Source organism: Pinus tabuliformis, chromosome 1_2 (assembly GCF_031772625.1).
Source record: "Pinus tabuliformis cultivar Carrire ecotype Pingquan chromosome 1_2, CPIR1, whole genome shotgun sequence".
NCBI classification, from domain to species: domain Eukaryota; kingdom Viridiplantae; phylum Streptophyta; class Pinopsida; order Pinales; family Pinaceae; genus Pinus; species Pinus tabuliformis.
Window position 1 is genome coordinate 1,194,393,126 of NC_142298.1, and position 72,089 is coordinate 1,194,465,214.

Consider the following 72,089-nt stretch of genomic DNA (forward strand, 5'->3'; position numbering starts at 1 on the left):
TCTCTACAGGATGTTGAAGTTGTTCTATAGGAAACATTGGCCAGGCTCAAGGAGACTGAAAGAATGGAAGGGGAGGCAGCCAAATCACCACAAAAGGAAGAAGAGGTAGAGCACATTATGGAACCTAGCCCCCAGCCCAGCTTGGACTCTTATTATAACTTTTTGGAGGTTGGAAAAATCATTCCACAAAAATTCACAGTGCCGCTTTTCGTTGCACTAGAGGAAGAAAGAGTGAGGACCCACACATGGATGAGAATAGCCAAGTCTAAAGGAGTAGCAGATATAGTCCCTTTGGAGGAACAACTCAAGGAGGCAAGAAGAGAATTGGCTATGGCAAAAAATGTGGGAAACTGCCAGTGAGTATTTCTACAGGAAGAAAATGAGAAGCTCAAACTACAGCTACAGGGACAGAGGAAAGAAGGGGACACAGCATGAGAGGACACCACATCAGAACCTCAAGAAAAAGAAGGAATGCAAACTGATCTTGAGGAACTAAACCAGCAACTACAGGAAAGAGAATTGCCGGCAAGCATAGAGATACAAGCTCTAAAACAGCAGGTGCAAGAAAAGGAGGCGCAATTGGCCTGCATGGCCAGTTGGGCAATGGATGCTCTGTAATGTAGGCAGCCGACCAAATCTTATGACCTATACCTGTGGGACCAGTGGTTGCAATTCCAAATTAACGCATTGGCACAGAGGGGTATCTCCCAAATCCAAAACCCCTAGCAGTTCACGGATTTATGTAACAACAGTTCAACAGAGGACAAGGCCAAGCTCTCAGATTTCTACCTTCATAATTTGGCCCTTCCAAATGTAACCTCATGGGACCCCAACATAGCCATGGGAAATATGCAGCTGATGGCACTGACCTCATGGTTAAACCACGAAGAAAAGAGAGCGGCAGAGGTCAAAGATGTCATGAACCGAGAGCTACATGAACCACTGTTGATTAGAGCAGAGCCAGGGGACCCCGCCGCATTAATATCAGCCCACCAGCACCTAGCAACCAAGTCTTAGGCTTTATTAGAATACATGGATCGGCAGGCTCAGGCTATAGCACACTTCGAGGATATGGAGCGATTATTAGGGGACAATTGTGTTCTTGCTTGCACCCGTAGGTGGAACACATTGTCCCACAGCCTTAAAATCAAGAAATATCACACTCCAACTAGAATGAGGGAGGCCCTGGCACGGGTGCCTCTCTACAAGAAGTCCATGCAGAACCTCCAGGCTAGCTGGATCGGCCTCAAGCTAAGCCCACCTTTGCTTTTGGGATTGGTAGAAGGAAGCACAGAAAAAGACGAGCATAAGCAGTGGGAGGAGGTGGAAAGGAAGGCCAGATTCCATGACAGTGAGGAGGATACTACTTCAGAAGCCTGGGATGTGAGGGTGGCGATTAAAGCAATGAAAGACGAGGAGCTGGACTAGTTGCTCAGAGGATGAGCAACCATTTTAGCAGGGTGATGATGATGAGCCCCAAATTTGGTAACTTGTTGGGCTCATTTGGCCTAATTATCCTTGTTCAATCCTTCATTTTTCATAGCTTATGCATTATTTTTCAGTATGTTTATGTCATTTGTACGAATAAGGGTAGTCACTCTTCCTAGGTGGCTAACATGTGCTCATTTCAGGTCTTTTTGACACATGTTGGAGCAAAACCGAGCAATCATGGGCTGGAAGACAGCCAAACTTGGGGTGAGGATTCGTCGGGGGGTTGTCCATGGCATTAAATAGCCTTCCTCAGGATCTTCACCCCCAACTCCGAGCTCCAAAGGCCACCAAAACCGGATCTAGAAGGCAGCCAAGCAGATTTTGGAAGAAGTTGTCTACTCACAGTTTGGGCAGCCAAGTCCCATAGATTTAGGAGGCCAGCTAGGGCCCTCGTGGTGTATAAATGTTAAGGCCTCAGCCTTCGTGAGGGACTTTTGAAAAACTCTTGCATACTTTGCACTACAGTGCTGCTAGCTTCATTTTGTTCTCTTGTAGCCATTTTTAGCATAACTCTTGACTTATGATCATGTTTTGATAATGAGAAGCAGCCCGATTTGATACCAACTCTAAGTTTTCTATAGGAGCCATAGCTCTCGAGGTTGGGCCCAACCTGAGAGCCTAGGGCTTCCTTCTTTGTACTGTTACCTTTTCGTTATGCATCGTGATTTTCCTTTTATGCATTTGAATCGTGTTTCTGTTGAGTAGATTTAGTTTTGTTGGTTAAATAGGTCACTGGTTATGAATAGAATTGCTTCAGATGTTTAGAATAGATTGGTAGGATAATAACAGATAAAGCTCCAAGAAAAGGGTCGACAACACTCTCAGTTTCACCTCATCCTTATTGGATCAGGGGCTGGAATTGAAGAAACAGTGCTGCCCCAACAAAAACACTAGTTTGCTTGACCATGCAATCCTTGGTGTAATGTTTTCATTTGTAGAAGTTAGTTATGCGTTCAGATCTCTAAAATGTTTCTTTGCTTGAGTGATGTACATGGTTCTCTTTACAAATAAAGTTGTTGTTCATTTGTTTCATTGACAGTTAGAGTAGATTAGCTAAGACTTTGATTGTGTGCAGGACTTTGTTGATTCGGTTAAATGTACACCGTGCAGGGCATCTCTACCACTCTCTCATCTGCCTAAGCTTCGTCCAAGCCAGATGCTCCATCTCCTAGTTAGGTTCCTCATCTCACACCTGCTCCTTTTGCCCACGTGATCCTACCTTCTTGCTCTATCATTGTCTTAGCCTTCTTTAAGCCAAGTCAGCCTTCTACACCCACTCACCACTCCATCCACCAGTCCCTGGGTCACACCAGGCCCCTCTCCTACCTCCCTATCCATTCATGCATCTTCCCTCACTCACCCATCCTCTAAGAGCCACTTTTTAAACATCTTGTAGAAATTTTTGAACATCCCGTAGAAATCTCTGAACATCTTGTAGAACCCCTGCAGACTTCCTGTAGAAGCTCGCAAATGAGGTTTCTTGATAGCCAAACTTTGTGAAACTCTTTGGAAGGGTGTTAGGGACTCCTTAGACCCTCTTTGAACCTTCCCAACCTTTTCCAATCATTTCTCCTCCTTGATCCACCCCCGCACAGTAAAAAACCAGTTAAAAGCACATGCATGATAATTCTAATAACTTACTCAAAAATACAAAAAGATGTTTTCTTCACATAGAGGTAGTCTAGACACATGCATTTTACCTTCATATAAGTAATGGAATCTCTTTTAATAGTTTGCATTCTCTCCTTTGCATCAGTAGGACTAGCTGGTAGAATTAGGGTTTGCTAGGGTTTGCATTACTTTTTGGCTTCCAGTTTCTTTTGGAAAGTAGATTAGCTTCCTTTGAGTTAGCTTCCTTCCATCAGTTAAAAAGCTTCTTCTAAGAGCTCATATAAGTTGGTTTAAGCCCCTAGTGGACTTGTGCCAGCTGACCAAGTGACAACTGCGGCAAGAGCTAGTACTTGTGCATATAGCACCGTCGCTTCCAAGTTTGTTACGAAATACCGAGTTGATAAAAGTAAAGAATGGAATCCCAGGAGTTGCAGCATTATTGCTGCAATACTGGAGCCCACCAGCAGGCCTGCTGACAATGGAAGCATTACATTTTGAGAAAGGAAATGGTCATCCATATAACCCACCAATCCTTGTAGTTCATACATACAAAGGGGAAGTTGCAAAACGCTCACCATAAAAAATCGTCCACATACGTACAACAATTCCTTTTGAACATTAAGTACAAGAAGGGTAGCGCCAAAAATGTTACACATTGCCTCAACCAACCACCGATCATGGTGCTGACCACTGTGATCGACTCTTGTGTGCATGAGACTTGGGGGTGGCCGCATGTTTACAAGAGTGATCCAGAATTTGGCAACACATACCAGACGCTCTTGGAAGGCAAGCAAGTTCCAAAATTTCACCTCCAGGATGCACTATTATACCACCTTGGACACCTTTATGTTCCTTCAAGCATGCGTGCCAAGATGATTTTGGAGGCACACTACAGTCGATTCATTGGACATTTCGGGCTAGAGAAAACATTGGCAGTGCTACATAAGTATTTTTGTTGGCCGAACCTTTGGCAAGATGTTGGGACGTACATCAGATCCTGCACTGCATGCGCCATTTCCAAACCAACAATCAAGAAGCAAGGCCTATACACTCTGCCTACTCCTAGTCGACCTTCGGAATCCATCTCCATGGATTACATGTTAGGCCTTCCTTATAATAAGCATGGAAATGACTGTGCTTTTGTGGTCATTAACAAATTCTCTAAGATGGCCATTCTGGTGGCCTGCAAGAAGAGTATCACAATAGAAGCCATTGCTAAGCTATTCTTTGAATGAGTGTGGGTACACTTTGGGATCCCATAGTCCATTATTTCATATTGGGACAACAATTTCCTAAGTAAATTTTGGTGAATTCCTTGGTCGATGTTGGATACCAAGCTCACTCAGTCCACGACTTTCCACCCCCAAACTGATGGCCAAATAGAGGTCGTCAACAGGATGATCATAACATTCTTCGTATGTAAAACTCAAAGCATCCAATGACATGGGATGATAACCTCCCTTATGTCCAACACAGCTACAATGGAGCTCTCCATAACTCAAATGGCCACAACCCCTTTCAGGTGCGGTCGGGATTTTAACCACTATGTCTCATTGATGTGGCCATACAATTTGTAGCTACTCAGGCAGATTCAGCTCATGTCCAATCCAAAGCTGAAAAGGCTAACAACTTCATTGAGTGCATTCAGAACATCCGCCAACAGGTCCATGACATATTGGACAAAGTCAATGTTAAGTACAAGCAACATCATGATCAACATCGGGTTCCACACATGTTCCAGGCGGGCGACAAAGTTTGGTTACATTTGCAGAAGGAGCTTATCACTGGGTCCCATCACAAGATTCACCCACTCCGATATGGGACTTACACCAACACTTATGTTGTAGGTGAAAATTATTTCGAGCTCAGCATTCCACCATTGCTTGGCTTGCACCCAATGTTCAATGTGGACCACCTTCAACCATACTTTCCACCATTACTAGACACATCATACATTCCAAAACAACTCACCCCAATAGAATTAAACCCATACTGCATGGAGCAGGCCACAACTGATCAGATCATGGAAACATAGATCAAGAACACTCACCAACAGAAGATCCAACTATATCGGGTTGTCAAAGCTAGCCAACTCCTAGGCAAGTGGCTCTCTAGGGGCCAAGTTCAACAAAAGTTTCACCATCCCGTGGAGGTACTCAACGCAATGGGAATCATTTCTTCCTAAGGGGGGAGGACTGATCCAGGTGGATATTGGTGGCCACCCCTCTATTCCACTTGGACCCCCACTGTTGTTACTTTTCAGTTTCTTTAATTATAGCATAACTTACCATTTTTGGTAATTTTTCGGGTCCTAAACTTCTGAAGTTGTTTTGAGGGACTAAAAGACATTTTTAGGGAAAATTAAGAGACTGGAAAAGTCCCCAAATGGTTTACCTATTTTTTTTACATCCTCTTATATATCTTCGAAACGAGGTATTATGATAGCCAAATAGAGATCGTATGCCAAAGTTATGAGCCTGGGAAGTTGATGTACCAATTTACCCAAACGCGGCCCACAATTTTGGCACTTCATCTCCTAGGGTTAGGTTTTTGGATGTTTATGGTTTTCCATTGCTTCTCAATAATAAATAGGCCTTTGAGCCTCATTGTAACATAGTTAAGACACATGTATCTGCCACATCTCTTCTTAGAGACAAGCTACCATTGCCCAAGCTAGTTTATTTCCATTTCTGTATGTAAGCATATTTTAGTTCCTTGATATTAATGAAATGAAGTTTTATTTTTGTTGCATCTTTGTGTTTATGTTCATTTCTGCATAAGCCTAGATCAAGTAAGTACATGATGTATGCAAATCATAGATACCAAAAATAGTGAAGGAAACATGCTTGAAAATTTTTGATAAAAAAATATGCCATTTTACATAAAAATGGTTGAAACACAAAGAATGTGAGATTTCACTCTAGGGAAATTAGAAAATTGCCTTTGTATATTTATTTATAAATTTGACATGAAAATGAATTAATGTCTATTTTGATACTCTAGAATTGACCAATCTCTAATGCCATACTAAAGTAGAACATAACCTCATCTAAATAAAACATCTAAAATGTAAACATTAATGAATTAAGTAATTATTTTTACATTAATAAATACCCATCCAAAACAAAATTAAACCTCTTACCTTAATTGCACGATCTGAAATAATAGAATAAACACTATCGAGTATATTATTATTGAATAGAAATATGTGGAAAAATACAACCACGGATCCCATAGAAATAGACCTAGTGGTGTCCCACTTAGACATAGAGAAATAGAATAGAATGATCCTTGTATGTGATAATGAAAAAGTTGAAGTGACTTTCACGTGACTTGCAAGCTAGAAGAAACATAGTGTATGGTGAGTGAGGAAAACAAACTAGAGGAGAATTGAGAATCTCAATCCTAGAACTTCATACATGAGGAAAATTCTTATGGCCATAAAATATATGAAGAGAAGGAAAGTAAACCTCTTTTTTTATTTAGTGTAGAGAAGGGCATGTCTTGGAGTGTGTCATAGAGAAATCCACTGATCTTGAATCACATGTTGTTATAGAGAATGATAAGATTGGAATGATGTGTTTTCCAAATGGGGATGGTGAGATGGAACCTCATTTTGGTTTAAATCATGACAAGGTGCTTGAAGTAGGGTGTTTTGATAATGGGAATATTGGTATTCTCATTGAATACATGGATGGACAACAAGTTAAGGAGGCACATCAGGAAAGATGAAATATCTTATCGAGAATGAAATGAATGTGTTATGTTTAACATTGTATTGAGCTCTCAAGAACTCCCCTTAAATGTTTAGAAAAAAAGTCCCCCATTAACTAAAAAAAATTGTGATTTTTGTTATCATTTGATCCTACCTTTCATGATTTTCAATTATTTTTTATTTTTTAGCTCTTTTTATTCACTTTGATTCTCCATCATTTTATGGTTGATTCTTTTATTCTTCGTATTTTCTCATTTGTAAGGTTTCCATCATCTTCAACTCTTTGAATATTTTCTAATGATATAAAATCTCCCTCATTTCGAGTTGCGGATGAAAAGTTATAGTGCTCAGCATTTTTTCATTATTGTATGTGATGATGTGGCATGCTGACATGAGAAGTAACGTGGCTTCTAATGTGGATGATGAAGTGTCATGCTAGCTTGGAATGTTGACTAAGATTATGTGTCCCCAAATCCACATAGAAAATCATTCTAATGAATGATTTGACATGGAAAATGATGTAGACTCATGACAATTAATTTCGTTTTATTATTATTATTATATAAATTGGTAGAGATCCATTTAGACATCCGACATTCAGGGTCTCAACTTTAATTTTTTTTAGATTTCACCTAGATTGTTTTTCACTTAGTTAGGGTGGTTTCATACCTTGATACACTCAGATGTCTTATTTATGGATTTTTATTTATTGTTATTGTTATTATTATTATTTACTTATTTGTCTTCTGCGTGTGTGTCTATATATAATTATTTTTATTTTATTTTATTAAATTTACTTGAATTTATTTAGATTTATCTACCTATATTTTATCTCGTTTTGATTCACGCATGTGTGTGTATTTTATTTTAATTAATTTATCGTTAAAATGCCTAGAAAAATTGACAAAGATAAATGAACAATTTGGATTTTATTTCATAGTTTTGTTTATTTTTAATTTTCTTGTTTGTTTTATGGAAGTACAAGTAATTGTTTGAAAAGCCAAAAAAGGCATACAAAGTGAGATGATCAGAAAATTTAGAAGAGGGGCTTGCAAAAAAATAATGAGACATGCAAATAAAGTTATGTAGGTAGCAAATTCAATTTTTTTATGAAACACAAATCTATAAGTTGGGGGAAGATGTGGAAATAGAATGGAAATGAATTAGGAGCAGAATAAGTAACAAAAAGGAGATAAAGGAAAATATCAAATTTTGATATACAAATGCAAAACAAAATAATCTAAGAATTTCATATCTTTGTATATTTATAAATCAGTTTGAGGAAAATGCGAAGAATATATTTTTTGTTTTTTTTCCTATTCTCTATTATTTATATAACTCTTTTCAATAAGGAAGGGATTGGAAATTATTCAACTATAATCAAAATTGGTATTTTAATCAGAAGTTGTAGAAGAATTTTTGAAGAACTGGAAAATGCGTTGGAGAATTCCATCATACAATTTGAGGAATGCATGCAATATAATTGTTTATGTGAATGCTTATTTCTTAATTTTTCTTACATTTGTCTTTTTCCAATACTTTCCTTTTATCAATATCATAAAGAATATTTCCTTTCTATAAAACGAATTATATACACTTTTTCTTGACTTATTCAATTCCAACTTTGGTTTGAATCCTTGAGTACATTTATTTTGTCAAAATATGATATTCACTGTGTAGTATTGGGACTTGCTCTAACTTATGAGATAGGCTATTTAGTTTATTTTTTACAAGTTAAATTAGCATTGCATGCAAATAGACAAAAAAAACTCCAAAAGAAAATATTGATTGGTAAGCTCTCTCAACAGAGCACACACTATTCAAGTGGCTAAGTAGTCCCACATTTCAGTTAGAAAAAGTTACAATCCCAAATAGTTGCAGTTCTCATATAGGTCTGCATATGGGTAATTTTCCCCTTTTGTGTTGTTGGTATGAGCAAGTTTTCCAAACACTAGCAATTGGATAATAAATAGATAATACTAATTATTAAATATTTGAAATAACTAGATTCGTGTCAGGTATATATATATATATATTAGTTTTTCATTTTACTAGGTTATAGTAGTGTAGGGGATCGAGCCTTTATACCAGTGAGTATCGCCACACCAAATGAATAGGGGTCTAGTTGGGACCCACATATAGTGATGTTTTTCTATCTATCAACACATGGATAATCTTTATGACATGTTAGATAAAAATTGTGGAGGTTATAATGACATAACACATCTAAACATGCAAGAGGTTGTTGAAGTTAGTGCCATTGATTAGGTATATACAAGTGTTTTGATTGGTTCAAATGGCTTGTTTAATCTTGTTTCAGTAAATGAGAAAAATCCTTAACCATATGCCATTAAGAAGAAGCCATGTTGCTTAGTGAAAATACTAAGGAACTTGTAGAACCAAATTAGGGCTCAAATTTGACTTACTCAACTACAAGTGGATGAGAAAACCCAAAGTAAGGACTTCATCAAAACATGCATATAGATGAAGCAGGTAACATGCTTATATTTCTCCATAAACATTATAACCAAATATTCTTTAATTTTTTGAGCATAAACTATGTACCAATGCAAGACCTCATTCTAAGCTTTAAGAGGAATTAACCATATTGGTAAAATTTAATAATGTAGTAAGGTAATTCGTTAAAGATTAATTGCCTTTGGCTTTTTCAATCATCAAGGCCCCATAACTTGTTTTCTATATTTGTGCAATTTCTGAGTCAATAATTGATCTGCTTGAAAACACAATATTTTCAAGCATAAAAGAATGTGTAGAACATTGAGAACAAATTTGGTGTCGTGAACATTAATTTGAGGAAATTGCAAGATCAGTGGGTAAGAGATCATGTTTTCCTACATTAACTAGCTGAACATTGTACGATAATGTAAGTTACTTTTAGGATTTTCTTTATACTTATTTTGTTGTACAAAAAATTTGAATCACATCAAAAAGAATGAAATTGCTCATTTGTAGGTTCTTTCTTTCTTCTGGTCATAGTGGAAATTATATTTGCACTATCAAAATGTATAAAGTTGGAATTCCTATTGTGGTCTTCTTTTACTACTTCAATTTGAGTTATATTCAATGAATATATTATGTATCTATGCCATTTCTCTCCAACCAATATCAATATTTGAAACTACTAGGAACCTCGACGACAAGTGTAGGCCACATATCAAAATATATAAATTTGAAAGTGATGTTGTGGTGTTATTTTACCAATTAAACTAAGTTATATTAAATGACTCTTCAAATATCTTCTTTGCTTAATTTGAAATTATTCCTTCTACTAATAGATAAATCCATTTCGAAATAGGTTCAACTTTTCCTCTTTTAGATGATTTAGGTAAGGGTTCCCAGGGTAGTCGAAAGAGTTCATGTTCCAATTCCTGCCAATGATCAGAGATATGGCACCCATAGTTCTCTCAAACCAATATCAAGATTTGAAAGTAATAGGAATCTTGGTGATAGGTATAGACCACATATCGAAAGTAGTTTATGAATAATTAATGGTCTTGTTGGGATTTTTGATCTACTTGCCATGAGAACAACACCAGTAATAATGGATATTGCAACAATTTTATTTTCATTCAATTGTCTTCTATGATAGGCCCATCATTTAACATATAATAAATCGGTTTATGTGCACTATACAAATGAGTGTTTCTATTCTTGATTATTGAAAACATGGTAGTCACTTATATCATGGTCACTAGTAATACCTTAAGGTGCCAAATTTATTGAAGTTAATTTACTGAAGTTTCATAAATATCTTGCTCATCTACCACTTATATCTTTTCATTTATTTATTTCTTGTAGCCAATAATTTAATATCTTTGAAATTCAAGAACCTACCATGAGCACATTACTTTTGTAGCAAAGGGCATTGCAACATTTACATTTTAATTGATTTCTCTTATCATTAGAGGATTATGCAATCAATAGGATTTAAAAAAATTGTTAATATATAAATATTGAGATGTTGACAACCCCTAATAAATGGCAACACTATTTTCTTAAAATGGCAAATAATTAGCATGTTATAGTTGCTCTAATTTCTTTTCCATTTGATGTTTATGTAAATATTGACATCGAATAATATGAAAGACAATATGTCATTAACATTTAAGCCAACTTTCCATGTTGTTGACAAGGTTACATATTGCACGACATGTTTCTCTCACTATGACTAGATGTATCAACAATTGAATGTGAAATATCATTTATTCTAATTTCAATTTGCATGGAGACAATCATATTATATTTGTTTAGAACATATTTATAATGGAAATAGATTTCATGTTGTTACTTTGGTCATATGAAATATAAATTTATGTAATTTGGAAGTTATTGGATGTAGAAGTGTATATATAACCACAATTAGATCAAATCTTAAGTTTGATCTAGAATTTTATTTACAGAATTTACCTTGTTTATTGGAATTATGATGTATGGTTCATTAGCTTTACGACCACTCTTCCAAAAACATGGGGTGTAAACTTTGTTGCACTTTCATGATCTGGATTGGACAATTATATTATTTTTCATTTATCTTGATTCTTTAAAAATAGAAAAATACAAGGAATTAGCTCAAGAAATTTTTTTAATAGCAGGTCTTAATTTGGTGAATTATGGTATGAAACCATTTGGAATAAGTTTGAGGAATTAAATGGAAATTTTAGGGGGTAAATCTTTTTCGTTTCAAAGTTGCACTCCCTAGTGCTATTCTACTCTCAGATACATTTCCAACAGTTCATAAACATCTTAAAAAAATTCCCTATGCAAAAGGTATGCCACCTGGAAGTTGACCTTCTTATTTTGACCACCATGATTCAAGAGGATGGCAGGTCAACCCCTATTATTCATTAAAAATAGATTAGCCATCTGATCATGATGAAAAAGGATCTAGAAGATCCAATATTGTAACTCCATTTAAGGTTCAAAGGATTCAAACTTAACCACTCGTAGGCTATCAATTTGTGATGTAACCAAGCCACTAGGAGAAAAAGGGGTTCCATTATATTGGAGTGCATTTTGTTACATAGATAAGGAAAATAGTGGAAAGTGGAAAAACCTCACCTTCCAACTATGTTTTCTCACTGAAGGGTTTCCTAGATAATATTTTTCTTTCATTGTGGTTTGTAAGTTTTTTTTGTTGTTCTCTACTTTCCACATGTTATTTATTGGATGCTTAAGCATAACATAATAATTAACGAATCTATAAATATAAGGATAAATTTAACCCTCATAGTATAGATTTCAGTTTTTCAATTTTTATTTTTATTTTTAGTAGCGTTGGCATTGGTGTCAAATGGCTATGAAGAATAGTACATGGAGGAAGAAGAAGTGATTTTCTCCAATGAAGAAGTGACAATGACTTAAAAACAATTTAAACTCATATCAACAATATTTTAACTCAGATAAGCAAAGTGAATACATGGAAACTGAAGATTTTTTTATGTCCATTGTATATAAATGTTATTATCATCCTTCAGTATGATGTATGATGAGTTTAAATGTTCAAGAAGGCATTATATGGTGCAATAATATATGTTGAATTTACATTTCCAAGTTATTTCAAATTTTCAAATATTATTTGTCTTGACTTGATCCTCAAATTTGAAAATGAAGAGGTAGACCACAAAGAGCCTTGGAATACAAAGATAAATCCATTCACTTCAAATTCTTTCATTGGAATACAAACTGTCAGCAAACTATGTATATAGAAAGATGTGTTTTAAATGAATATGCTGCTAGTGAATTTGAATTTCTATGAAAACAAGTTCATTCATTTCTTGGTAAAGAGAGAAATATGAAGAGGAGAAGAAGTAAATAAGAATTGAGGAAGAGGAGTGAAGGAGATAAACAACTGAAAAGAGGATAGATATTATGTTCATATCAAAGACAAAGATGAGGGAAATCAACAAATTTGATTTATAATCTTATCAGGACATTGGTTTTTCCTTTCAGGTAGTAGTTTGATAAAGAGAAAGTTTGAGCCTGTAGAAGAGGGAGTGGGTGATCCCAGCAAGTTGTATCTTGTAGTATAAAATCGAGGTAGAATCCTCTAGAAAATTGATGTAAAATAAGGAGTGGGTGATTTCCTTTACATCAACAAACAAAATGCATGGTTTTTTCTTTATGGGTTTCCATATATATATGGTCTCTCAATGTGTCGCATGAACTATTTATATGTATTATTGTGTGTTGGGCAGCGGATCCCCCACATAAGGGTTTTGGGGCTGAAAGCCCACAATGTTTGGTAAAATCATGGTAAAGGTTCCGTGAAGTGCACGGAGTGCAAACTGTAATGGGTCGAGTCAAAGGATTGTCCACCCAAAAATAATGTAAAATAATAGAAAGCAAGTTGGCCTATAAATAGAGAAAAGTTCTAAGGATAGAGGCAAGCTTTTGATGAAGATCTGAGTGTTATGGGTTTGTAAAAGCAAGATTGCTCTGAGTCTGTAAGTCCGAGTTGTGGTTGGTAGTAGTTGGAGTAGGCTCTACAGCTGTGTGCGTAGAGGCCTGGTAGAGTCCACAACTATGTGTGCGGACCCCTGCAGCTGAGTCCATAGGGTGGAACTGATTGTATAGAATGGAAGATTAATAAAGATAAGTGGTTTTGAATTATTGTGCATCTGGTCGTAAATCTAAATGTTTATGCTTATGTTCTGATTTTATGCATATTTGTAAGATTTATGGATTCACGTGCTGGTTATAACTATTGAATGCTTGATTAAAGACCTTAAGAATTAGATATAATTTAGAATAACCACAATAATAATAAGAATCTAGGAAGCACCTCATCGTGGATCTACACGAAGACCAGATAATTGTGCAAAGTAGTGCGAGTATGCGGATTGGTTCACGACCCCTCTTGACCTCATCAAGACATCCCTAGGGTGCGGAAACCTGGTTCTAGCACCCTCCCATACTACCTTGGGTGAGACTTCAGTCTCCGCTTCACGGATTGTTGTCAAAAGGGTTGGTAGTCTGGGATTTGTTTGGCTAAAACACTTCCAAACCTAGGTTAGGCCCCAACAAGCCAAAAAATGGTTCCATTTCCGAGATCGGGATTTGCCTAAGGGATGTCTGATGTCAGAACACTGGAACCCTAGAAAGAAAGAGATTGAAGATTGGCTAGATTAGAAGCTTCACGAGTTTGTGGTACAGGAAAACAAAACTCTCCAAATATATGAAGAGAGGTGGCTGGATCACTATATATACACAGAAATCCATGACATCTTCTTCGCATATTTCTTGTCAGAATTGTATGCTTCGATCACGAGGCTAGCCGACAGTTAGGGAAGGTGTAAACTCGATTGACCAATAGTGTGGACTCCATAGTTTGTGCACAAGCTAGAGGCATCTGAAGATAAAATCGCGCGAGCAGTAGATCATTGGCTAGATTGGATAATTGGAGGGTTCGTCACTGAGTTCGTGATAGATACAACTGTAAGCTACAACAAAGCGGAAAGATGTTTTCTCAAGGGACCGCGAGGTAAGTACATCAAATCATTGAATACTTGGATTAAAATGTTGTTATGTGAAAAAAAGGTTATGTGAATCCATTGATGTCTGGGGTAACGCGGAGCAGAAGAGGCTACCAAGGGCTCAAAGGATTAGAGAATAGTCCCCTGATTTCACTTTCATGAGAAAGAAAGGAGGATCTCGATGGGTTCTCTCTGAGAAGTGCGGTTCGGTTGATAAAGCAGCGCATTCCACAGTTACCACCTCCATCCATGCCATCACCCACTTCACCTACATCAACCCCATCTTCGCCCACCCCACCTCCACCACCTCCAAGGGTTGGAATGGCGAGTGCAATCAAGTTTCCTGTATTTAGGGGCGTAGGAAATGAGGAACTAGATTAGTTCTGGTTCATGGTAAAGGCAGTATGGGAAGCCCAAGGCATTACAGATGATAACATTAAAAGGCTACTTTAGTGAGCATGCTGTAGGATCGCGCGTTGACGTGATATATCAAGCACTCTAGCGATCATCCAAATGCTGGGATAGTAGAGATCCAGGATGCATTGAACAAAGAGTTTAGTCGACCGAAATCAGAAACTTAGTCAATCATCGAATTTAAGGAAATTGTGATGCTTCCAGGCAAGACTCCATGGGATTTGGATCAGTGCCTAAAGAGTATGATCTGTGAGGCTAATATGACGCTTTTAGATGCACAACACCGCACTTGGTTTGTGGCATCCCTGACACTGCACCTAAGGATGGCGCTGTCACAACAAAAGATCTCAACCCAGGCTGAAGCATTAGAGATAGTGATGAGGTTGCATGAAACCCCAATACAAGATCCTGGGTTGGGAGTTCAACAAATCCACGCGCAACTACAAAACCTATGCCTGGAGATGCAAAGCTTGAAGCAAGATAGGGCACCGTGACTGGAGGTGCATGAAGAAGTGTGGTGTATAAAATGTAAGGGCCAGGGTCATGATAAGGATCATTGTCCCGTATTCACAAACTATTTGGCCGGGGGGGGGGGGGGGGCACTGATGCCACTGAGGCTGGAGGTACAAGCAGGGCCAAGTGCGGCACCCGCACTCTGGTGCACGATTTGTCAAGTAGGAGGAAAGCACGTGATAGACAACTATCACCTGTTGCAGAAGTATACCTAGACTCTGCAGCAACTGTATTGTAACTTCTGTAGATTAGTGGGTCACGACGAGCGAACGTGTCGAAGCTATGAGCTAATGATGGATAGGACTCCAGCCTATCGAATGCAGACTAAAACAAGAGGTTTCAATCCAGCCGCGAGGGCACGCGGTGGATTCCAAGGACACGGATGAGGGAGAGGAGGAATGGGACCTAGATGAGGGCACAGATAGCTGATCTGTTATAACTACGGAGGGTCGGGGCACTATGCTCACGATTGTACCAACCCGAAAAGAATATCTTGTCTGTATTGTGAGCAGTTTGACCATGAAATGGTAGATTGTCTGATGCTGATTGCCCAAATGCGTGAGAAAGGGGTACTACAGCCTACTCCAACTCAAAATATCCAAATGATGAGGTCTGAACCATGCGAAGAGGACCCCAGCGTAAACATGTTACTCAGAAGCGGCGCAACTACAGGGGAAGATAAAAGGAAACAACCTGGAGAAGATTCGAAGGTTCACGATGCTCCTACAAAGGAACCTGAGTCTGAGATGGAACACGTGAAGGAAAGATTTAAGAAAGCTAAGAAGAACTTCACGGAGGCCTCTACCTCAGGTAGTAAGGATCAACCTGAGCCGGGGATGGATCCTTCTATGCTTAATACCTTTTTAGAGAGATCTATGAAGCTACTACGTGACAATAAGGCAGTTAAGGGACTACAAGAGCTGATCACTAGGTGTGCAGGGTCAAGAGAGCCACGCGTGGTCTAGAAACTTGGAAAACATGCTTTGCGCACCGGGCGAGAAATGCGATTGACGGTGCAAATTGGTGAGTATGAGATGGATCAGGTCATCCTATATTTGGGGTCAGATGCGAATGTATTACCAAAACTGACGTGGGAACGCATGGGCAGGCCTGCACTGCAGTGGTCTCTTGTTCAATTATGGATGGCCAACCAACAAAAGATCTTACCAATGGGAAGGTTACAAGGCATGACAGTGGACATTGGAGGCGTAAGTACTATTGGCTTGTCTTATATTATTTCCACATCTAACCTACGTTCAGGGGGTTTGAGGGGGGCAGGTAGCCCCCCTCTAGGGGGTCCGGGGTAGCGCTCCAGGAATTTTTTTTTAGACCCTATATTAGGTTGGGCAAACCTACCTATGGTTTTTCGGTCCATGGTTTTGGACGTGATGGTTTTTGGTCCATGGTATTGGATGCTTCAGCATGTATAAATATGTATTGTAACATTGAAAAGGACATAATGAAAAGTCAAGCTGGTAGTCCCAGTTTTGGGATCTAGTGGGAAAATCTCTATGTATATGTGTTTTATGTGCTATGCTCTCGCATTGTTTATTTTTCTGTGTTTTAGAATTCATATGCAGGTAATTTCTGTATGGGGTTAAAACCTACATTTGGTATCAGAGCTGTTTTGGCTTCAAGGAAACGCCTTTGTTGCTGAGGGGTTTCGCTCGGGCCTATGGTAGACCCTGTTCAGTGGGAGATTTGCGAGATCGATTCTAGTGGTAAAAGAAGATGGTGAGCAGTGGAAAGATAGAGATCGATAAATTTAATGGTCAGAGTTTTGAGTTGTGGAAACTCAAGATGGAGGATCTGTTGGTGGATAAAGATCAATGGATCGTGATAGATCTGGGTACTAAACCAACGGGAGTGACTGATGAAGAATGGAAGAAGTTGGATTGGAAGGCAAAGAGCATAATACGATTGTGTGTCTCAAATTCAGTATTGTTGAATGTATCAGGGGAAGCTATGGCGAATATTTTGTGGGACAAGTTAGGGACTTTGTACAAATCTAAGTCTCTGGTGAATAAATTGTTCTTGCAGAAAAGGCTGTATAACTTGAGGATGAAAGATGGAGACTCGGTGACAAAGCATCTGAATGCATTTAATACTGTGGTAAGTCAGTTAGCATCTATTGATATTTAAATTTCAGATGAAGATAAGTGCATCAGTTTATTGTGTTCTCTACTAGATTCATGCGATAGACTGGTTATTGCAATAGGTAGCAATGCAACTACCTTGCATTTTGATGAAATAGTCTCATCCTTGTTGACGGAGGAGATGAGATAGAAAAATATGGAAAGCCAAAATGGTGATGCCTTGTCTGTATGAGGTCAGTCGCAGAACAGAAACAAAAATAAGTCATTGAGTGGGAGATATAAATCAAGAGGGAGATCTAAATCTCGAGGAAAACCTGTAAAGGTGGTGTGCTGGAAATGCGAAAAGGAAGGGCACTACAAAAGGGACTGTAAATCTAAAGCTCCTGACAAAGGAAAGGGATCTGATGATGCTCCTTCTACAGAGGTGAAAACCACCTCAGATGAAGGTGGGGATCTGTACTTGGCTTCTTCAAGTACACATGTAGATCATGAGGCATTGTTGATTGACTCAGGTGCATCCTTTCACTTCACTCCCCATAGAGAGTGGTTTTGCGAGTATGAGAAATAGGATGGTGGTGATGTCTTCTTGAAGGATGACATGAAGGCTAGAATCGTTGGTTGTGGAAAAGTAAATTTGAAGTTGCAAGGTGGAAGAGTTAGAACACCTCTAGGTGTTCTGCATATTCCTGCATTAGCTAGAAATCTAATTTCTGTAAGCAGGCTGGATGATGCAGGTGTAAAAACAGTGTTCGAGAAAGATACCTGCTCGGGTTGGAACTTTGTACAGGCTGCAAGGTAGCACTGTTATTGATGGGTGCAACAGTTCTGTGGTTCCTGAAAGTGGAGGAGAAGATCTAGTGGTCTCTGGAGAGAATACCATGCTGTGGCATCAAAGGTTTGGACATATTGGAGAGAAGGGCGTTCGAATACTTCATGGTAAAGGTATGGTAGAAGATATGAGTAATAGCTCTCTGGATTTTTATTTCTGTGAAAATTGTGTATATGGGAAGCAGAATCAGGTGAGTTTCCCCTCTGGTGGTAAGAGGGAGAAACAGATATTAGAGCTTGTGCACAGTGATTTGTTTGGACCTATGAAGGTTCCATCACTGGGTAAGTCTGTGTACTATGTATCATTTATAGATGAATTCTCAAGGAATACATGGATATATTTCCTTAAGAAGAAATCTGAGGTCTTTGACAGGTTTAAAGAATTTAAGGCTCTAGTGGAAAACCAGACAGAGAAGAAGGTAAAGGTGTTGGGGTCAGATAAAAATGGAGAGTTTTGCAGAAAGGAATTTGAAGAATTATGTAAGAAGTGTGGTATACCATGGCAGAAGACTACTCCATATACACCTCAACAAAATGGAGTGGCAGAAAGAATGAACAAGACATTGATGGAAAGGGAAAGAAGCATGCTCAGTGGTGTCGGGTTAGGACGAGAATTCTGGGTAGAGGCGATGGAGACAGCATGTTACCTGGTCAATAGATCACCTTCATCAGCGTTGGAGGATAAGACTCCACAAGAGGTATGGACTGGTGAGAAACCCTCTCTTTCACATCTGAGGGTATTCGGATGTAATGCATATGTACATGTTCCAAAGGAGAAATGAACCAAGTTAGATAGTAAATCTAAAAAGTGCATTTTTATTGGGTATAAGGATGGTTTAAAAGGCTATAAGCTTTCGAAACCAGTAATAAGGAAGGTTGTGTACAACCGAGATATGGTGTTTATAGAGGTGAAAGATGTTATTAAACATGAAGTCCAACCAAAGGAACCTGAGAAGATAGAGTTTGAGCTAAAGGAGGAAGAATCAGACTCTACAGTAGAGGAGGAATCAGAAGATGAAGAGCCACAAACTCTGGGTTTAAGAAGATCAGCTTGAGAAAGAAGGCAGCCAGAAAGGTATAGTCCATCTAATTTTTGTTTAAATTTTTCTTTATCTATTACTGATGATGATCCCAGAACAGTGAAGGAAGCATTAGATTCAAAGGATGGAAAACTATGGAAAGATGCCATGGTTGATGAAATGGCATATTTGCACAAAAATGAGGCCTAGGATCTGGTGGAGTTTCCGGCTGGAAGGAAACCCATTGTCAGCAAATGCGTGTTCAAGAAGAAGACAAATGCAAAAGGAAAGGTGGAGAAATACAAAGCTCGTTTGGTAGCAAAAGATTATTCCCAGGTGCCGGGAATTGATTTTGGTGGTATTTTTTCTCCTGTTGCCAAGGTAACTTTTATTAGGTTACTTTTATCTTTTATTGTTGCTTTTGATTTTCAGGTAGAACAAATGGATGTGAAGACATCATTTCTTCACGAGGATCTGGAAGAGGAGATCTACATGAAGCAACCTGAAGGCTTTGTGGTGAAGGGTAAGAAAGAACTGGTATGCAAGTTAAAGAAGTCTCTGTATGGGTTAAAATAGTCACCAAGGATGTCGTATCAGAAATTTGATACATTTATACGGGGACTTGGATTCACCAGAAGCAAAGTAGATCACTATGTGTATTTAGAATTAATTGGTAACTATGTTATTTATCTGGTCTTGTATGTGGATGATATGTTGTTGGTTGGAAATAACAAAGAAATTATCCAGGATTTGAAGACCCAATTGTCCTCCAAATTCGACATGAAAGATCTTGGTGCTGCAAACTATATTTTTGGCAAGGAAATTAAAATAGATCGGGCAAAGAGAAAGCTCTAGTTAAACCAGAGGAAATATGTCGAGACAATACTGCAGAGGTTTAATATGCAGGATAGTAAATTGGTGAAGGTTCCTATTCTTGTAGGTGTAAAATTATCTGCTAAATAGTGTCCCAAGACACAAGAAGAAGAAGAGGATATGTCTTGTGTTCCATATACAAGTGTAGTCAGTAGCCTGATGTATGCAATGGTCTATACTAGACCAGAAAGTGCACATGCAGTGGGAGTATTGAGCAGGTTTATGTCAAAACCAAGGAAGGAGCACAAGACAGTAGTGAAGCGGGTTTTCAAGTATTTGCATGGCACTAGTGATTATGGTTTGTGCTATCGAGGAAGACCAGGATTGGATAGAGTGTTCGATATTCATGGCTTTTTTGATGCAGACTGGGCTGGAGATCTGGACCAAAGAAGATCTACAAGTGGGTATGTGTTTAACCTATTTGGAGGTGTAGTTAGTTGGATGAGTAAGAAATAATTGGTAGTGGCACTATCAACTACAGAGGCAGAATATATGGCAGCCACTCATGCAAGCAAGGAAGCAGTTTGGTTGCAGAGATTGTATTCAAGTATGGGGTTAGTACAGGGTGCTATATGGATAGACAATGACAACCAAAGTCCAATTTTATTAGCAAAGAACCCTGCTTATCATTCAAAGACAAAGCACATTGATGTTCAGTATCACTTTGTGAGGGATATGATAGAAGACAAAAAGGTGTTGCTGGTAAAGGTGGACACTTTGGACAATACTATAGATGCATTGACAAAATCTGTGAACTCTAAGAAGTTCTCTTGGTGAAGACAAACAATGGGCATTTCAGGGTTGGAAAAATGACTAAGCTCTCTTGTGGCCCCTTGTGGAAAGAAAACAACAAGTGGGAGAATGTTGGATTGTGTTATATTCTTTCCACATCTAACCTACATAGTGAACTAGGAGGTTAGAGGGGGGTCAGAGACCCCCATTCGTTGTGCCGATTGCACAGCAGGGGGGTCATACGGGGGGCGGCAACCCCCCTGTCTGAGGGGTTTGAGGGGGGCGGGTAGCCCCCATCTACGAGGTCCGGGGCAGTGACCTGGGAAATTTTTTTTTGGACCATATATTAGGTTGGGTGAACCTACCTATGGTTTTTTGGTCCATGGTTTTGGACGCGATGGTTTTCGGTCCATGGTATTGGATGCTTTAGCATGAATAAATATGTATTGTAACATTGAAAGGAACATAATGAAAAATCAAGGTGGTAGTCTCGGTTTTGGGAACTAGTAGGAAAATCTCTGTGTATATGTGTTTTATGTGTTATGCTCTCGCATTGTTTATTTTTCTGTGTTTTAGAATTCGTATGGAGGTAATTTCTGTACGGGGTTAAAACCTATAAGTACGCAAACAGACTTTGAGGTAATAGAAATTGTTGATGACAGTAACCTGTACCCCACGTTGCTAGGAATAGACTGGGCCACGGATATGAATGGGGTCATCAACTTAAAAAGATGTAAGATGATATTCGAGAACAAGTCACTCCGTGTAATAGTTTCGCTGGACCAAGCCGAAGGAGCGCGGTACACTAAACCTGTACGCGATGAGGATAGTGACGATGAACTAGACTTCATGTACCAGATAACGGCGCAAGACCGGGATCGGGTGAATCCAATAGCAGACGGGAGAATCTCATGGGAGCACGATAGTTCCTGCACGTCAAATTCAGATGAAGAGATAGAATGATGGCAGAATGATTGCATGAAGTGACAGTGCTAAATTGCACTATGATGATTAGATCACTGCAATGCGTGACAATCGAAGTAAGAAAACTACTAGCAGATGATGGTGCAACAAATGGGGAGGAATTCATAGACCATTGTGGAACTACAATCATGGAGCAGAAGCGGCATGCTGCGACAACTACACCAAGGTGGCATACACCTTGGAAGATTAGGTGGAACGAGCGTGAATGTAGAAGGCGGATGCGTGTACAGGTTGGAGGCCCTCCGCGTCAAACGCAGTCTGGGTAGCTAGGACGAAGCGGTTTGGGCACCCACTTACGACGAGGAATGCAGCCGTATGCTGTCCAACCATTGCCCCAACTAAATCTATGCGTAGTAGGGGTTTTATGGGCCTATAGGACCATAAACAAAATGGGGTGTGCGAAGATGGCCCTATCCGCGATCAGACATGATGAAACCAGGAAGGCAGAGAATTCGGATTGAACCCAAGGCCCTGGGTAAAGGAATTCGGCAGTTGTAGGAATCTATTCAGTGCGGCAGCTTGAAACTTTGCGAACTCGATGAAGAATGGGCACGGATGAGGAGGAAAAGCGTGATGTTGGACGAAGAAATCAGCAAAGTGAAAATTAGAGTCGCACAAGCAGGCTGCGTGAATCTGAGAATAAGGGGACCAGACCTGGCCGACCCTACTACAATACTAGAATGAGTTGCAACCCTGCTATCATGGTTGCGACTGCACCAACGAGGGAGTGTACCATATACAACAGAGCACGATGGGCTACCAAATACAAAGGTACTCGAAAGGTGCCCGCAGCCCAGGCTAGCAGGAAATTGAAAGCCCGCACCAGCGGTGTGACCACCTGACTATCCGTAGGAAGCCCAGTCTCAATGCCCCACGCAGTTGGAAGAGGGCACGAGACTATAAAGGAGTCTGTAGGGGGTTGTGTGGCTTGGACGTGGTGCAAAAAATCAGTATGAAGCACAAAACGCGTCCGTGCATAAGGGACTGCCCTATCATGTGGGGAGGATGGAAGGTGACCATTGTAGATACTGTTGATGGAAAGATGTCCCATTTAAGACACCGAGGAGTGGGAAACAGGCAATTAAGACACATGTTTGAATGGATTCACTGCCAAAATCACATTAATGAGCCACGAAAGGGGGGAACGGTCGAATTTGAATTCAAAGAGGCATATAAAGCACAGGTGGCCTATCACTAAACAACCCTTGGCACTTTGCATATTAAGTCGTTCCATTATCAAGTAGACAGGGGCATGATGAATGAGGCCACCGTGAGAGCAAGTCCATGGTTTCAAGAATTGTCGAAGGATATGCAGGAGTCCCTAATTAGGATGATATCCATAACCAAGGACATTACGCAGAACCCTACGTTGTAGGTAGGGGGTACAGCTGAGATCCCTAAATCACCCTGGACGCCGCAGACCAAGAAGGACCCACAAGTAGCAGGACCAGTCCAGATGTCTCCATGAAATTTGCGATTCAGAAAACTGCCGATGGAAGAAAAGGGCAAAACAGTTACTATTGAGAGCGATGATGAGGAAGAGGATCCTCTGACCTTTGTCGAAGAGATGGAACTAGAGGAAGAGATGGAAGAAGATATCCAGCCAGTACGGGCTCTAGCAAAATGGCCTAAGTATGTCCCTCCACGGAAAGGGAGGGTCAAGGTACCTAAAGATTTGGATGCCATTAAAAGCGCACTTATAACCCTGTCCCTCCCCAAAGGGGTTCCGTTTGAAGGAACGATGATTGGCTGCATTCCCACTATGAAATTTGAAGACTGGGACCTTGCGGATAATGAGAAGTTTCCCCATTTGGAAACTAGCGAACTGATGGAACAAAGCACAGAGGGGGTCGTTACAACACTACAACCACAGAAATGGCTGTGAGGGGTGGAGGAGGCCGGGCTACTCCACCTCTTGTCAATTACACATTTTCATCGGGCCCCAATCATGATATTTGTCATTAGGCAAATGCTTTTCCTGGTGCACAATGGGTATTTATGGCTAGAAAAACCCATCCCCATCACGGTGGAGCTCATTCATAAGATCTCTCAGCTTCCCTGTGAAGGAAGGGACCCCATAGAAATAGTTGGCATGAGTGGTGACTTGACGATTGTGGAAGCCATGAAAAAGAAATATAAGTTGGAGAAAAAGTAGAGAGGGTATGTTATTACTAGAATTTAGGACAGAGGGGTCCGCATTGCTACCCAGTTGCTGGCAGGAAAGGTGATGAAAAAATGTCGGGGCAGCGAGCTACCAGCAATGATCATCGCGTTAGGTGAACAAAGCACAGAAGGGATACGGTTCAATTGGGTGCAGTTCCTCTGCAACGAATTCCTAACGAGCTGCAGGGAGGCCCAGGAGTAGGATAAGACCTTCCACTATGCGTGGTTGCTCTTATCCAACCTGTTGGTTATAGGTGAATTGGCCAAGGATAGTCAGTTTCCTCCCCTAGACCAGGATTGGCCAGAGGCAGCAAGATATGCATCGCTATGGGCGATGAAGGATGCCACAAGAATCCGAGAAGTCAAGATTTTATGGATACTGATGGATGCAAGCATACAACAGTGGATCAACCAACAACCCCGCCTATCTGCCGAGGTATATGACAGTGTGAAGAACGTTGCCAACTTTAAGGCAGATATGCACCATGTGTATATCCGGGCGTGCAAGGATCCAGAGCAGATGTGGACCATGCTTCCCTTCATTGCCATTGATGACGTTGTTTTCATGGTGCTCGATACCTGGCCACCGAAGTGGCATGGACTAGGTGTGGTAGGGTGTGATGAGACCGCAATCCAAAAACAGAAGGCTGCCACCAAGTTCCTAGCATAGCAGAAGCAGAACGAACAACTTGCTGAGGAAGTACTGGTGTCCCAGGAGGCAGCGCAGGCTGCCACAGACAAGGTGATAGCAGGATGGGCTACTACAACAGAGGACGAAAGCAGCCCGAATGTGACCACAAAGCCAGAAGTGGATAATGTGACGAAAGGTGTGAAGCCAACCACCACCTGTTCACCCTTAAAATGACCGCGTGCGACAGAATAGTCAAGGTCATGGAAGAAGACCAAGGTGTCCAAGTTGGATGGGGAGCCTATCACATTGACTGAGGGCGACCTATGTGACATCAGTGATACAGTTCACGAAGTCACCAGGGAGGTGCTCTAGGAGGCAATGACAGAGCAACAAACTATGTTGGGGGCACTTAGGATGCAACTGCAGGAACTTCAGATACGACCCCCATAGCAGGGAAGGGTAGTTACCTACAGGGCTACAGGTACGTCAGCAACTGAGCAGTTGTTGCAAGCCAAAATGGCTAATACGGTCGTGCTACGAGAAGGAGCACTAACAACAGACAATGCAGAGGATAGAGTCACGAAGGCCAAATCAGAGGATTGGGACTAAATTTGGCTGCCCTCTCGTGCGAAATTTTATACCAGCTATAGGATGGAGCAACGGCAGAGCTCCGCGCTAGGGAAGGTCATGCAGTACAGATGCTTAGTGAACAGCGAATCAACATCGAGCAGTTGAGCCTCCAATGGGATGAAGCAGTAGCACAGAATTTGTAGTTGGAGCAAATTGTTGAGGAAGCATGTTGTCGTGCCCTTGAGCTTGAGATTGCAACAGACTTACTTGTAGGCATATGGATCCAAAAGTTGGCAAGTGGGTTTCGCGAAGTAAAGGAAGAAGCAGAAAAACCCAGTTGGACCTTAGTTTATAGATCGCAGAGCTGAGACTCAAGGCACAACCCTCTACACCACTAGAGGTTAGAGCGCAGTGGCAATGTGCCATCCAATCTGGGCGGGAAGCAATAGCACGTGCCATGCATGAGTGCACTGGCTTGTTAGATCAATCACTTATCATGGTCACTTCACTACAGGAAGACCCAACAGTACAATGATTGGAAACAGAAGCATGGGAGTGGCAGCAGGCTTATGTTAATGTCCGGGGCACCACGCAGACGGTTGCCATTACTCAGAGATTGGCCAAGATGAGGGAGGCCCAACCTCTCAAGGCATAGGTTGACGTTGCTCGCCAGAAAGAAGCAGTGCTTAAAGAACGCATCCAACCTTGGCTTGATGAGGCCTTCGTGGTCACTACCAACATCGAGGGAAAGCTAGCACACATGCAGGCTGTATACGAACCGGCGAGTGAAACTGATAATGATGCATCGGAGGCTCGTGCACAATGGGTACAACAAATGGTGGAAGACTTTGTTGTAGACGCAAGAAAAGCACAGAAATTGCTGGATGACCTCCGTGTGAAGATCAACGAACCAGCCAAGTGACTCGGGATGAGTCACGATGATTGTGTTGGGGGTCTGTTGGGCAGTGGATCCCCCACATAAGGGTTTTGCAGCTCAAAGCCCACAATTTTGGGTAAAAGTATGGTAAAGGTTCCGCGAAGTGCGCGGAGCGCGAACTGTAATGGGACGAGTCAAAGGGTTGTCCACCAAAAAATAATGTAAAATAATAGAAAGCGAGTCAACCTGCCCATTGTCCGTGGACCATGGGTAAGTATAAATAGAGCAAAGTTCTAAGGATAGAGGCAAGCTTTTGATGAAGACCTGAGTGTTATGGGTTTGTAAAAGAAAGATTTCTCTAAGTCTATAAGTCTGATTCGTGGTTGGTAGTAGTTGGAGTAGGCTCTGAAGCTATGTGTGCAGAGGCCTCGTAGAGTCCGCAGCTATGTGCATGGACCCCTGCAACTTAGTGCGCAGGGTGGAACTGATTGTACTGAATGAAAGATTAATAAAGATAAGTGGTTCTGAATTATTGTGCATTTGGTCGCAGATCTAAATTTTTATGCATATGTTCTGATTTTATGCATATCTATAAGATTTATGGATTCGCACACTAGTTATAACTATTGAATGCTTGATTAAAGACCTTAAGAATTAGATTTGATTTAGAATAACCACAATAATAATAAGAATCTAGGAAGTGTCCCGTCGCGGATCTACGCGAAGACCAAACAACTATGCAAAGTAGTCCGAGTACGCGGATTGGTTTGCGGCCCCTCCAGACCTCATCAAGACATCCCTCGGGTGCGAAAACCTGGTTCCAGCACCCTCCCATACTACCTCGGGTGAGACTTCAATCCGCGCTCCACGGATTATTGCCGAAAGTGCTGGTAGTGTAGGATTTGTTTGGCTAAAACACTTTCGAACCTAGGTCAGACCCTAACAAGCCAACATTGTGAATTCATTGTTAAGTGTTGAACTCATATATAAATCTTTCAATACATAAAATAAAGTGTTAAAAGGCTAAATACATATATAAATATGCTAAGTGATTAAATAAAGAGATATAAGGCTGCTAAAATAATTTGAAATTGATCATTTAAAAAGATATAATAATTGATTCACCCCTATCAATAATTACCTATTTTCAACAATTGGTATCAGAGCCAATGCCTTTTGTATCATACTAACAACTGTAAGTTCAAGATCTAAGTTATAAGAATGTCTAGTTAGGAAGGGTGTTCAACAAATAGATATCCTTTGTTCAATGGTATTGATGATACCTTCTGGAAAATAAGAATGAGGACATATCTAATGTTCCTTGATGTAGATTTTTAGGTTGTAGTGGGGAATGGCTATGAAGAGATACCTATAATAGGTAACCAAGAAGGAAAGCTTGGTTTTATGTTCAATCAAAAGTTTTGAATGTCATCCTTAGTGGGCTAACTGAATGAGAATTTATAAAAGCAATGTTGTGTAAGACTTCCAAAGAAATGTGGGATAAAATGAAAAACATCATGAAGAAGATGGTAAAGTAAAAATGTCTAAATTACAAGTCTACAAAATGCAATTTGAGTCATTGAGAATGAACGATAATGAAGACATATTAAAATTTTTTCTTTGATTTGATGAAATTGTTAATGTTAATGAAAGGTATAGGTGAAAAAATGGAGTCTACCATAGTCCAAAAGGTGCTAAGATCACTCTGTGCCAAGTTCAATCCTAAAGTGTCAATTATTGAAGAGATGTGTAACATTAAACAAATAACAATGGATCAATTTCTTGGCTCCCTAACAACATACAAAATGAGAATTAAAAAAGGAAAATAAACCACACAAGATGCAACATTCAAGGCATATAAGAAATCTACAAAAGATCAGGAATTCTCACACTGAGACTCAGATGAAGAAGAATCGAATTTGATAATAAGATTGAAGGAAGGCATAGGTAAGTATAAAGGAAAATTTCCTTTTAAGTTCTTTAATTATGGAAGAGTAGGGCATTATGGCTCAAAATTTCCATATAAGAAGGAAGAGAATAATTTTAAAGGGAAAGAAAATAAAAAATAGAGTGAAGAAAGGGAAAAAAAAATAAAAATAAAAGATTTTCTATAGGAGGTGAACATAATGAGTGTGAATAAGGTGAAGTAGACCTTGAGGGGGAGCTTATTAGTGCCCTAGAAGAAATTGACAGACTCAAGAAGAAGAATAAGAAACAAAGAAATATTGTTAAAAGATGTTAACGAATAGCCTAAGTTCGAAGAACTTATTTAGTTAAAAGTTGAATTGGAGGAGGCCAAAAAGGTGGAAGACATCCTACTAAAATAGTTAAAAGAGAAAAGAAAAGAGTGTGCGAAGTTAGAAGAAGAAGTAATTACCTTGAGAAATAATCTAGAGAAAGCACAACCTGAATTGAATATGAAGCATAAACATATAAAGGGGTCTGAAAAGTTGGACATGATATCTGATTCTTAAAGATATCCACTTATGAAAGTTTATTTAGGATATGAAATAGAAACCAATTAGAAGACGAAAAAAGATTAAAAAAACCATGAAATTTTCCAAATTTTTCATAAGAGACATGTGAAAACTCCCTTGAAATGCAACAATTGGAATTAATTCTCCTAAATGATTAACAATTTATTAATTTTAGATTAATATCAAATTAATCACACTACAATTTCTTCACCAAAAATAAAACACCATAGAAGAAAAATTACGAGCTCATAAATGTTATCACACAAAAAATTAACAGTTTTGTTTGGAAAAAATTCCTCGAAAAAACCCAATGTGGGAAAAATAGTGAAACAGATGCGGGTTTATTTTACTATGCAACAATTAATTCTGAGTACAATCATAGGAATCCCAACTGGCTATCCAAACAACAAGAGTTATCTCCCTCCATAAAATATAAAATACTTAGAGAGAAGAGTTATCTCCCTCCACCGGAAAACCCCAACCTCTTAAAACTAATCATCTAACCTTTGTGTAGGCCAATTTTGCTTATGTCGACTTTTGTGGCTATGCTAGGAAAACTCACACGATACTCTTGATCTTTTAGGAAAAAATCAATTGACCATATTTGCGACCCGTTAGAAAATTTTGCGCGACCCTTGCAGCTAATCTGGGCTAGCTGTGTCTTGGTATACTTCAGTCACTCACCTTCTACCTCTCCGTAACTATAAATCTTCCTCTAGATCACTACCTATGCTCCTTTAAGACTTTCCACTTGATCTATCAAACTGTCTAGATCACTTAGTGTCTGCAAAATCTCACTTGTGCATCCTTCTAGCTGAAATTTTTTTCCCTTGCTCAATCTCTACAACTGGGTAGCTTGATCTGCCAAGGATTTTGCACATTAACTATATTCTCCATCTACCCATCGACTTCTTCTTATAATCTCTAGTTGAGACTTCAACGAACAAAATTAAAACTCAATAAATTGTTGAGATTATTTCCTAGTCGATCTGTGTGAGTTTCTAATGGATTCACACCTTTCTCAATTAATTTTTATTAATTAACCCCTTTTATTAGGTTAGGCTTAGGAAAAATTAAATAATGGTTAATTAATTTAATTGACCCATTTCTAGGTGGAATTTCCAGAAACACTTCTTAGGTTTTCGAAATTGCATGTGTTTTAGCCTCTCCAAAAAGTTTGGAGACTAGAACAGCTCCGATGCTACAAATACTAACACTCCCTCTTAGCCAGGAAGGTGTTCTATTGTTGCACAACTACTACAACACCATGTATCTGTACCACCATCTGTCACGCTGTTGATGCTTGACCATTGTGGCTTCCTACCACTACCCACAAACTACTGCACAACTCTAATGTTGCACTGTGTCGTTTCTAACACTCCTATACCATTTCCAACTCTACATCTGCACTACAACTCCCTCTCAATTGTTGTTGTTGCTACTACAACTACTGCAACTGAGAATCATCCAAAATACAGAATCAACTATGATCAGTAATGCATATGTCTCTCGAGTCCTTAATGTTACTAGCTCATTCACTACCTACTCGGGAATATGTGCTACTACTCAGCCTCCTTCTTTGTTGTTAACATTGCTCTACGCTCCTTTGCATCTGGTTGCTACTAATCTGCAACTGTCACTCTGGAGTCTGATTGCATCACTAACACTGATCCATCGTGCTATTGAATAATGTAGGCCCCTGTAGAAAGGTAGTGATCCATGAGTTGGACCCCTCAATGGACCCTACCCATATCTCTACAACACTGGGACTATAGCTCAAAATCACCCCACCTATCCCCTAGAGCTATAGCTGTAAACTTGGCATATTGTTCCTCTAACCTAGAGGAAAACCTATCTATCTTGGCAGACATTGCTTCCTGGTCCTTCTTCTCCTTCTTTTCCTTCTTCTTAAGAGGACATTGAGTACTATAGTAGCCAAAATTTCCACACTTGAAGCACTTGACCTTAGTTATGTCCTTCATCTTCTTCTTCTTCTTCTTCTTCTTCTCCTATCCCTAATTGGGACCCTTTTATGCAAGGGCCACATTCTCCTCCGAGCCTTCACACCTTTCATGATCTGTAATTGAAAATTGAAGCTGATATAGAAATTGTAAGTGAAATTTTATATGTGTTTCGGGCAATGGATCATGTTACTAAACACTTAAACAAGTAATTTTTAAACAAAATTAATAGTCAAATAGAGACAATAAACCATTTCAGAAACACATAACAAAAAAACATGATAAAGGAGTTCACCCCTCTTCTAGGCTACATCTCCTAGTCCAACTTCCAATGCAGGGCCTCTTTCATGATGCTCAAAAATACGTGTTTACATGAATTTGTAGTGCTCAGAATGCAAAACAAATGTATCCAATGGATACAAAACTGTAAAAAATCCTCATCTAGGTTCTTTATGCACCTCATTTGGCCAAAAATTGAGAAATTTATGCTTGTTACAAGTTTTTACCCAATTCCATAGCTAATCATCCTCCAATTTGACCCAAACCTGGCTTGGGCACCCCAAACCCAGAACCAGCACGAAAATCTGGCCTACAATCCTGCCTGATGGAAAAAAATTTCTGACAGTTAAACTATCCACTAATGCCCAGTTTTTCAAAAATTAAGGTCGTATGAGGGCCACGTGCCCAATGGTCATGGCTAACTCCTACTCCTGTCAGCTAGGCCCCAAACAGTTTGATACATAGTCATATTGGCCCCATAAAATGTAGAGGTTGTCACTATTTTCCCATGCTAAGGGATTTAATTATTGGGTGCTCCTTTCTATTTGGTAGTGTGATCGTGTGACGACCATGCGGCCCAAGGCTAGCCCCCTCCGTTCTCCATGCACCCAATCCTGTAGAGGGTCATGTGACCCTGGGGCTGGTCCCTTTACTCCTCCGCCCGAGGTTCTTTTGTAAGGGATCTTGATTGATGTTTCATGGGCGGTGACCACAGGGTTAGGGCTAAGCCCTGGCCCACGGTCCTACCCCTAGATCCTTATGGGCACAGTGACCAGGGCTGGGGCTTAGCTCTAGCCCTACCTCCAAATTGCCAAAATTAACAATTAAATTAAAGTCGTGAACATAGATTATCAAGTGCCATGGTGATGGTGTAGTGGTGTGGCATGTGGTTGGTTGATGCTAGGTCGTGGGTTCAACTTTGGTGGGTTGCTTGGCTCAATCCATAACAAAATTTTAATACCCTATCTAGACGCTATGTGGCAGCTAGCCATTAGCTCACATGGCCCTCCTTCACTGACCCACATAAACGAACATCTAACCAATAGAATTGCACCATTCACAAGTCAATCAACAAGAGACACTTGTCACATACCATTGGCTTAACTATACATAGCCAACTACCTAGTCACCTGCTTAGTTAATGTATGGACTGCTGGCTGGGTGTACCTTAGACCCCACTTTTAAAATTTTAGTTGTTTGGCAATTCGAACATAACATGACATCGAAAGCATACAATATCGATTTTGAGTGAAATGAGTTGTGTTGGATTCATATCACTGAGATCTATCGAATCGTATAGGTTTCAAGCATTTTTTTAACACTTTGAATTTTGAGCACTAAATTGATCCCTTGGATCACTCCTCCCCATTGGAAGCTTTTGTGCCTCCAAAAGACTACTTTCATTCAACAAATAGATGAGGATATAGTTCCCTAACCCTTCTAACCTCAATTGATTTAGTTTTTCTTGGATTTATGCCTTTGAGACCAACACGAAGGTACTCCACATTCCCTTCTTTTGAATTCCTTGTCCTTCTGTCAAGGATGGTATCCTATTGAAATTATTTAAGAAGTTCTAGTGAGAAATTTTCTATCAAAGGAATTTGAGCATGTTCTCTTTGATCATCAATCAAAGGAGGATCATATAATCTCAAATTCTCAACATTAACAACTACATACATTTTCATATAAGGAGGAAAATCCAAACGGAAGGCATTGTTACCAATATTTTATAGAATCTTAAAAGGTCCATACCTTATTGGTTTCAACTTTTTACCTTATCCTTTAAGCCTCTCTTTTCTAATGTAAAGCCAAACTTCATCTCCAACTTGAAAACGATGGTCAACATGATGCTTATCATGCCTTGTCTTGTACTTGGCTTGGATTTTTTCCAGCCATTCTTGAACCATTTGGTGCACCAATTGAACTTGTTCAATGAACCGCTTGGCCTTATCAATGTCACTATGACCATCAATAGCAATGACCTTCCCAAAGATAAAATCTAAAGGATATTTTCGTAAGTAACCAAATCATGCCTCAAATGGAGATGTTTGAGTCGATGAATGATTTTCACAGTTATAAGAATGTTGAATGTAGTGTAAATGTTCATCCCAAATCTTAGGATGTTTGCTACAATAACCATGAAGAAGATGTACTACCATTATGTTCACCACTTCTACTTAACCATCATTTTTTGGATGGAATCTTGTTCTCTTTTTCAACTTCGTGTCCATGAGTTCCCATAATCTTGAATAAAAATTCCCAACAAATCGCTAATCACGATCAGAAATAATGGATCTTGGCAGTCGAAAATGTACCCATACATGTTGAAAGAACATTTGTGCATTCTGTTAAGTTAGAACCTGCTTCTTACAAGACATCAAAATACACATCTTGCTGAAACGATCCACCACAACATAAAAATAATCATGGGTTTTTTTATACATAGGCACTCCTCCTACAAATTCCATAGAAACACTTTCCCATTGATGGGAAGGAACAGGAGGTGGAGTATACAATCCTCAATTTCTATTGCTAGGCTTACTTGTAGCACATAAAGAACATCCTCTTACATATCATGATACACTTTCATTCATTCTAGGCCAATAACAGTACCTTTGTAATTGTGACATCGTCTTTCCTACACCAAAATGGCCAACAATAAGAGAAGTATGCACTTCCCTTATGATGTTGACTCTTTCACCCTGTGGAATGCATAGCTTGCCAAGATGATACAGTGAGGTCCCTATAATACTAGTGATTCCCCCATTACTATTGTCATTGTATCCCTTATTGCTATTGTTGTGCCCCTATTGTCCCCATATTGTTATTATTGTGCCCCATAGAAGCCCACTATTGTTATTTTTGTGCCCTTATATTATTATTGTTAGGATGACTTTGGTTATATTGTGACCCCTTAGACTCCTTTGTAGAAAGGAGGTTTTGTCATTTGAATCATCCAAGAATTGTTCATTTTTGTAATGTAAAGGAGGTTTCCCATTCGAAGAGGCTGATTTCTAAGGCGTTGATCTATCTTTTCTATCTTTTGTGAGCTGGTTTCATAACATTTGGTATCAGAGCTTGGATTCTAGGGTTTCACTGCTTCAAACAGGTAATCGTGGAATTTTCACTATAACTTTTGTTCTGCGAAATTTTAGAAGAGAAAACAAACAACCATTTGATCCGAAATTGCTCTAAACCTTGGGTCTGAATTTCAGATCTTGTCTCACTACATTTTCGGAGATATCATCCAAGGAAGTTAGGGTTTTTGCAGGATCTCGAATTATATCTCAAACAGGTGACATGGGGAAAATCGTCATCTTTGTTTTTGAGCCTCATATTTAAATTTCGTAAAAATGTATAAAAAGAGGACAGATTGTAGTTTTTTGTATATCAGTTTCAGATCCTAAGGTCAAAACAGTGACACGTGGCTCTTCGTACAAGCTCTCTCTAATGAACGAGTCTATAATCAAGTCATTGTGGGATATTTGACATAACTCTTCATTGGAGAATCCAATTTTGGTCAGACTTGTAGGGTTAGAAATAGTACTCAGAGGGTTACTGCAGGAAGCAATTTCAGACCTTTGAGATCCAAAATTACATCAGATTCAATATTGAGCTCCTACAAAGTGAAAAAATGTGTGTAGTTTTTTTAATTTTTTGCGTAAGTTTGGTTTGAAAAATTAGTTTGAATGAGTTCAAAGGGCATAGTTAAGCATTATTGTCAGTAATTGATGTTGAGATGAAAGAAAATTGAAACACCTAGTAAGAAACTTGAAATCTTTAGCATGAATCATGAAGAAGAGGAAGAAATGCAACATAATAATATCAAAATTATGAGATCAAGTGCAACAAATTTCACTAACACAAAAAGTAACAGAAGCTAAGATGGATGGCTTAAAGAAAGACGTAGAAGCTAAGATGTATGGCATGGAAGCTAAGATGGATAGTTTAAAGAAAGGTGTAGAAGCTAATATGAATGATGTGGAAGTTAAGATGGATGGCATGGAAGCTAAGATGGATGGCTTAAAGAAAGATGTAGAAGCCAAGATGTATGGCGTGGAAGCTAAGATGGATGGTTTAAAGAAAGGTGTAGAAGCTAATATGAATGACGTGGAAGCTAAGATGGATGGCATGGAAGCTAATATGGATGGCATGGTAGCTAAGATGGATGGCATGGAAGCTAAGATGGATGATTGAAAGAAAGGTGTGGAAGCTAAGATGGAAGATTTGAAGATAGATTTGACAAAGTTCCAACAAGAAATTCTTACTAATGATGAAAGGGTAGTAAAGGAAACTCATGATGAGAACAAAAATAAATGTTAATCATGATTTCATAGACTCTAACGTTGGATCGAAGAACCACCATGTTCCAAAGGTAGATATGAGGAAGTTTGATGGCAAGGATCCCATAACATACATACTACAGATGGAGCAAGTTTTCGATCTCTATAATGTGCAAAACACACAAAAGGTATGCATTGCAACTTTATATTTGGAACCAAATCAGTTTGTATGGTATCGATGGCTTTGCTCTTGAAAACAAATTTTCACTTGGGATATTTTTATGGATGAAATAATAACACATTATGAGGATACAAAAAGAAACACTTTTTTTAGCCAATTGATAAATCTCAAACAAAAGTGTTCAATGATGGAGCACATTGAGGACTTCCAAAAATTGAATATAAGGGTAAAAGATATTCCATAGGAGCATAGGATTGATGTGTTCATAGCGACTCTAAAGGATAACATCCAACATGAGGTTCACCTTTGGAAACCTGATTCATTGGAGAAGGAATTCAGGTTGGCAATAAAAATGGAAAGCAAAATTATGGCATCAAGGAAGACTACCACTCACAATCATAAAGATGGAAGTGTTCTTTGCCCTAGCCATCCACAACCTACAAGGTTGACACCACAACAATTTGAAGAAAAGAGAGAAAAAGGGCTTTGTTACAGTTGTGATATAAAATACACTAAAGGTCATAAGTGGGCTGAGAAGAAATTATTCTACATAGATTGTGAAGAGGAGGAAGAAAAGGAACAAGAAACGTCAAAAGAAGAGGATATACAATAGGAACAAACCCTAGAGAAAGAGGAAATGAATCTGATCATATCTTGTAATGCATTGGCTATAATTACCACTCCTCAAACTATCAAGATAGAAGGGCATATCAAGAAGAAAAAGGTAATAGTGTTGATTTATTCGAGTAGTACTCATAATTTTATTCATTGTGAGATAGCCAAGGAATTGAATTGCTTCCTATATCCAGCACCAGAGTGTCAAGTGATGGTTGCAAGTGGAGGAACCATAAATTATTTAGGAAAGTGCCATAATATCAATCTATCCATGGGAGAATATGTATTGAAGAGCCCAATGCTTTCCATTCCAATGGGTGGTGCTGATGTTGTACTAGAAGTCCAATAGCTACAATCCTTGGGTACAATAGCTTTTAATTTTCAAGAACTTTTCTTGAAATTTCTTCAGAAGGAAAGGAAGCTCAATTAAGGGGTATCGTAGAGAAACTGGGAAAGATAATCATCTCTAACGAAATGACAAAGCTTCTAAATAAGGAACAATGAGGCATAATTTCACAATTACATTCACTAGAGGTTCCCACATTGAAATCATGTATTTTTGCAGATCTCCAAAAAGTCTTGGAAAATCATTCCAAGGTATTTGAGACTCCCAAAGGCATCCCACCTATTCATGATCATGATCATGCTATTCATTTGATTCCAAGAAGTGTTCCTCCAAACATCAGGCCTTACAGATATCCCTATGCCCAAAAGAGTGAAATTGAACGTATAGTTGCAGAAATGCTAGAGGCTGGTATAATTCAGCCTAGTCAAAGTTATTTCTCTACTCCAGTAATATTGGTTCACAAGAAGGATGGATCATGGCACATGTGTCCATATTATAGGGAGCTCAACAAGCTCACTATTAAAGATAAATTTCCCATTCTTGTCATTGATGAATTATTGTATGAATTGAATGGATCAATTTACTTGACCAAGTTGGATCTGCATTCAAGATATCATCAAATCATAATGAAGACCGGAGACATTCCAAAAAAAACATTTAGAACTCATGAGGGTCATTATGAATTTTAGGTCATGTCTTTTGGCCTTACCAATGCACCTTCTACATTTCAAGGTTTGATGAATTCCATTTTCAAACCCTTCCTTAGAAAATTTATGTTAGTATTTTTTGATGATATAATAATCTACAACAAGTCTTGGAAGGATCATGTTGAACATGTTGATAGGGTGCTCAAACTATTGGAGGAGAAACAGTTATATGCAAAAAGCTCAAAATTCTTTGGAGTACAAAAGGTGGAACATATGGGTCATATTGTATCTCATGAAGGTGTTAAGGTAGATCCTAGCAAAATTAAAACCATTAAGGAATGAAAAATCCCCACATCCATAAAGCATCTACGAGGATTTCTTGGGTTTACAAGGTATTATCACAAGTTTGTTAAGAATTTTGGGAGAATACCAGCACCTCTAACAACATTATTGAAGAAAGATGCATTTTCGTGGACTCCAAAAGCAATTAAGGCCTTTGAACATATTAAAGAGGCAATGTGCCAAGCATCGGTCTTAGCTACACCAAACTTCACAAAAACCTTTATTGTGGAATGTGATGCCTTAGGAAATAGAACTGGTGATGTTTAATGCAAGAAGAAAGACCCATTACTTTCAAAAGTCATCCAATCAAAGGAAAGTATTTACACAAAGCTATTTATGAGAAGGAAATGTTGGCAATACTACATGCACTTAAGAAATGACGACCCTACCTAATGGAAAGAAACTTCAAGGTAAAACTAGATCATAATAGTCTTAAATACTTCTTAGAACAAAGATTATCTTCATAAGAGTAGAAAAATTGGGTCACAAAGATGTTGTGTTATGACTTTGAAATCATCTACAAAAAAGGGAAGCAAAATGTTGTGGCAGATGCACTCTTAAGAAAGGTTGAGGATGTGGAAGCATTTCTTTGGGCCATATCTATTAACCAACTAGATTGGATAAACGAAGGAAGGGATGAACGGAAGAATGACGAAGAAGTGTAGGAACTCATTCAAAAGTTACAACAAGATCCCAGTACATCTGATACATTTAGCTGGAAAAATGACTCGTTATAGTACAAAGATTGGTTATACCTATGTAAGAATTCCCAACTCAAACAAAATATTCTTAAGTAATTTCACACCTCTCCCTTAGGAGGGCACTCAGGATTTCTAAAAACTTACCATGGGGTTAATGTTAAGTTTAGGTATGTTCTATGCTAGAGAAATTTATTTAATTTTCACAAAATCTTTTCCAGATTAGCAATCACATCAGCATTAAAGTAAACTGCAGATAGAACATAAATATAAATCACAGAAGACAAGCCAAGACAAGAGGACACACGATGTGGCACTAGCCAAGGACAAACCCCACAATGTGGAGAAACCCTTGATCAATTCTTCTTTTATGTTCTTTAAAGTTCAGCAGAGAAAGTGAGAGAGAGAGATAGTAAAATTACAACAGAAGTGAACACTTTGACATATCTAGATCTAGCATAGATCATTTCGTATAACGATGAGATCAGTTGAAGAAATTCTACTTCAACTGATTCTCATAGTACTGCATCTGGCCACTTGCTGCACCACTGCATATTGCACCATGCTGCACTAATCATGATTATCATCATACTGCCCATGACCATGATCTCATGCTTCCCTTTATGTCCATGATCTCATTCATCATCAATCTGCCCATGCTTCATGTGTCATGCCACTCATATATCATGTTGCCCATGATCACTATGTTGTCCATACATCATTATGCTGTCCATGCTCATGATTCATCTCTGCTTTGATGAGTGATTACACACCATGACTGTTCCTAGAGGTTGAGATGATCTTTGAACCTTGATAGTTATCTTACCCTCCCAAATAGTTATCCATCCCAAACATAGTTATCTTACCCTCCATTCAAGGTAATACCAGCTAGTTTAATACTATCAATATAGCTATCCCAAATACCATGAATTCACCATATAAACCCAAGCCTCTAGAGTTGATCCATGTATGATAATTAGAACTAGAGACCCGAGGAACCTATAACTGATTAATGAAATAATATCCAAAATTATGTATGCGTCTGACAAGAATGAAAAGAATAGTATGGTAACCATGAAAATCCCTAATGGGATCAAGTCCAATCTTCACATTATTTCTAGACCCAATCTCCCAACTAATATTACCGATAAAAACATTATTTTACTTTGGTCAAAATGCTCCAAATATATGATATTGATAGAAAATTTTAGGGGCAAGATTTCACCCATGGGTGAAGTTAGGGGGTTATTTATTTTGGTTTGGCGATTTTTTACAAATATGGTTTTAAATATGCATCGCCAAATATTTATTTAAAAGGAAATAGTTGTAAACCATTAGCCCATGAGAATGTGATGGGGAGAGTTGAAAAAATTATTTCTCCTTGCAAAATTAAAACTGCATTCTCCCATTTGCTCCATTTTTATGGTAATGGAAAGTATCAAGATATATTTCACCCTATTTTTATAGGAATACCAATTATTTGGATTTGTTTCTTCTCATGGAATATTCCACTCTATTCTATTTTTGTATTAGCCCAAAATGTTGGAATTTATTTTTTTTGCCAGTAAAATGAATGTCACACTTAATGAAATGTGGAATCATGGGTTTATAATGATTTGGGGTGTATATGAAAACCATTCCATCACTACTTAAAATCCCACTACAATGGAGAGATCAGTTAGTCAATTCTTCCTTATTGATTTGCCATACAGAGTTATTCAACCTTCTACGTTTTAATTTGCTAACAACTCACCCACTTTTGTGTTCTCTAAATGTTAAAATGAGGAAACTATCCAACATAAAAATATGAATATGATTATTAAAATTTTACTTTTTATTCTATTTGTTTTATCCAGATAAACTATTATAATTTTTTCTTATTGTAATAATAAAGACTAAGAGTAAAGCTCTATATAAATAGTAGAGGATGTGCCATTTTTTATAGGTCTAAATTGAAAAGTTATTTAAACTACTCAATCATTTAACCCTCTATATAAAAGAGAGTCGAATTAATAAACCTAAAATACTTTGGTTGTAAGATAGAGTTAATTGTAGAGGTCATTGCATTCACCATCAAAATTGTTTAGGAATCAATAAAATAGTAGTCAAGCAAATATTATTGTGTGAGTTCACAAATTCCTTTAAAATGGACACTCTAGGACATTCAATGGTCCTGATCCACCATGTATCATGAAAGGGTGATTTTTCTCATAATTGTAGCAATCTCTCCTTTCTAATTCAATTAGTTATAAATGCTGGTAGTCAGAGTAATCTACATTCGAATGCAGATATAAAAACTACTAACTTGTAATGTCTCCATTTTACTTACCATAGCATTTTTTAAAAGGTTACAAAATAGTTAGTTTCTACATGATGAGATCCACATTAACTCATTTTCGTGGAGCTTTAAAGGTTTGAATTCACCTTCAAAAATAATAATCTGTAAATTCCTTTCATTTTACATCTAGATTTGTGTTTTTCCTAGGTGTAACAATTTTATATGTTCCACTAAAATCTTATTCATGTTTAAGGTTGCAGATACTAGTTTTCTTCACTGCATAGAAAGTTTCTATTGCTTACATGTCATATTTTTTAGTAAAAGTTTGTGTATAGAATAAAAAATATAATAAAAAAACATATATAGATAAAAATAATAATAGTTAAACCTATTTTGTGTCGAGAGGTGCATTGTACAACGCAGTGTGACCCTGATGTGTAAGTATGACCGTGCTTAAGGTTAAATTTTAGCTAATGTCGGCCAACATAAAAATAAAAAACTAGAAATCTAAATATTTTTTATGTTCATCTCTCCAATAAATAATAATAATGAAAATAAAAGAAACTAATGTTGTCCCCAAACAAAAATGAAAATAACCATATAGATAATAAAAAAATAAAAAAAAACCAACTATAATACAATTATCTCATGTATTTAGATAAAAAAAATTTACAATACAATTATCTCATGTGTGCAATAGATATTTTATCATATACATTGAATTTGAATGGATCATAAATTTATCTTCAATGAAAATATTTACCACATAAAAATTCAAAATTAGCTAAAACTATAAACATATTTACTCTTTACTAAAGCCACTACCATTTCTTAAATCATAGTAAAAAAGTTAATTCAACACAAAGAATCCAAAATCTTACTCTAAAATCTTTTAATATTTCTTTTAATTAATTATTTGTAAATTGATTATTTAAAAGGAAAACCATATCCTATGGATATATTAAAATATCTATATACATAAATATTAACACTTCTGAAATGAAAGTAAAAAAGTTAAGTCAACACAAAGGATCCAAAATCTTGCTTTAAAATATTTTAATATTTATTTTAATTAATGATTTGTAAAATGAATATTTAAAAGGAAAATCATATCCTATGGATATATTAAAATCTCTATACACGTAAATATTTCTACATCAAAGTTGTAATATTCTAAAATATTCATTTGATGTAGTTTTATTATAAATTTTGTTATAATTTTATATGAAAAACATCGTTAAATCTAATATTAATATTGAAATATTAATACTCATTTAATATTTGTTGGTGCCTTGTTTTGTCCCCAATTTTACCATTTTCCACCTCTATTTTTGCCATTTTTTGTCAAAGAAAGTACTCCCACACCTACCTTTCCATCACTATTACTGTCCTAAACCCGCGAAGACTCTGACATGAGGTAAAAGCATTTAATTAGTGTCATTTTGTTGTTTTTTATTAGATTTGAGTGAGTTTAAGTTATTCCTATTGATTTAACTAATCACTATGGATAAGTGTGAAGAATTGCAGCAACATGGACAGTTCATGATGGAGGGAGTGCTTGTCGATAGCCTTGTTTTTCTTTTTCTGTATTTAACAACCCAACTCAAGATCTACACTCAACACCATGGAGGTTTAGTAGACTTCGTGCTTCTAGAGGCTTGGATACTAAAACTGGAGATTATGATCGAGACGAGTTCACTTTTTTCCACGATGAAGATCTTCTACATCCTCATTGAAACAGGTCTATGACAATATTGGTATTTGTTAGAATATGTTGTTATAAGAAGGAAAACGTCATTCCAATTATCAGATCTCAAAGTTTAATTTAGTAAATTCATTGAACTTACCATGTATGGTTTATTGTTGCTTTGAACACAAATTGATGCCTATAAAGGCCAGAATTGTAATAAGTTAACATTTATAGAGAAGATTGTTATTGAAAAACTATTGAGCTATCAAGCATTGTTAAGGACATTATTATTCATAATCAAAGACTCTCTTATGGCTCTGCGTTGAGATTGAATCATTTCGATTGTTGGTTTACTATGAGCTTTTGATTTAAATGTTTTAAGCTTTCATTTCTTACAAGTAGCCTAAGCTTACATAGGTGTGGCAGGGCCCACCATCATCAGGGAATAGGCTTCATTCTTAGTATGTAGGAGTAGCATTGTTTGCTGATTCATTATAGTCATTCTTATTCAGTTTTGGTTTGAGCTTGTTGAAGTTTCTTGTACAAATGCACGAGGAATTTCATTAGCTTTGGAGTGATTTTAAGTGTGATAACCTTGCATTCATTTCTAGACACCTTGATTAGGAATTCTAACCATGTAGACCCTCATATGTCAAAGAAATTGTGTGTAGATCCATGACACATGGTTATGCTTTGTTCTTCATAAACGTGGAGTTGTATTTCATATTAACCATGCTCTGTTCTGTCATATGAAAGCACATTCATTTATATCGTGATCGAAATACCTGTGATAAGTTAATAAAATGTATTTTGGAATCACTGAACGTGATCTTTGTGTGATCAAATTTATGTATTGATCTCTGTAATGGGTTTTATGATAATCAATAAATTGTGTGGATTTATCTATGTGAAATAGGGGGTTTGATTGATGGTGTGCGTTGAGTTTGTTTTCAAATGAATCTTGATTAGCCACAAATATGAATTACATTGTCCATTTCCACTGTTGTGTTGTTCGATTTCCTTTTGACATTTTCATAGTGTGATTTATCATAAAAGCATTTCTTTACGTATAATCGATTGAGGATTGATTTCCATTTTCTTTAATGAAGAATATAGGTTTATTTCAAATATTGAACTGAGTGAGTTATGTTTCAGTGTGATTTAATTATTTACATTGCTTTGAGTTATTGAATATAATCATAGACCAGTTCTCCATTCTAATAACTCAAGATTTGATAAACACCAGACTTAGAATCTTTTGTTCAGATTCCACTCTTGTAGCATTAGTTCTATAGTTATTTAAAGTATAGTTTAGAAGGTGTTTTATTTGAGAGCAATTTGATTCAAATAAATTGAAAATAGCAGAATAGGATTTGCTTTTAGAAATATAAACTAGTCTCTTTATCATGTTTTGTTACATGTAAAATCAGAGTTTGATTTCTTCCAATAGTTAGAAGTTTGAATTCTCATTCAAGATTTGCAGTTAAAATGAATGCCATTTAAGTTTTCAGTTTCATTTAATCTATCAGAGAATTACAATAAACAGAGAGTGGATTGAGTTAAGTAGGATCCTTTTAGCTTGCTTACATTTTCTAGGAATAAGATAAGTGCTTAATTAGTCATTATGTACTTAACGATCAGAGGAAAATCATATACTCTACATTAAATCTTGAACCAAAAATGCATTACAAGTCATGCTTACGAGTCTTGGTTGACAATTAATAGTAAGAGATTTAATCAATAATTAAAACTACCAACATTTTGGCGTTGTTGCCCTGGAGTTGTATTTGGTTCAAGTAAGAATTATTATTACAGAGTTTCAAAGATATTGTAGGTAGTCAGAGGGTGGGGAAAGTACAGGAAGACATGAGTGAAGAACCATGCATCCACTATTGTGGGGTTTCTCCAAATTCTGATCGTCTTCACTTATCTTTGAACTTTTATTTCCTTTTCTTTATGTGTAGAAGTAGGAGTAGACCTAGGGATAGTCAAGGTAGATTTATTGTTAGTTCAAAATTTCCTACAACTTTTGGCCTAGCAAACACACCAATTACTAGTCCTACTAACCGGTATGTAGGAACAAAGCAAGAAGAAGAAGTTGTTGATAGAAAAGTCGCCTTGGAAAGGGAGATCCTAAATCAAGATGAGGAAATAGTTTAACATATCATTTTTGGAAGTACAAAAGGAATTGTATTTGAAGATCTAGAATAAACTAATATCTAGGACCACCCTTCGCTACCTCTTGCTGAATAGGTAATCATCGACATTCTCTTTCAGAACCTATAGCAGACATGGCCAACCAGGAAGGAGAGAACAGAAACAATGGAGAACGCTTGGGAGAAGGAGAAGGTCAACACTGTAACATATTAGGATGGAACAACGAGGAACATCACGAGGAAGGAGAAGTCTCACATCAAAACATATTCAAAGGAAACCATAAAGGAACAAGGGGAGGACTAGAGGAAGAAGGGGAAGAAGAAACCAATTTTGGCTTTCTTATTCTAGATGTAACTAGGAATATCACTATGAAACACATACCAATGGCATCTCTTCCACTCTTCTATGATAAGTGTTCCGAAGACCCAGATTCCTTCTTATTTGAATTTGACATTCTATGTAGGAGTTATAACTATTATGAGGATGCTCATAAGTTTAAGCTATTCCCAGCCACCCTGAAAGATGTAGCCCTTAGGTGGTTTATGAGCCTAGGTAAACACACCATTTATTTCTGGGATGATATGAAGTCCGTCTTTCTTAAGAAATACCAATAATTCTGTAAAAGTATGGATGTGAATGACATTCAGAGAATGTAACAATTAGAAGACGTGAACCTAGAAAAATATCTTGAAAGTTTCTTTTATAATTTCCATAAATCTAAGCAGCACACCTAGATGAGAAAACTATTAGGACTATATTTTTAAAGGGACTAAGGGATGAATGTGTCGAAAGCTTAAATCTTATAAGTCGTGGGGATATTTATAAAAAGCCTTTTGCTGAAGTGGATGAATTATGTCGCACTTATTCACGAAGTCAGGCTAAAGTAGGCAAAAAGCTCCATGACAACTCCCGAGATTATGTGTCAAGAAATCAGAAATCTGTACCTAATGTTGTCACTAGGGTGGAATTAGGAAATCTATTGGAAAAATTCAAAACAGATATCCTAAACACTATTGGTAACCAGCTTGACACAATAAAACTTAAAAATAAACAAGAAGATGTTTAGGTTGTCATGGTAATCTTTTTTCCTAAATGCAAAAACAAGCATGCTGAGAGAGAGTGTCCCATTAATGTTCTTGAGGTTTGTGGGATTTTTTCTTTAGAACACACAACTGAGAAGTGTCCATCTCTTCCTGGTTTAAAGGCTATCTATAAGGGTAGTGCTGAAACAAATGATTCCTCACAAACAAGCAAGAAACCCTCTTGGAGAAGCCCAAATCAAAACATGTTTCAAGATCCTAGCTCTCAAACCTATGGTCAGAACCAACCTTGGAATTTCCAGCCATCTTATCCTCCTTGGTTTAATCCTCAATCTCAAAACACTCCTTGGAATCAGTATTGGAGGGGAAATCCTTATGGAAACACTTTCCAACCCCAAAACCAATCCTATCCTCCATACTCAAACATGCCTAGTATGTCCTACAATTTGAACATTCAACCTTATCAGCAGGGGTACAACCTGAATCATTATCAACAAACCTCACTGCATATTACTGCTTTCCATCAGCTTTTACCTGCACCATCTAACACATCACCTGCGCAGACACCACCATCATTAAACATGCCTTGTCCTACTTTGTTGCTTGCACAACCCATAACTAACCCCAACCATAATAAACAACCTCAACCTGTACAAAACATAGAAGCACAACCTTTTCCTACCTATATGATCACTGTTGTCCCAAAAAATGAGATTCAACTGTGATCTGGGAAAATAGTCAATAAATGAAAATCAACTGTCATTATTGAGGAAGAGATCCCTCAAGAACAGACTGAAAATCACATCCAGCAAGAAAAACAAAAACAAAAAGAAGAACCGAATCAACCTCCTTACCCCGAAATATTACTCGTTAAAAAAGAGGAAATTCCAATTGAATATGATTTAGAATTAGAATTAAGGAATGTTTGTATTAAAGTTCCAATACTACAAGCCATTAAAGACATTCCTATCTACACTAAAATCATTAAATACCTATGTATTAAGAAACCAGGAAGGAAATGACACAAGAATAAAAATGTAAAGTTCATGAGTGAAATGTCCAGGATCATCTCAGATTTACGAATAAAATATAGTGACCCAGGGAATCCCATAGTGACTATTGAAATCAATGGAGTACTTCTACCAAACACCCTTGTAGATTTAGGAGTAGCAATTAATGCCATGACTTTCGAAACCGTGACATCTTTACAATTGCAAGGGATCAAACCTACACCTATTATGTTAGAATTGGCAGATAAATCCATTATCAAACCCATGGGAACCTTAGAAGACATAGTGGTCACCATTGCTTCCTGGCAATATCCCATCGATTTCATTGTAATTTCTCCTAAAAAACTAGGACACCCTATAGTATTAGGACACCCTTGGTTAGCCACTGCAGATGTTGTGATAGGGTGCTGAAGTGGAGAAATGGTCATTTTCAATGGATTATATAATAAAACATTGTCAACTTCCCCATCTGCTGATCCATATGTCCAACTATACTATCTCTACCATCAGTGCCCTGCACTGCTCTACCCAGCTCTGCTCAGCTCTGATGGCTATGCTGGCTCTGCTATGCTAGCTATGCTGGCTTTGCTCTGCTCTCCTCAGCTTTGCTGGCTCTGTTGGCTCTGCTCTGATCAACTCAACTCTACTGAATTATAAAGAAGAAGAATTGATTGAGAATGTCTCATACCATTCTCCACTAACCCGAAGTCAGTCTCAGAGTGCATATCACTGGTCCCAAACCAGTCTCAACCGACCCAAAGTCAACGTCATAGTGGGTACCACTCCTACCACAGGTCCCAGATGTAGAAATTTTGAATAATAAACACATATTCAACAGAGATTATCCTGATTATACACTATTGTAGAATACATGCATAATACATAACCTCCTCTACGTTGATAATCAATTTGCAGAAGCAGAAACAATAACATGCGCACATAGAAGCATCAATCACACATATCAACACAGTATTTTCCTAGGGAAAGCATCTCGCTAAAAACCCCAACTATCTGTATATTATATTGATTGAGAACATGTAACAAACATAGTACAATACTCCTCACAAGTACTCAGTACTATATCCACCTGTTACACACAATACAACTCAGATCTGATCTCCAAATCTCCTCCGCTGCTTGCCTGCCTCCACTGCACAATACCTGCTGAGAATGAATGATGAATGGATGATCCAAACTCCTATTTACCTTGTGAAAATCACTCACACTGGAAATCATGTGAGCATAGGCTATATTACTGGGCATTCTCATGGGCATACTCAATACATTGCTTGTGCAAAGTCTCATGCACAACTATAGTCACAACTGATAGCAATCTCAACCTCTAACACTTGTCTCCACTGAACTGTACATGCACTGAGTTAACTAATGTATTCTTCAGTTGCATTATGAGTTAATAATTAGTGAATTAATTAATAACTAATTCACACAACTCATCACTTAGTATATTGATCAGTTAGACTAAATACAACTAGTTCAACTAAGTCAAACTGAACACAACTCCATTAACTCCACATCCAACTCCACATAACTCAACCACATGAGTTCTAACTAATGTCCTGCATGCAATAGCTCAACTGACTCATTAAGAAAGCGTATTTCCTTCTGACAGCTACATGTGCCACATCTGTAGCTCAAACTGAAGTGCTCCAAGAGGATAACATAAAGTTTATAGTCTAAATATTATTATGAAACAATAATATTTGACTTTTCTATTTTTGACTAGCAGTCTAGAAATAGACTCTGATCACTCCTGCTATGATCACTCCTGCTGTGATCCAAAAATAGACTTTGCACCATAATTTACCTGCGGACCCACTTAGTGAAGGCGACTCCTTTCCACTAAGCTCCATCATCTTGTTGCATTCTCAACACTCCCTCTCAACAAGATATGGATTATCTGCAACCCCTATCCTGCAACTCTGGAATGTTCTGCATGCAACATGATTCTCTGCTCCACTTTCTCCAACAACACTTGGAACAAAAACACTCCCAACTGACCACTCTGTTGGGCTAGGAACATACTCTGATGCTGAAGCTCTACCTGCTGTTGACAAGTGCTCCCTCTCTGACATCTGCGCTACTGCAACATCTCCATGCATCTTGCACCATTACACACCTCTATGTGCCACCTAGCACTATGCAAAACACTTGTGCCTCTCGCATTGCTGCAGCCTGCATGTTATGCACTGTCTTGGGATTCCCTACACTGTCGCTCTCTCTGCCGCTCCATCCGCATCTGTCTCTACCCAATCAATCAGTTCTTGCTACTCCACATCGGGGCTCTCGTAGCAAGGTCTCATCCAAGAGGTTGGGTACCTCAAGGATCCTGCCCCTCCTCCTTGGGATGATCAATCCACATCACCCCACCTCCTACCTGGAGGTATGGCTGCATGCGATCCCTCAGCCCACTTGGCTCGAAGTTTCCCCCTACTGGAGGTCTCTGCATGAGTAGATGTCTCTACTCGATCTCCTCTCATCTTCTTTTGTTGTGGCTGCTCCACAACCTCCTGAATCTGCTGCACCAATCGTGGCTCCTTCACAATCATCTGAGACTTCTTCTGGCTCTACATGTTGAGCGGTAATATGCGCTCCCTCTCAACCACTAAGTCTCCGTCAGTTGCCTCGCTGCTCAAGGCTTTGCATGCATCTTGAACCTCAAGAGCATACAGGTTCTTGACCCATGAACCAATCTGCTTCACCTATCTAGTGATGATGTGTCTAAGGAAAACCTTTCCTGTACTGAAGACTACATCATAGCCTTTGTCCTCCAGCATCGTGATCAACACCAAGTTTCTCTTCAGTCCTGGTACATACTTGACATCGGTCAAGGTAAGGCAAGCTCCATGCTCCCTCTGAAAAATAACCATGCCTACACCTGAGACACTATACTTCTCATCATTACCCATCCCTATGACTATCTGGAGATCTTTCTCCTCCAAAGTACTGAACAAACTTTTGTCACCGGTCATGTGGAAAGAAGCTCCACTGTCAAGAAACCAACCACTTCCCATCATGGATGAAACCATGCATGCGAAGAGTGTGAAATCCAACTCAAACTGTGAATCAAGTGCCTCACCTTCAGATCCTTCCCCGGATCCCTTCTTGGATTTCTTCTTCGGCAAATTAGTAGCATAATGGCCCAACTCATGACAACGAAAGCATCTCACCTTCGACTTGTCAACCTTCTTCCCATCATTGGAAGAACTAGATTCGTAAAGAGAAACCTTCCCCTTCCCCTTCTTGGCCTTACTCACTAAGGCACAGTTCTCCTCATCATGCATAGATGAAGAACTATCTCTGGTGCGCTATCTAATCTCCTCTTGCACAAGATCTGACCAAAGTCTCTCCCATCTTGGAAATTTCTCCCGACCATTGATAGAGTCCTGATAGGAATGCCAACTCTTTGAAAGACCAAGGAGAGCCAAGCTCACCAAGTCCTCATCATCGACAGTCACCCCCACACTTCCCAGCTCATCCCAGCACTGGGTGAACTTCGTGAGATACTGGGGCATACTGTCTCCATTCTCACGCTTAGATGTTTCTGAGTTTAACCTTGAGCGCCATTCCACCAGCTGAAAACTCAACCGCTTCTGATCTAAAATTCTTTAGAACAAAGTATTTCTTGTACAGAGATCGACTATATGGGCATTCACCGAATATCTCACCTTCCAAAAGAAGGATGAATCCAGAAGCTACATGGCCCGATTACAGACTCTGCCTGAAGAAATAAAATGTAAATATTTTCTGAATAATAGATCTGATGATCAATCCTCGCTTTGATATCCTGTATAAATTTTTCTACAAATCAACCAACTCCGATACCATGTAGAAATTTTGAATAATAAACACATATTCAACAGATATTATCCCGATTATACACTATTGCAAAATACATGCATAATAAATAACCTCCTCTACATTGATCATCAATTTGCAGAAGCCGAAACAATAACATGTGCACATAGAAGCATCAATCACACATATCAACATAGTATTTTCCCGGGGAAAGCATCTCGCTAAAAACCCCAACTATCTGTATATTATATTGATTGAGAACATGTAACAAAAATAGTACAATACTCCCCACAAGTACTCAGTACTATCTCCACCTATTACACACAATACAGCTCAGATCTGATCTCCAAATCTCCTTCGCTGCTTGCCTGCCTCCACTGCACAAGACCTGCTGAGAATGAATGATGAATGGCTGATCCAAACTCCTATTTACCTTGTGAAAATCACTCACACTGGAAATCACGTGAGCACAGGCTGAAGGGCAAATGGAGCGGGATGAGAGCTTGAAGGAGCAAAAATGGTGGAACCCTAGTTAGGGTTTGCAACAGAGCAACCATCCATGGCGGTTTTCAGGCTTAGCTTCCGGTTTTTGAGTGAACTGTCGCGTTGACTGCAGCATAGTCATCGTTTCTCGCGGAGTTTTTGGTTCTTTCTGTGGTCCCCCCTGTGCGCTCTCTGTCGCACTGACTCTCCCTTTCATCTTGCAGACGGGCCCCCGATCGAATCCCGTTTGCGCCTCCTACCGACAGTTCAATATGGGTGACGAGGAGTTGGTTGATTACGAGGCGGACCCCATGCCGCATCAGGATATATGGGCACATACAAGGAGGCCACAAATGATACCGAGGAGCGTTGCGCTGGGTATTGCGACAGGTGCCCCGTCTCAGCATCCACATTTGTCTTCTACAGGTAAAAACAAAGCGCCGGTTCACACTCCCGCGGACTCCTCGCCCCTTGACTGCCCTCCTCTCTCCCCTGCGACGGCACAGCTCTTGGGCTCTTGCTTCCTTAGCTCTCCATTCCCTGACGCCCCGCTCCAGTACCACATCCGCCCTGTATTACCTCCGCCTCCTCCGCCTCCGCCCCCATCGAGCTCCCACTCTCCTTCAGTTTCATTTATGCCGCAGGCACATCAGCCTTCCAGCCACCCCTCTGCAACCGGTTTCCCTGGCTCCAGCTATTCAACCCCCCGCACTCCGATACATTCTGGCTGCTTCACTACCCCGCCTCTTCCGGTGCGTTCCGCTGCATCCGCACAGCATAGTACCTCTGACCCGTGTCGCAATTTGCTGAAGGGAATCCCTTTTGGCAAACGCTCTGAGAAGGTGACCAAAGGACGCTGCCTCCGGTCCATTGATCCTAACTACAACATCAATTTGGGGCCTGAAGCTCCTCTACCGGATGTAATGGACGCTGCTCGGAAAGTTCTGGTGGGCAGAGTCAGGGGTGCAACATACTCTGCGGAACGACTCAAGCTTTGGGTGGACGAGATTTGGGGGTCTTTCTTTAAAGAACTTCCAGAGATTATGGTGCTTACAAGAGGCTGGTTTGCCCTGCATTTTCAGAGGCCCGAATACACACAGTGGGTTCTTACCCAATATTGGCACATTGAGCTCGCCCCGGTCTTACTCAAACGGTGGGATCCCCTTTTCGACCCGGAGCGCGAGAAACTGGGGGAAGGTCCCATTTGGGTTTGCCTTCCTGGGCTACCTTGGCAATTCTGGAATCAGTATACCTTCAAAAAAATTGGGGACACTCTAGGCACTTACCTGGAGCACGATAGGTCATATGAGAAGTCAGGTATTAGGACTATGGCACGAATTCTAGTCCATATGGATATCAGGCCCGGACTGGTGGAAAAGATCACTCTGCACCATAATCATGTCTCCCGCAAACAGCCTCTTGATTATGAGGGCGTTCCATACCGCTGCCGGAGGTGCCACAAAGTTGGGCACCTCTACAAGGATTGCCCACTGATTTCGAAGGTGATTTCTGAGGACACCAAAGGACCCCGTCAACAGGCTACTGTGAATCAAAATGATGGAGAGAACATCCCTACGGAGGGTGCACAGATTCAACAGGAGATCCCTTCCATGAAGAAGGGGGACAACGCTACAAAAAATGCTCGTAGCAAGGACTCGGCTGCACCTGGACCGCCGCGGACCCGCTCGAAGACCGCTGTGAAGGCTACTAAACCGGCCGAGACTGCACCTACTCGATCGGGTAATGACTCCATTCCCCCTTTCTCTCAATCTTTCTCTATTGATATGCAATCTATTGTTCATTCTTCTATTCAAGCAACCCATTCTGAGTTTGTGCCCATCCCCTCCATACTCTGCACCATCGCCCCTCCTCCGCCCACCATATCTACCACCCCTCCCTCGCACAATCTGATACTGGGTGGTTCGGACCTATCTTCTCTGGATGCATCCGGCTCACATCATTATCACCTGAGACCTCGAGCTCGGCCTCGTATTTTAGGTCTGGGTTCATCCCCCGGTCGCCACCGTAAACAGAAGCGCGGAAGACCCTCCCATATTTCTTTAGCAAAGTTAAATGTTATTGCTAATGTCGCCATGGGGCGACAGGTTACTATTGAACGGGCACTTAGAGCCATTGAGCCCATGACCTGTGGTGACCCATGATCTGGCTCTCCTTCAACTGCAGGGGACTAGCCAACCCCAAAAAACGATTGGCTCTGAAAAGACTCCTTCATGTATCTAGATGTGATATTATTTTTCTTCAAGAAACTCTGTGCACAGCTGAGGTGGCGGTGAGATGTCTACAAGCTTTGCTCCCGGGATGGATTCTGCATGGCCTGGATGCATGTGGTCGATCTGGTGGATTACTCATTGGTATCAACCCAAGGAATTGTAGGTCTCTCTCCGCCTGGGGGGGCAGAGGTTTCCTCGGTATGGATATTATTGTTGGTGAACTGGGTATCCCGATCAGATTTATCAATATATATGGACCTAACCAGAATCGACTTCCCTTCTGGCAAGACTTTCTATCTGGTGACCATATCACACAGCATACTGTGATAGGGGGGGATTTCAACTTCTCATTGGGAGTTGGAGAATCCTGGGGACATAATGCCCAGTGGGACACCATTGCGGATCAAATGCAAATGCTCCTAGACTCTCATCACCTTGTGGATATCCCTATGAACAAGAAGCTACCTACTTGGCACAATCAGCGCACTGGGGAGGCTGCTCTGGGGAGGCGACTGGACAGGTTTATGATGCATCAGGAACTAATACAGATATGCCCATTATACAGACAATGGGTTGGTACAGGGGGACTATCCGATCATCAACCGATTTTTCTTCAGATTAGTAACAACAATCCTAAGCCGCGGCCTCCCTTCAAATTCTTTGCTGGCTTTCTACAGGATCCGGATTATATCAAGATGGTCTCGGACTTTTGGGCATCACAGCCCCCACTGCGGGAGCAGAGGAAAGCATGTGATTTCTGTGAGAGACTCGAAAAACTCAAAGTATTGACTGAGATCTGGGCGACAACCAAGCGGAACAGAGATGAACAGATTCTGAAAGATACTGAAGCTTAGATAGCTTCATTGACTGATGATAAAGGGACTGGTTATCTCTCTGACGATTCCAAAGCACTTCTCAACCAACTGCTTGGTCAAAAAGCAAAAATTCTACAAGAAAAGGAGGAGCATTGGAGGCTTAAAAGCAGAGCCATTTGGCTCAAAGCGGGGGACTCTAATACTAAATTCTTTCATAACTTAGCCAATTGCAGGAAGGCATCGAACACTATATGGAGACTACCGAGGGAGCCAGACGGATGGGCTACTACACACCAGCAACTAGCTAGCCTTGGGGTTTCCCATTTCAAGGGTCTCTTCACAGCACCACCTGAAGTCACTCTTCCTGATATCATTAGAGTTGCTGAGAAGTTCCCTCGGTTTGTCGGTCAGGAGGATATTGAAGATCTTACAAATCCAGTCACTTCACAGGAGCTAGAAAGTACACTTAAATGGTTTAAGAAAGACAAGAGCCCGAGACCAGATGGATGGCCTGTGGAATTCTATCTGGCTTTTTATGAACTGATGGGAGAGGATCTATTAGCTGTAGTTGAGGAAAGCCAGATCTCGGGGCACATCCACCCTCCTATGAATCAGACCTATATTGCCTTGATTCCCAAATCCGATGAATCCTCATCCTTCAATGATTTTCGTCCTATCTCCCTCTGTAATTGCCTCTACAAAATCATTGCCAAGATTATAGCCAACCGTATTAAGCCGATTCTATCCGCCCATATATCTGCTGAACAATTTGCATTCCTCTGAAATTGCCATATCTAAGAGGCTATTGGCACTGCCCAGGAAACTTTACATTCCATCAAGTTGAAGAACCTGAAAGGGGTATCCTTAAAAATTGACCTTACTAAGGCATTTGACAAGGTGAACTGGCTATATCTCAAAATGATCCTTATCCACCTGGGCTTTCCTCATCCATTTATAAATTGGATTATGGGATGTGTTTCTTCTGTCTCCTTTGCCATCCTCATCAATGGTGCAGCCTCAGATCGTTTTTACATCAACAGGGGTATCAGGCAAGGCTGACCTCTCTCCCCACTACTCTTTCTCATTGTTATGGAAGGATTGAGTAGGCTTATTGCGGATGCAAAAAGGAATGGGGAGCTAAGTGGCCTCAAAATTACTGAACAATTCTCCATTACCCACCTTTTGTTCGTTGATGACATTCTCATCTTTCTTAATGGTAGTGTCAGAGATAGCACTGCATTATATAATATCCTCCGCCTTTTCTGTAAAGCCACGGGTATGGAAATCAACAGGGACAAATCCACCAGATCATTGACGAGATGTACACAGCAAGAAACTCAGTTGGCAGTACAGTTCTTTCCCTTTCTGGAAAATAATCTACTGGAAGGTATTAAATATCTAGGATTCAGATTAAGGCCGGATGGATATAAATCTGAACACTGGGTGTGGCTCATCAACAAAATTGAAAAAAGGATTACTTGCTGGCACCACCGCTTACTGTCAAAAGCTGGCAGATTACAGCTGATCAAATCTATTCTTGAGGCCACACCAGTATATTGGATGTCCCTCACATGGATTCCGAAGGGCATTTTACAAAAAATACAACAAATTTCCAGCAGATTCCTGTGGAATGGAAACAAAAAGGGAAAGATTTTTGCATGGACAAGATGGTCCCTTGTATCCATGCCTAAGAATTGGGGTGGGTGGGGACTAAAATCCCTCTCAGAATTCGCACAAGCCTTAACAGCAAAACAGGGCTGGTCACTACTCAAGATGGACAGCTTATGGGCCGAAGTTATACATAAAAAATACATTTGGCCTTCCAATATCACAGACTGGCTTCGCAGACCTTCATGGAATCACCTGGGCGTATCTGTGATCTGGAGAGCTACTCTTAAAGCTCTGCCTCTCATCAAGGATAACCTATTATGGAAAATAGGTAATGGAACTCAAGTTCGCATAGGGCTGGACCCATGGCCTGGGTCAGGGAACGCTCACCTTCTGCCAGAAGACATGATCCGACACCTCAACAATAAGGGCATCAAACATTTAGCACAGGTTGGTGACCCACACCGATCCACCATATTCACTCAGGCATGGATAACGGATCAACAGTGGCACTTGACAGACGATTGGGCAGAACAATGGCAACGATACATTCAGGCACTCACTGAAACTCATATTAAGCTACACGAGCAGGATGATGACCTCATTTGGGCACCTGCTAAAACAGGCATATATGCACCAAAGCTGGGCTACTTAAAGCTCATTGAGGACAAGAAGCCTGATTTACTCAAAAATTGGTGGGTGGACATCTGGCAGTTACAAGCTCAGCCTAGGACCAGACTTTTAATGTGGAGCATTTTGGCGAATAAAATACCAACAGGAGAAAATCTCAAAAGAAGAGCTTTTGCTGGACCTACCTGGTGTGTACTCTGCAACAAGGCGGAGGAATCTTCATCTCATCTATTCCTCACCTGCGAAGTCACTATTGAAATCTGGCAGCAGGTTAAACATGCCCTTAACATCACCACCAACTGGCATGCTGATGATATTCCCACAGCTTGGACACATTGGTGGACTGCTGTGACTTCGGAAAAGGCAAGAAATCTACCGTTAGTGGTGTCCATGTACATTTGGTACAAGCGCAACGACATCATTTTTGCGGAAGGCAGGTGTAACTGGCAGATTCTTCCGCCTTCCATCTGCGCAGCCTACACAGAAATTCCATTTGATAATAAAACTAATTCTCCCAGGCATATCATTCCCGAAATTATAAATAGGGATATTCCTTGGGCCTATTTCGATGGGGCCGCATCAGCTCAAGGGTGTGGAGGGGGTATTCTATTTCACTTCACAGATACAAATTTTTTCCACCTGAGACTGGGTCTTGGTCTGGGTACCAACAATCATGCTGAGCTTATCACACTGAGACATCTTCTTTATTTTGCACTATCTAAAAATTGCCGACAAGTTCAAATTTTTGGTGACTCTAAGATAGTGATTGATTGGGCAAACAATACATCCATCTGTCATACATACTCTTTGAAACATATCTTGGAAGAAATTGTTTTTTTCAAAACACATTTTGACCGGATCACTGTTTCTCATATTTACAGGGAAAGAAATACAACTGCTGACCGGCTCTCGAAAGAAGCGGCGGATCGGCCTCTAGGCGATTGGATGATCGAAGAATAGAGTCCAGATGGGGTGCACAGGTTCTACCACCGCCCCTACATTGATGGTCTACAACAAGGGGACAACCTCCCCTTCTGAAAATTTTTGATACACTTGTCTATTTTCTGTATATAACGTCATGGCTCTGATAGACGATATTTTGTTTAGTAATTGCCCAGAGGTATATACACCTCTTTTTTTCATATTATAGAACTTTTATGTAATACTGTTAAATTTTGTAATGGATACAGCCCCATCGTATCCATAGAGACACCTACGGGACAAATTTTATGTAACTTTCTGAACAGTGGTAATACCACGCTACTGCATATGCATTGGCATCAACATCATGTAATCTCTATTATACCTCTTAATAGAAATTACGAACTCTATTTTCCCCGGAAAAAAAACGTGAGCACAGGCTATATTACTAGGAATTCTCATGGGCATACTCAATACATTGCTTGTGCAAAGTCTCATGCACAACTATAGTCACAACTGATAGCAATCTCAACCTCTAACACTTGTCTCCACTGAATTTTACATGCACTGAGTTAACTGATGTATTCTTCAATTACATTATGAGTTAATAATTAGTGAATTAATTAATAACTAATTCACACAACTCATCACTTAGTCTATTGATCAGTTAGACTAAATACAACTAGTTCAACTAAGTCAAACTGAACACAACTCCATTAACTCCACATCCAACTCCACAGAACTCAACCACATGAGTTCTAACTGATATCCTGCATGCAATAGCTCAACTGACTCATAAAGAAAGTGTATTTCCTTCTGACAGCTGCATGTGCCACATCTGTAGCTCAAACTGAAGTGCTCCAAGAGGATAACATAAAGTTTATAGTCTAAATATTATTATGAGACAATAATATTTGCCTTTTCTATTTTTGACTAGCAGTCTAAAAATAGACTCTGATCACTCCTACTGTGATCACTCCTGCTGTCATCACTCTTGCTGTGATCACTCCTGCTGTGATCCAAAAATATTGTTTGCGCCATAATTTTCCTACGGGCCCACTTAGTGAAGGCGACTCCTTTCCACTAAGCTCCATCATCTTGTTGCATTCTCAACACGAGACCAGTATCATTAGTCTCAGAGTGTGTACCACTAGTCCCAGACCAATGTCAACCAACCCGAAGTCAGCGTCATAGTATGTACCACTCTCACTGGTCCCAGACCAGTCATACACTGACCCGAAGTCAGTCTCAGAGTATGTACCGCTGGTCCCAGACCAGTCTCAACTGACCCAAAGTCAGTGTCATAGTAGGTACAACTCCTACCATTGGTCCCAGACTAGTATCATCAGTCTCAGAGTGTGTACCACTGTTCCCAGACTAGTCTCAACTGACCTGAATTCAACGTCATAGTATGTACCACTCTCACTAGTCCCAGACTAGTCCTACACTGACCCGAAGTCAGTCTCAGAGTATGTACGACTAGTCCCAGACCAGTCTCAACTGACCCGAAGTCAGCATCATAGTAGGTACAACTCCTACCACTGGTCCCAGATCAGTATCATTAATCCCATATCAATGAAGGTCATCTTAACATAGGGAGTACGGTAGATACAACAATACATCCATCGGTACTACTATGGTCCCTATCTTCATTTCCCTGCTCATTGATCATATGAGAGGTACTTCCCATGAGACCTAGACTGCATGGGTAGGATGCCTTGACAGGAGAACTTAATCAATCATGTCCTCACAGGAGAACTAATCATTATGCTACACAATCGCCATTGATAACACATCATCCAGGCTTCACAGGAGAGCTAATCATTCTGCTACATAATCGTCATGGAGAACACATCATCCAGACCTCATAGGAGAACTAATCATCCTTATACATAATCATCATGGAGAACACATCATCCAGACCTCACAGGAGAACTAATCATCCTACTACATAATCATCACGGAGAACACATCATCCAGACCTCACAAGAGAACTAATCATCCTGCTACATAATCGTCATGCAGAACACATCATCTCGACCTCACAGGAGAACTAATCATCATGCTACATAATCATCATGGAGAACACATCATCCAAACCTCACACGAGAACTAATCATCCTGCTACACAAGAGAGCAAATCATCCTGTCCCACAAGAGAGCGAATCATCTTATCCCACAAGAGAGTGAGTCATATTGTTTCACAAGAGAGGAATCATCTTTTCCATAGGAGAGCGAATCATATTGTCCCACAAGAGAGCGAATCATCTTGCCCCAGTGCACATCATCAGGGGAGGGTGAGTCACCCTGTGGTTGTATGTTGCTCCAATAAGAACCGCAAGCCACCAGAGCTCCCAGAGCTCAATGTATGCAACATGCAGGACCCTTGTACATCATCTTAATGCGATGGAGCCTCCTTGCTCATCGAATTACCATATCCAAGATAAGGTATTATCTGATGATACAGGATTCCTCAATAATCGAATCCCACCTTTAGTTTTCACAGAGAATCACAGTGGTATTCATCATGTGCACTCACTGACCAGTCTACATTCGAATAATCATGCAATTTTCATATTTCCGGTAGTGTATCTCATTTCATGAGAGATTGTGCCCCAAAGATATCTCAAAATATTCTTGGCACCAATCTAGTGAGGCTCAACCAACTATGAGCTCACCATGCTAACTGCAACACATATGTCCGGACAGAGGTTCTCCTAGAACATCAACGTGAGTGAGTTTATTTCCCAAATCTCGTCCAACATCACTACCATATAACTTCTTGAAAGTTAAGATCCTCAAGGTAGTCACAGGCTTGTAGTTTATCTTTCCACATTCGGAATCCAACTCCCTCTGTCTTCTCCAAATGAGAGGGTCTGCACCTGTCAGACATAGGTGCTGGTATGAGAGATCTATCATCCACAACCTTTGAGTAGTGGTGTGGATCGATTTCACTCCTAGTGAATCTCAATTTCATCAGACAGCTATTGATCCTCTCATACTATGCCTGGGGGTGTTTTGCTTCAAGCCATAGAGGGCTATCTACCACTTGCATACATGAGATTCCTGATCATGAATCTCAAACTCCATGGGTTTTTCCAAACCTGTGGACCTGTGGCATGAGGGAAATGGTCCCCTTATAAGACTTTCCTCTGGTACATCTCAGACATGTACCTTCATGCTCTTTTTTAATTCAGGCATCCTAGTCACCATCTGACTCATAGACCTCCGATGCTGAATCAATTGACATGGTCCGCAGTGGACATGATACAATCCTGAACTCAAAAACATCTTTAAAAGATCTATTTTCAAACATGTACCTTCCCATCGATGAGTGCCACCCTAAAACCTTTGACTTCCATTTCCGAGATGGATACCAGGTTCTTCTTGTGATCAGGTACATAAAAGGGATTCTGGGGTTCCTTGCTTTCTTTGATGAGTCAACCATTTCCTTGATGACCTACATTACTAGTCATTCCTTTGATCATTGAAGATGTCCCAGGAATGATTTTTATCTTCATCAAGAGATGTGTCTCTGCCATTCGGACACTCCTTCGCATAACAGCCAAACTTATTGCAACCAAGGCATTCGCATTTCCTTCCACCCTTAGATCTGAGCTTCCCAATGAAGTGATCTTAAGGTGGGCCATCACAAACTTCCGCTGTGCCATTTTGATAACATTCTCTGCTTCGACTTCACCTTGGGTGAATTATGAGGAACCCATTGATCCTTTTGTCTTGTCCCAACTGTCTTTGGTGATTGCTCCTTCACTCTTGCTTGGGAATTGTCTTCACCTATGCTCTGATTCCATGTTAAGTTTAGGTGCGTTCTATGCTAGAGAAATTTATTTAATTTTCACAGAATCTTTTCCAGATTAGCAATCACATCAAAATTAAAGTAAACTACAGATAGAACATAAATATAAATCATAGAAGACAAGCCAAGACAAGAGGACACAGGATGTGGTGCTAGCCAGGGACAAACCCCACAATGTGGGGAAACCCTTGATCAATTATTCTTTTATGTTCTTCAAAGTTTAGTAGAGAAAGTGAGAGAGAGAGATAATACAATTACAACAGAAGTCAACACTTTGACTTATCTAGATCTAGCATAGATAATTTTGTATAACGATGAGATCAGTTGAAGACATTCCGCTTCAACAGATTCTCCATGGTGATGGCTTCACCTATCATAGTACTGCATCTGGTCCACTTGTTGCACCACTGCATACTGCAACATGTTGCACTAATCATGAGTATCATCATACTGCCCATGACCAGGATCTCATGATGCCCTTTATTTCCATGATCTCATTCATCATCAAGTTGCCCATGCTTCATGCATCATGCCACTCATATATCATGTTTTCCATGATCACTATGCCGCCCATACATCATGCTGCCCATGATCTACATCATGCTTCATTATTCTTCTCATGCTTATGATCTCATTCATCATGATGTTGTCCATACATCATTATGTTGTCCATGCTCATGATTCATCTCTGCTTTGATGAATGATTACACACCATGACTGTTCCTAGAGGCTAAGATGATATTTGAACCTTGATATCATAATTGCATCTTACTATACTATAAGATTATGATCCTTGTCTCTTACCTTCTTCAGAGGTGATCACTACTGCACATAGAAACATCATCTAATACTTCAAGGATACTGTATGTCACTAAGATCTTCTTTATCCAATTGAAATTGAGATCATTGTTCAATGTTTATAGTTGTTGTGATCTTAGCACATCAGGACTAGATGTGCCCAAATCACATACATCCGGCTTTCTTCATTATAGGATACACACAGGAGTCTATGAGTCCTTCACGTATGGTCTGCGGCTACCTCACTTTGACAGTGATTAGGGCATCATGTTGACTGCGTGTCTCATATCATATATGATTGCGTGAATATGAAAGTGTATAACAACGTATCACATACACACGTTAACTATGTCTCATATCATATATGACTGCATGAATTTTACAACGTATAACCCACACGTTTACTGTGTAGTTAACATCCACTCATTGACTGCGTATATCATATATCACTATGTGAACCCAGCGTTAACATCCACACGCTGACTGCGTATATCATATATGAATGCATTAACCCAGCGTTAACATCCACATGTTGTCACTATGAACATCATATATCATCCACAATGAGTAGCGTATATGTACCGTATAAGGTCTCCAAGATTTGCGTATAAGAATACTTCCTCCCTGATATCCATATTAGTGTCATCAATGACCTTCGTATTAGGCCTCTCCTTGGCAATGAATTAGGGCATCATCTGTAGCTAGGGCATCATACTAGGTCTGCGTTCTCCTTCTCCAAAAACCTAAGACGTGGAGAGGAGATTGCATGAAGAGTGTGTCCCAAATGACTTCAAGTCCTCTCTTATTTATACTAAAACGTAAATGATGAATAGACATGACTATTGGGCTTTCGAGCCTACATAAGATGTTGGCTGACTTGACAATAATTCCATAATCAAAATAAATTAATATCTCCATAAATACTTATCAGAATTGGATGATCTTTAGATCAATCCTACACCTCTCGATAAGAGGGATCCAATAAAAATATCAGCTTCCATAAATAAGCTAACCCACATGGAGTTTGGCCCTAGTTTCCAATTTTAACAGTTAAGAAGGAATTTTTTGGGGATGGCCTTAAATCGGATATTCAAAAGTTTTTGGTGAAATGTTTGGTTTTCCAACAAAATAAAGTTGAAACAATTAAGACCCCAGGTCTACTACAACCTTTATCCATTCCAAGCCAACATTGGGAGGGGGTTTCAATGGATTTTATCACAGGTTTACCCAAGTCCAAAGGAAAGAGTGTTATCATGGTGGTAGTTGACATACTTACCAAGTATGTACACATTTTTGCATTATCTCATCCATTTAAAGTGAGTACAGTTTCTACTACATTTATGGAAACAATTCAAAAGATACATGGAAACCCAAAGATTATTGTAAGCGAAAGAGATCTCTTTTTCACTGGAAATTTTTAGACAAAATTATTTTATTGTCTTGGTACTTAGTTAGCTCATAACTTATCTTATCATCCTCAATCTGATGGGCAAATTGAGATAGTAAACAAATCTTTGGAATGATATCTTCGTTTCTTTGTATCTGATAAACAAACACAATGGGTGAAATGGTTGCCTCTGGCTGAATAGTGGTATAACACTTCCTTCCATACTGCAACAAAAATGGCCCCTGTTATAGACATTTTTGTGCCTTGCAGCATTGAGCATGAAATCTCCTTAATCTAAGGGATCCAAAGTCCCTAAACATGTTGTTCCTACCCCTAGAGGAACAAGGCCAACAAACCACAACAATTCATAGAAGTTCTCCACCTGAAACTGCACAAAAACAAGTCAATTCAAGATCATGTCAACTGCTCCATTGACCATCTGCGCTGAATGTCAGTGGCTCCACTGTCTACCTGCGTTGAATGTCAACTCCAACACTAGCTACCTGCAATGAGCGAGTTTGGACATGTGGTAGACTCATTCCTCAAGGTGTCAGTGCTCAGGAAGCTTCCAAAATGACACTTGCCTCAGGGAATTCGACTGGTGATGAGTAAGAGGTTCCAAATCTCCAAGTGGAAGCAAGAACCTCCAAGTGGATTCAAGAACTAAGAGAGGGAGAGGACACTAGTCAGATCTCAAGCTGACTCATCCTCTCTCCAAAAACATCTATATATAGATCTCTCCTCCATGAGATCTAGAGGCTGGAATTTTGTTATTGCAAAGAATTGTTGTTGGTTTGAGACTGGAATCATTGGGTGCTTAATGCTTTGAAGGGAGGTGAAGATAGGAATTCCATTCTGCTGGGAAGGAGATGCTGGATTGGAGCCCTCTGGGTTGTATCTCTTCCTGAACCTTGTTATGTATCAATAAAGCTATCTTGGTTTTCTCCTATATACTGGTGTATTTGTATGATTGCATTAGTATATTTGATTTATTTCTAATCCTGAATCATTTATGAATATGAATATCTGCCTTTGTGTTGTGTTCTTCTCTTGTCTCAAGTAGCTGTTCTCTTGTCGCAAGTAGCTGTTCTCTTGTGATCTCGCAAGAATCAAGTAGCTGTTCTCTTGGATGAGCGAGGAGGCAAGTAGCTGTGAAAACCCAAAGAGAAGAGGATCTCGATCGAGGGAAAAACGGAAGACACCGGTAAGTCTATTGATCTCCCCTCTTTCACATTTCATAAAGGAAGAAACCAGAATAGCTGTATCTGTTTGTTGCTAAGGCACTGTCACACCTTAGGTGGATAGGATTGTCCTGCATAGGCATTTTTCCCCACAACAAATTGGCGACTCTACTGGGGAGATTTGTTTTAGTCATTTTATTTGTGTTTACATCATTGTTTGTTTCATAGACTCAACAACAACAATCGAACTGCTTCTGCAAAGTAGACTGTTGCTGCCTTGATCCTTCACTGGATTTTGTCTATGATCTGAACAATGGACTCACAAATGACTTGATGATCCTTTGTGATAGATCTTAGTACCCTCTCAAAGCATCCCTTTGATTATACCTTGCTTGTGTTTCTGATTTGGCCTGAAACTATTGATTTTTGAGCAATTTGTGACCCAGAACCCAGGAGAAACGAGAGTTTCTCCTTCAGCGCAACTGCTTTGAAGGCAGTCTGCATTTCAACGCAGGTCCCGTGAAGGCTACCTGCACTGAATGTCGAATCCTCAGTGTTGAGGTTGCGCTGAACTAGTTTGGCCTTGTGCAGCTGGGGTTCTCTGCTGTCTGTTGCCCTGTTTTGATCTCTGTTTTTGCAGCCTTTAACCAGCACAGGTACCAGTCTGATAACTCCTTTTCATTGCTTGACTTTCGCCTCCTTTTGTACAAAAAGACTGTGAGTGTTTTTATGTGTTTGTGGCGCCATTTACAGTTTTCCTTTGCATGAGTGAAATAGTCATCCTGTAGCCCTTGATTCAGATCTGATTGACTGTGATCTTAGGAGAGAGTTCATTGGTTGTTTGCAGTTGATTATACATTTGCTTTTGCTTATTGGTTTGAGTTTGTCTCTTTTAAGTGTCGAAACAAGTATTCATTTCGAAAATCGCAAAGTATTGTAATCTCTTCTACCCTTGTTGATTTCGAAAAAAGTAAACTTGTTTGTATCTGTCATTTAAAAGCGAATTCAAAGTTGTACAAAAAGCTTTCTTTGTAGGCATCAATACTAAGAAAGCGGAAAACAAACACCTGCATTGTGCATTTGCATTTTGATAAGTTTGCATGCTTGACTTAGGAAAGAGTGCATTAGAGTGTGCTGATTGCTCTTTGAGAAAAGATGGTGTCTTTCTTTGCCCTTAGTAGCTAGGATTTTCAAAGTTGAAAAGATTATAAAGCTTGCTTATCATCTTAGACTGCATTTAGGAATTGTACCATACATCTCATGGTGATCCTGAAAGGCAAACTTCTAAAAAGATCAACTTAAAATAAACTGAATGAACCTAACAACGCTTTGCAACATAACGCACAACATAGAGGTCTAGGCTAGAGACATGTTCCAGCGTCGTTAAGCCTAGTGACTGTCGATCTCGTGGAAGGTGGGTGATTCCTCCTGAGGGACGATAGCGCTAGTACGGATTGTTCTCCCACGTACCGTCGTGTATATATTGGGAGACCCCTCTAGGCATATATCCTTTATCCTTAGGAAACCGTGTCGGCCGCCCTACTGATCGCAATGCAGTGAACACAACATTCACGAAGATCGACCGCCCGTACCTTAAAAAGTATTCTGCGGTTTTGCGAAAAGTTTGGCACACCCTCTGCCTAGAACTCCAGAGCAGTTTCTTTTGGCCTTTTTCAGACTCTATAACAGAAAAAGTCCATCCGAGCATTTGTCACTTCGGGCTCGTTAAAACATCGAAGGAGACTAGAGTCATCTTTAGCTTTTTCTCGACTCTTTAAAAGTGAAAAAGCAAGTTGTGTCTAAAGCGTCTAATAAAATTCATTCAATTCGGAAACATTTTCCCCTTTTGTATTTTAGTTGATCGAGTAATCCGCAATCGTGGAAGAAAGTCAATTCAAACCCCGTCGTTCGCGGAGGCTTGCGAGTCAACCGTCTTTGTCTCCGGAATCGAAAACAGTACGGACAAAGCGAACTCGTTTAACCGGTTCGAAATCTCCTATCAAAGTTAGAACAAGTGTTCCGACAACATCTGAGATTCCGGTTACTCCAAACATTTCTGGAAACCCTGCCTCTATTGAAGAAGTTCAACAGCCACAGAGGGACAGTAGTAGTGATCCTAGTCTGAGAACAAATACTTGCGTTACTGAACCAGTTCCATCTGTAACCGGTCCAGAGAGTCTTGTTCCTCAAACAACTGTCGCTGTCGAAACAACCCCTTCTTCGGCACCAGAAATATTTTACGGACCTGACGGTCTTCCTCTTCCACCTGGTTTGATTGCGATAGAGGAAATTGTAGAGGATCCGCAAGCAAGTACTCCAACCCATTTTGGAGTAGGGGTCACTCTATTTCCTTCTACATCAGAAGTTAGTCTATCACCAGTGGAAGTTCCTGTAGAATCATTAGGCAATCTATTGGATAGACTCAAAATGTCTGAGCAACCGTCAACATCTAGGACTGTGTCGAACGACACAGCGACAGCAGAACCACCTACCGTCACTCCGACAATGTTTTCCGGCGTACCATCTGTCCCAACTAGCTCACAACCGCTAGAAGGAGTCCACCCAGGGACTATTTCGATAGTGTGGTCTGTTCCAGTTTGTTCCTCCGAAATAATATCCGGTAACTCTTATATTGAGACTCGACAAGTTGATCCCTATGGAGGTCAATTTGGGCCATCCAGTCCCCAAGGGCAAACAATCCCCTTGAGTTCCGAATTGCTACCGTATGGGGGGCAGTATGCCCTTTCATTACCCCCTCCGGGAGGATATCCATACGGCAGTTCTCAACAGTATTCAGGTTATACTGGAGTTACGACAAGTGGTTGGGTACCTATGCTACCCCAACAACCAAGAGTTGTGTATTCTATGCAACAATGTGTACCTATGTCGAACATCCCGACAACACCAGCTATTGTAACAGTGTCACAAGTTCAAACGATGCCTGTTGTATGTCAACCTCAGATTTCTCAGGTTGTAATGCAACAGCCCCTTGACCCTGTGACACAACCACAATCGCCAACTGGTGGGGCGACACAGGTCCAAACGGGTACAATTACCCCACATCTTGGTCCTACGGTTAGTATAGCGCAGCAAAACATGGCTTCACAACCATGGCTGGTGCAATACCAACAACCACAATTCCAGCAAGTGTACCAAGGTTCTGAGCAGCAGATCTTTGCGAACAGTGGACAACCGTATATTCAAAATGGCCAAAACCAACCGCTTTACAGTGGTCAAGTCCACTAACCGTATCAGTCATACCAACATCAATTACATTATGCTGGTATGCAAAGACCTACTGTTCAGGCGATTCCATCATACCCTGGGTACGCCTCACCTAACCTGAATCAACAGTTACCATTCGTGGCAACTTTAGAATTACCGGACTTACACCGATTAAGGAACGATCCAATTGCGTACGCCCGTTGGTGGCCGTCGATTCCTCACAAACTTCCATCGGACATTCCTAAATTCAATGGAAACCCAGGTGAAGACCTGTCGAATCACGTGATGACATTTCATCTGTGGTGTTCGTCGAACACCCTAAACGATGATTCGATAAGGCTTCGCCTTTTTCAGAGGACATTGATAGGTCCAGCGGGTAAATGGTATATTGAATTACCTAGAGCCTCTTTTGACAATTTCAGTTCCCTAGCCACGACTTTCTTAACCCAATTTCAATTACCGATAAGGTATGAAACCGGAACGGAAATCTTAACCAACTTCAAGCAGACGACAGCCACCCATATATCCGATCATATACATGAGCGGCGTCGTCGTCGCAGGATGGTAAAGACTTACGTTCCTGATCAACTACTAGCTGAATGGTTTATAAAGTCGTTACTTCCTGCTATAACGGAAGATGTGGCCAAGGGGGGAGTCGTAACGGAGGAGCAAGTTATTGCTCGTGCACAATATCTAGACTTAGTATACACTCAGTCTGGCACGCTCTACGACAAAATACCTGATGCCCCTAGACCAGAATTCTCAATTCCACCTCCTCCTAAATCAAATAGTGACTCTCATGCCGGCGACGGTGTGATTGGCACGGCAAACACAAAGTCGACAAAGGCTTCGTCTAAGAAAGCCCGTAAGACTTCGGATCAAAATAAAAAAGAAGAAATTCTTGCTTCAGAAGTAAATGCCGTATCAGGAGATAAAGGCAGAGAAACCAATCAACCAGGAAGCAAGAAGAAGCAAAACAAAGGGAAGAAGAAGAAACAGGGTGAGTCATCCCCTGAAAAAACTTCTTCAAACCCTCCTAGGAAAGGGAAACAAAAATATCCATGTCAGATATGTGATGAGGATCATCGGACAGGAGAATGTCCGTACAAAGCTGAGATTAAAAGATTCTTTAAGGGTCCTAAAACCTCAGCTGTGTTAACTGATCCGTTTCCCAATCAAGGTCAAAATCTGGTTGAAAATGGAAATGCTTTCCTGTCACAAGTGCTAATGTTATCGATCTCCAAGCAACAAAATGATGCTTTGATTTCGACAAGGAACAAAGATTACGGGAATCCTCCACTGTCGAACGACAAAGGTAAAGATCAACCAAGTAGTTCGACAACAACTTCGACAGAAGTTGTACCACCCATCATTCCTGAATTAACAATAAAACCGCCAAAGGGAGTAGTACACAAGTCGACATTTAATCCTCGCGCCAGAGCGGTGCAGCATTATAACATAGTGGAAGATTTGGCGCAATCGCCATCCGCTATGTCGACTCTTGAGGTACTACAAAATTTCCCATCCCAAAGGCAGGCGTTGTTATCAGCTATTGGTGGGGTTGATCCTAAGGATTCCAATCTTGTATCCTTTGACCACAAAGGATACGATCCTCAGTTACCAGCTCAACTAGCTTTCCTTATTCAAGTGAAAGCCCTCAACAAAACTGTTCACCGAACAATTATTGATGAGGGGGCATCTACATGTATCATGTCGATGAGTTGCTGGAAAACTCTAAGATCTCCAACCTTGTCGTGATCTTCGACGACATTAAAAGCATTCGACGGAAGGATGTACACCCCGTACGGAATCCTAAATAACTTGAAGGTTGAGCTAGGGGGAAAAACAGCGGAAATAGATGTTGAAGTCATCGAGGGGAATCTTGACTACAACATCCTACTGGGAAGACCATGGATATATGCCATGGCAGCTATCGTGTCGACTTATTTTAGGAAGATCACATTCCCTTTTCAAGGAGGGATTACGGTCGTCGACCAACAGAACTTCCTCCTTAATGGTTCACAAGTTACAGGAAGCATTCCCATGATCCATGAAAGCAACCATTCGCTTCAAGATATCGGAGTAGGTCTACTGAAAGACCCCACATTGATGGGAACTTTCACGCTTCCACCTCCTATCTACATAGGAAATATAGCGTTGGTAGCAACCTGCAACATGATATCTTCCACGAAGGTCGCAGAAGAAGATATCGACATGGATCATGCCATGGTTTTGCCCCCAAGCCCAATAGAAATATTGTAGCAATCAATGTTCCAGGCATGGGAGGCGAACCCGAGTCAACGCTCGTCAAGCGTTTGGGTAGATAGGTCTAGAGAATATGGTACCTCATTATATCCTTGGTCGAAAGTGCATGGGACTGACGAAGGAATCTTACAATCAATGTTGATTGAGGGGGCACCATGGAATGATCACCACCATCATTCCCTTCTTCCAGAATATGAAGAAGATACTCAACATGACCTTTATCGCCCTTCAGTTTTTGAATTCCTATCAAATACTGAAAACACGGTCGATTCCGAGCGAAACTTATCCAATATTGAAGAGACTATAGCCATAAATATCTCGACTAAACCAAATGTTGTAGAGAATATTTATGTCGGCAAAGGTTGTTCCCTTTCAGAACTGGAAATATATAATGCTCTTTTTCACGAATTCAGAGATGTCTTTGCTTGGTCATATGATGAAATGCCAGGCATTGACTCGAGTATCGTTGAACATGAAATTAAGATGTATCCTGATGTCAAACCAGTAAGACAACGGCTTCGGCAGGTGCACCCCAAGAAAGCCGCTGCCAGTAAGGCAGAAGTTGAAAAGCTTCTCCATGCTGGTTTCATCTACCCGGTTCCTCTAACCGATTGGGTATCGAATATTGTCCCTGTTATGAAGAAACAAGGGACGATTAGAGTGTGTGTCTACTATAGGGATGTAAACCAAGCTTGTCCGAAGGACAACTACCCTACACCCTTCATCGACCAGATAATTGATGAATGCGCCGGATGTGAAATCTTTTCATTTATGGATGAATTTTCTGGGTATAATCAAATATATATCCGCCCACAGGACCAGTCAAAGACTACATTTATTTGTCCGTGGGGCACATTCGCTTATAAAAAATTACCCTTTGGTTTAAAGAACGCAGGGGCGACGTTTCAGAGGGCAATGAATTATGCCTTCGATGACATCAAGAACATCGTTCAACCATATCTCGACGACCTTCCGGCTCATTCGCAAAGGCGGACTGATCATCCGCAGCATCTAAGAGCGATATTTCTACGTTGCCGACACTACAAAATAAGACTCAATCCACAAAAATGTGTGTTTTGCGTCGGTTCTGGTCGTTTACTTAACTTTGTAGTCTCCAAGGATGGGATTCGTCTCGACCCTTGCAAGGTTCAGGCAATCATTAATTTACCTCCACCTTCAAATTTGCTTCAGATTCAGAAACTCCAAGGGAAAGCAAACTTTCTGAGGAGGTTCATTCCAAATTACGCAGAACTTGCTAAAGGTTATACTCGTCTTTTGAAAAAGGATGTACCTTTTGTCTGGGATCAGGTAGCGCAAGCTTCCTTTGACGCTCTGAAAGATTATCTAGTAAGAGCATCATTAATGTATGCCCCAGACTATCAAAGAGATTTTAACCTGTATCTGGCTGCAGCGGATACGACCATTGCGATGGTTTTAGTTCAAGAAGTAGATGGAATTGAGCATCCTATATATTATTTAAGTAAAAACTTGAATGATACAGAAAGCAAATATTCTTATGTGGAAAAACTAGCGCTTGCAGCTGTTCAAGCGATTCAAAGATTTCGACATTATGTCCTCTTTCGGAAAACTACCATTTTATCAGATTGCAACCCCATGACTTATATACTGTCGCGACAGCTGCTGGGGGGCAAGTATTCAAAATGGATAGCGATCCTTCAAGAGTTTGATCTGGAATTCGTAAAATCCAAATCAAAGAAAGCCCTAGTTTTCGCAGAATTATTGTGCGATCTCCCATCGTCGTCCAACGATGAAACATCTGAAGAATCAATCGTGGACGAGAGTTTGTTTCTGATATCTGCAAGCAATGAGGTGTATGGAGATATAATAATTTATCTCGAAACCCAAAATTTCAGGCCTAACACCTCTCACTCCGAACAGAAATGTATACGATACCAAGCTAAAGACTACATGATCGTCGGTGATACGCTTTACCGTCGTGGTATCGATACAGTTCTGAGGAGGTGCCTTACCCATGAGGAGGCCGAAAAAGCCCTGAATGAGTGTCATTCAGGCGCGTGTGGAGGGCATCAATCTGGATATGCAACAGCACAAAAAATCTTACGAGCAGGATACTTCTGGCCAACCATGTTCAAAGATTGCATAATCGCAGTCAGAAGTTGCCATGCTTGTCAAATTTTTGATAGCAAAACCAGAAGACCACCCGCACCTTTACAGCCAATAGTTGCTGTTGGGCCTTTCGCCAAATGGGGCATCGATTTCATGCAATGTAACCCCACCTCGACCGGGGGGAATGGGTATATTATAGTCGCCGTTGACTATTTTACCAAATGGGTCGAGGCGATGCCTACATTGGATAACACTGGTGAAACAACTGCCCTTTTCTTTTTCAATCATGTAGTCGCCAGGTTCGGCATACCACAAGCTATAGTTACAGATCATGGATCGCATTTTCGCAATCACATGATGGTTGAATTAGCTGCCAAGCTAGGGCTATCTCACGACAGCTCTACCCCGTATTATCCGCAAGCCAATGGACAAGTTGAAGCGATCAACAAGGTCCTGAAGCGTATGTTGCAAAGGATGATCGGGGTTCACAAAAGAAAGTGGCACCTAATCCTGTACTCAGCCTTGTGGGCTTACCGAACATCGGTAAAGAATGCGACTGGGTTCACACCTTTTCAACTGGTGTATGGCCTGGAGGTAGTCTTACCAGTCCAGTGTGAAATTTCGTCTCTTAAACTCGTAATTGATCTCCTCCCCGGAACTTCAGAAGAAGAGGCACGTTTCTAGGAATTAATCCAATTGGATGAAACCCGTCGTGACGCCACTTTGGCTAACGAATCCCATAAGAAACGAGTCAAGGCGTAGTTCGACAAAAATGTCAAACCCCGTGTCTTCTCAGAAGGTGACTTGGTC